The sequence below is a fragment of the Podarcis liolepis genome, assembly GCF_965112155.1.
Source record: "Podarcis liolepis genome assembly, chromosome: 9".
Classification (NCBI taxonomy): Eukaryota; Metazoa; Chordata; class Lepidosauria; order Squamata; family Lacertidae; genus Podarcis; species Podarcis liolepis.
The window spans coordinates 53,384,811-53,456,521 of record NC_139564.1 but is presented as its reverse complement, the minus strand read 5'-3'; the positions used below and the strand labels follow the sequence as shown (position 1 = coordinate 53,456,521).

The following is a 71,711-nucleotide window of genomic DNA, read 5'->3' as shown; positions in this document are numbered from 1 at the left end:
TGAGTCCTTACGTATATGTGGATAAAGCTATTGACTTCATATACCCCCAGATTCAGGAGATTTCCCAGACCCACCCCTTTTGTGAGGTATATGGGGGGTTAGGGGAAGGGTAGTACCTCTGGAGGAGTTCATGTCATGCTCCTTCTGGGATAGTTTGTCCATCTTTGGTCCCCACCCTGCACTCAGCTCTCACCTGTGGCTCCTTGAAGCTGCCAGCATGCAACAGTGGCCACACCCTGGACAGCTAAACCAGGTAAGGGGAGCTGATAAGTCTCACACCCTCAGTGAGTTACAGACTTCTCCTGCATGCGAAGACAGGCTCCAATGGATTGAGGGGATAAGACCAATAGTGAGTCAGTAATCAAGAAGGCAGTTTCTTCATGTGCTGTAGAAGGAAGTGAGGGGCTCATCGACCTGAGAAGGTAGCCCATCTAGGAGAAGGAAAACTCTTATCCCCAACTTCTGCTGCATTCGTAAGAAAGGTGTTGGGAGTAAACCTTCAGGAACAGTCCATATCTACTGCCTAATAGGACATCTTCAGGAGAAAAAAAGTCTAAGGAGTATACCCTCTACAGATCCAAAATGGAGTCCCCAAGATGGTTGGATGGTGCCTTGTATGTCTTCTTCCAGCAACTCTTGCAGCCAAGCTGGTGCCAAACATATTGCTCTGCTTTCCTTTGGACTGCATCAACAAGGCCAGGGGGACAGTTTTGGCATCTAGGCAGCCCAGGACCTCCAATCCCCCAGCGTGGACAGATTTGCTGATAAGAATGGGACATAGGGCCTATTTTCTTCACATTCTCTTACCTATATGGGAGACAACTTCTTGGTGAGGCTCCATGCGAAGTTGTGATGTCTGCTGTGGGTTGTTTTGTAGTTCTTCCTATTGATGATCATGTGGAATCTACACCAGCACTCTTGATTTAAGGATCAGAAGGAGGAGATCAAGACATGGATGTAGCAGTTGAGACCCGGGGGCAGAGGGTGCAAAAGGGAGAATAACAAAACCAGAACTAAAGCAATGCTATAAACAGAAAGTGGCAAGAAGTTGTCTGGAGAGGAGAAAAGTACACAAAGCCTTCGAAGGATGAGTGCAAGAATATTGCAGTGGGAGTAGGCAGGCTGTGTATTGCAGAAGGAGTTGGGACCGGAAGGCTAGAGAAGAGGCTGAGTAAAGGGCAACTGAAATTATACAGAAGAAAAAGCTCAGGTTTCACTTGCAGCCCTCCAGCACCTGGACATAACAATAACTCAGTTGTGAAAAGGTACTAAAACCACAGCAGCTTTTATGTGTAATTGATGATTTCGCATAGAACAGTTTTTGTGGCGTTTTGAACTTTCAGCACTGTTCAAAAAGAAAAGAAATTGATAAAACAGTTTTCTTCTGCAGCAGGGTCTTCAAATAGTTTCTTTGGAGTATTTATATATTCCCTTGCTGAAAAAAAAGACAGATGGGTTGAATTTTAAAGCCACTACGATTGTGTTGGAGACTCAAAGAGTGACTGTTCTAGGGTTCCTGAAGCCTCAGTGCCATTCAATACCTTGATGTTCTGCCAGCCTTTCTGGGTATAGTACTGCACCTATCTCTGGGAAGGCCAGAGACCTCTTGAAGGGAAAGAGAAGGGCTACTCCACACTGTTTGGGGCAGGGGAATGCAAGGAAGCGCAATATCTTTGAATGTGAAGGTTCTTATCCTTATCTAAAGATGCCTTTACATAAATCAGAGCCATGTCCCGTAATGTATATCAAGTCATAATAAGCCCATAAACAGAGAAAATGTGCAGCTAACGGAAAACAAATGTCTGTTTTTGGCAAAGCCTGTAGCTAACGTCATTGAGAGAGAAATAAAGAAGTTGCTGTAATGAGAGAGACAGCTCAGTGGAACAAACTGCCTGTTGTGTTCTGCCTTGGTCTTAACCATTTGAGTACGCCTCTGATGTAACAGCCTGTTCTGCAAAAACACCTTTTCTTAATGTCTCGCCAAAAAGCCCAGAGGGAAAGCCTGCAACTGAAACAACTGTAGCTCTTTTTCATGAAGGTATATTGTAAGTTCAGAGTTTTTAATAACAAATATACCAAACAGATTGGAAGTTCTCAGTAAACTGTATTTTAATTAGGTTCTGAGATTTTGGAGCTGGGACAGACACCATGGTGGTATCCTGATGTTGCTGGACTACAACTCCCATCATTCCTGACCATTGGCCATGCTGGCTGGGACTGATGAGAGCTGGAATCCAACAGCATCTGGAGGGCCCCATGTTTGCTGCCCCCGTGCTGGAGGATAGAGCTATGTCTGCCATTCAATCTGCCTTGAACTATCATTAGCTACCGTTTTTTTTGCTCCATAAGATGCACTTTTTGCTTCCTAAAAAGTGAGGGGAAATGTCTGTGCGTCTTATGGAGCGAATGCGTGGTCCCTGGAGCCAAATTGCCCAGAGGCAAAAAGCAGAGAATGCTTTTTTTTAAAAAAAGAGGGAAGTGGGTGTGGAAACAAAGCCGCTAATCAGCAAGCAATCAGGGAGAGAGATAAGGGATGCTAGCAATAAAGGAGGCTGCCTGGGAGGGGGGAGGTAAAGACAGCAACTTGCAAAGGGGGAAAACAGGAAGACTAAATCAATGAGGAGAGAAATTAGAAGAAAAGGAGGAGCAAAAAACTGCTCCAGCTAAGGAAAAGACACTAAGACAAACAAGAGGGCAGGGAGTGTTGAAAGGAAGCAGCTGATCGGTGGGATAGGGAGAGAGATAAGGGACGCTAGCGGAGGCTGCCTGGAAGGGGGGAGGTAAAAGCCCATGGATCCTCAGGATTTTTACATTGGGTCACCCCAAATTCACCATCAGATCACATAGCATGTCCATGGCTACAGCCTGCACCCCAAAAATCATACATCCACTTTTTCAATCAGAATATTTTTTCTTGTTTTCCTCCTCTAAAAACTAGGTGCGTCTTATGGTCAGGTGCGTCTTATGAAGCGAAAAATACAGTAACTTCTGGCCCTGAGGTGTGTTCTGTTGCCAGTGTTGAAATAAGATTACACTTGCAGTTAAACCAGCTTCTATACCTGGAATAGGGAGGCGCTTCTTGTCCTTTCCATCAGGTAACCAAATACCGTGTTTTGTGTGTGTCCATGTATAAGACGACCCTCAATTTGAAGCTTGAAAAAATAGGGGGGAAATATGGTCTTATACACAGAAAAATACGGTATATTGCCCTGGACTCTCTTGTGACAAAGAGCAGAATACCAGGGGGAAAAAATAGATGCATGAATGTGTTCCACTTTGGCTGGTCCTGTCCAATATGTGGATAAAATACTATATTTATAAATTGCACAAATACTCTACCCTGGAAGAGTTGCTGAAAAGGTGTTAAAATGTCAATTTGCAATACCAATAAAATTTTAAAATCCATATTGAGTCATGGGGCGCCCCATCATTATGGACAGATGTTACCCTTTAAAAACTGCACTGGGTGGGCGATTTTAGAAAAAGCCTTGCATTGCATGAGACTGCTGCAGTGTTCATCCATATCTGTATCTCAGATGCACTCTCCTTGAATGCCATGACAATTCTAATAAGTTTCAAATGTTTTGGCCCTTACTGGGTCTTGCAGCTGAAAAGCCTTGGCAAGAAATAAATGGAAAGACAGAGTATTTTAATTTTCTTCCTCACGTTTCCCTCCCCTCCTTCCCCCGTTAATTCTTTTGGCAAAGATGACTTGGCTTTTGCAAGAGGCACGGTATAAATGAAACCTAAATCCATTATTTATGTTCTGGCAAGTAGCAGGAATTCCTTCCACTCTCTTCAAATTATGCTGCAATATAGCAGTATTTCATAATAAGAGATTGAAGGGAGGTATTTTCTTCTTCTTCTTAAAGACAGATATAAAGGGCATGACTCTATGTTTTATTGTTGTTCATCCGTAACCACTAATAGATTTAAATACCACCCCGCTCTCAAATTCTGACAACTTTTTTTTTTTTTAATGTCATGTTAGGAATGAAATAATTGTCAATAAGGTTATGTCTAGAGATTTTCCAGGCAAAAGCCAGCACTTTACCACAGTTGCTGAGCTGATATGGGGGGCCCAAGCAGTTTCTACTCTGAAACTGAAGAGAAATTGCTCCAAAAATCACTACAGTACTGTTTTTAGTTTCTGAGAAAACTCACTTTGTACCATATTTTGAAAGTGTAGCTTGTCAATGGGACAAAAGCAGCTTCTGTACTGCCCAAAATACATTTCCAACTGTTGCCTACTCAGCATTTATTCTGGGGAAACCGAACTTTGTGTGAGCGTGATTTCAGTTTATTTCATTTGTATCATCACTTCTTCAACCTCTCCCCCCCCCCTGCCAACATTTCTTGGTTTTACTACAATTGTGCTTCTGGTGTGAATATGCTGCGTAAGCCACTCAGTTTTGCCCAACCTATCAAAGCTCACTTGACTTCCCCCAAAACCTCTCCAATGTTTTGCTAGGGTAGGACCCTTCAAATTCACAATAAATTTTGCTTTAGATGAAACGCACTGGCAACCTATGGATCTGTAAAACCCAAACAGAGCCTGCAATATCATCGGGAAGAGGAAGGGGTCCCCAACAGGCAGGTGGTTGCGAGCGACATGAAAGGCCAGCCAGCAAATGTTATTTATTTTTTATTGCAATTTTATGCTTGTGAGATTTTTCAAATGGCACAATATTTTGTCTTTTCTTGGCTGCTATATATGAGTTTGTTGGAGGGAAGCATTTGCTATTTTGCCTCAGGCAGGAAAATGTTTTCGACTGCCCGTCTCCCTTACAAACATACATTTTCTAGTAGTAGATAGGTAGCCGTGTTGGTCTGCCATAGTCAAAATAAAAAATTCCTTCCAGTAGCACCTTAAAGACCAACTAAGTTAGTTCTTGGTATGAGCTTTCGTGTGCATGCATACTGTGCATGCACAGTATCTGAAGAAGTGTGCATGCACACGAAAGCTCATACCAAGAACTAACTTAGTTGGTCTTTAAGGTGCTACTGGAAGGAATACATTTTCTAGTACTTTTATGTTCTAACAGCATAAATGGTTCGGATGTTCCCTCCCAAGAAAACACCCTTAATAACTTTGTTTTGTTTTAGGCCAAAATTTCAGTGGCAGTATACATGTAAGGCCATCTGAAAGCTCTGCCAAGCAGTGACCTCTAATTTTGCGTGTGGCTGCATGCAAAACACTCACATTTATGCCTAAGACATCCTCATTGAAGTCCTGAGCAAAACAGAAACAGGCAGTTGCATACAAATGTATACAGGCAGCTGTAAATAACTCCGACCACCTGGCCTTTTGACAATCAGGTGCCTAATCCAGTGAGTACCATGCTTCTTCCATCATGCTTGGGACATAACTTCTGAAAAGCAAACCTTCCCCCGCTAATGGGCCAGCATGATGCAGTTTGTTAAGGTCCAGCTGGAAAACTGTTTTCCATTCAACATACAATGCATAAAGGATTTCCCCCCAGGTATTCATGAAACTAGAAATACAAAAGGGAGTCTGCATTCTGAAACATTGTCTGATCAATTAAGATTCATCAGACAAAGCCATTCAGATGCAAAGTGACTACTTGCATATCTAGTCATTAAGATGTTAATGATGTGCATTCATGGAAACTGGATTCAGTTTTAATTCCACTCTTGTCAGCCTGAAGGTCTTTACCTACTTCTCAACTCAAGAAGCCTTTCTTTTGGTTTAACGGAAAAGTAGAGAACAATCGTGATCTCTCACTTTTATTGCCCGCTGTGGAATGTAACACAGTTATTTATACATATATACGTTCTTACTCTTGCCCAGAATAGCACAATATGAGATGAAAAAGTCCTTTTCTAATTTCATACTTGGTTATTGAAACTGGATAGTCTCAAATCCCCAGTTATGTCAATGAAAATGGACTGAGTTCAGGATGTAAATATATTAGTTTTTCTTTAAGGGTTACAACTGTTTTGGCATATGCCAGTGGTAGGGAACCAGTGCTCCCTTGCCTAATATCATGTGGCCTTCTGGTGTTGTAGGTTCACTCTTGATCACTTCTGAGATGCTTCTGAGGCTGTGGTCTAAACCACTGAGCCTCTTGGGCTTGCTGATCAGAAGGTCGGCACTTTGGATCCACGTGACGGGGTGAGCTCCCATTGCTGTGTCCCAGCTCCTGCCAATAACAGTTCGAAAGCATCCCAGTACAAGTAGATAAATAGATACTGCTGTGGCGGGAAGGTAAACTGCATTTCCGTGCGCTCTGGCACTTGTCATGGTCCTCCGTGCACCAGTAGCGGTTTAGTCATGCTGGTCACATGACCCAGAAAGCCGTCTGTGGACAAACGCTGGCTCCCTCAGCCTGAAAGCGAGATGAGCGTCACAACCCCATAGTCACCTTTGACTGGACTTAACCGTCCAGGGGTCCTTTATCTTACCTTTACCTTTAACCTCATGGGTGCCCAAACGTTTTTCAAAGAGGGCCAGTTTTGATGAAGTGAACATGCATGAGGGCCAACCAAAGTTGTTGACCTTTTTATAGGATTGATGTTGTTGTGCTTTGGGATTTGACCCCAGGAAATAAACTGCCACAGGGGCCGGATTAGGCCCCCGAAATAGACTTTGGACATGCCTGTTTAACCTTGATCACTTCTCTAGAAATTGCTTCTTGTCCCTTATTGGGTGTATGAGAGAAGTTGTCATGACTTCTGAACCCAGCCCTTTGTACTACCCTGTACTACAAGTGTCAAAGAAATACAGGGTGCTCTTCTGTGCAGGGGGTGGCCATGGAAGCATATCCCTCTGAGCCCTTCCAGCCTGAGGACATCGCTCTCCTACCTTCCTCTGACTAGGAGGTTGAGGCCCCAGTCAGTGACATCCCCATCCCTTCCACAGTAAGAGTCAGAACCTGCAGAATCAAGCAAGGGTCCTTCAGTCACCAAAGCTAGCTCTTCAGGGAGGTAGGCCCAGTGGTGGCTAGTGGTCCTAGGACTTGGTAGGGTGGCTTGGCAGCTAGATAGGTCATAGAAGCATGGCCAAGGAAGTGGCTGAACTATCACTTCTATGAGCCCCATCCAGTATGGCCAATGACTGATAATTATGGGAATTGTACTTTATCGATTTAGCACAGAAGTGCCTGGCGTGCTCTGGTCCATGGGGTCATGAAGAGTCGGACACGACTAAACGACTAAACAACAAACTTTATCGATATCTGGCCACAGATTATCCAATTCTGCTTTGAAGTCATAGGTTTTAGTGGTGGAATTGCGTATACCATTCTTGACCATTGAAGCCTGTAGGTTTTCCAAGAGCTTACATTATGACTGTGTCATGCCCTCACCTCCTCTCTTTCTGCTGTGACAATTTGTAGGGCCAAAGGTCCACCTAGTCCAACATTCATTTCTCACAGTAGCCAACCAGATGCCAAGGGGAAGCCCAGGACCTGAGTGCAACAGCACTCTTCCCACTTTTGATACCCAAAAACTGGTATTCAGAATCACACTATTTCCAACTCTGGAAGCAGCACATAGCTCTCTTATGGCTAGCAGCCACAGACAGCCTTATCCACCGTGAATTTGTCTAATCCCCTTCTTTGCTTAAGTAACTCCACAAAATGCCATTCACATTGATGGCCCCCCTCCAAATACAAATGTATACACACTTGTGCACACGCACGTGCGCACACACACACACCAATCAGCATGATTATAAATGCCTCTACTTGGAAATATTTCATGGAAACCAGTAAGATGTTCTGTCATCACAGAGCATCTGTCATCATAGAACATCTGGGCCAGTTACTCTTTTTCAGTTTAGTCACCCATGGGGCTGCTGTGAGCATAAAATGGAAAAAGGACATTATAGCAATGCAAAATAAATGCCTGCCTGCCTGCCTTGGAGCGAACACAAAAGGCATGTATGGTAAGAGAGCAGAAACATCTAACAAACTTGATGGTGGGCCTAAAGCATCTTGCTGCCTGAGGCAGAACAGTAAATGGCATCCCCTTCTCCCCAAATCAAGGTGATGGTTCCCAAGACCAGTTAGTTAAGAACAGGAAGTCCCACAAGTCTCTCTCCCCTTCTCTGGCAGTGAAAAGACAATGGTGACGATGATAGATGAAGCAATCAACAATTTACTGCTCTTTCATGACACCCCAAATCAGCTGCCTAAAGCAATCGCCCCAGTGTGCCTAATGGTAGGGCCAGAACTGGGGGCGGGGGCAGGGAGAGGTAGGCCAGTTGGTATGGGGCATACAATTTTGATGGGGGCCTACTCCAAGTCGCCCTGGTAGAGGCAAAGGGGAACTCTTTGGTAAAGATTATCAAAATGGGAGCTACATTTCCCATGTGACCTGGGGCTTCGCATGGCCTTGGCAACCAGTATCTTCCCATGACGCCTTGCACATGCTGAGAACTTTTAAGTATCTCAGGGGAAAATAGGTGCTGCTACCTCAGCAACACAGGTCTAGAAAGGCACTCAGCATTACAGTGGTACCTCAGGTTACATACGCTTCAGGTTACAGACTCCACTAACCCAGAAATAGTACCTCGGGTTAAGAACTTTGCTTCAGGATGAGAACAGAAATTGTGCTCCGGCGGCACAGCAGCAGCAGGAGGCCCCATTAGCTAAAGTGGTGCTTCAGGTTAAGAACAGTTTCAGGTTAAGAACGGACCTCCGGAACGAATTAAGTTCTTAACCCGAGGTATCATTGTATTTCTAACCCCAGCACAAAGGTCTGATAGTTGCTCTTGTGGACAGAACGCTCGTTTCCTAAGCAATGCTTTCTCAGACACAGCACTAGATTGTAGAATCTAGGTTCCTGGCTAAAGTCCAAGCAAGGTCAGAGAGTCCAGTACTAGCACACTGGCTTGGCTCCCAAACATTTAAACATTTTTTTTTTTCAGCAAGGGGGAACAGCAGAGGCAAAACAAACTTGAGTTTGTTGTTGCAACGTCAATGTGCAATTACGACCATAAAGAGGGCTGATGAGTGGTGTTTCCATGCTAGTGGCTCATTGTTTAGCCTGGTCATTTTGCAGCCTAATAAATGCTCATTAGTCTACTCCACATTGGAACAAGTCTGGTTTTGATTAGGCTTGCAGTGAGCTGTCAGAAATGCAGACTATGCCAAATGAGCTCTTGTGGGTTAACTTGGGAGAGCCTATAAACTGTCTGCTGCTTGCTTCAATTAAGATCAGAAGGAAACATGACTCTCAGAGCTGCCAATGTTTATATACTTGATATGTTTGAGACCAATCAATCATACTGAAGGAGTGGGGGAGGGAGAGATTTGGGGTCACATTCTTTTTTCTTTGCGCAAGACTTGTGCAACATGGATGTGGGTGTCCAATGAAATCTGCGCACAATCACAGTCCCAACTAAGGACTAAGATGCATGGGTACTACACAAACATGGCCATCTCTATTGCACCTCCAGATTACCTCCAGATTAACGATGAGTGGAAGCTCCTGAGATACCTTCAAGCTCACCCAAAGCAAGTAAATGGGATGAGAACACTTATATTTGTAGAAACGTACTCCTCCATTTGTAGAATCTTTGATTTAAAAATTGAAATAAATAATAATAATTGCAGTTGTTTTCATGGTCATCTTCCAATTCAGCAAATGAAGTGGAAAAGCAATAAATGACACACACACACACACACACACACACACACACACACACACACCAAAATCAGCTTGGCTGATCTCGCATTTCTTAATTTTAGAACAAAATCAATGAGCACAAAGAATTAGCTGTTGCTTATCTATGGCTGGCATTTTATTAATTATTCTCACAGGCTGAAGAGTTTTCAGTGTGCATTTTAATTAGAGGGGACAGATGCCAGCGGCTGTTTCTCTAAGGCAACTTTTGCCATTCACTGAACTCTTCATTTATTTGATCAAATTGCAGGGCATGGGTTGCTGTTGTCTTTAAAGAAGAGGGTGAGAATGACATATTCATTCTGGTTCTGAAAAGCCTATTTGGCAGCAGCTGAGGGAGGAAGCTTGCCTGTGAAAATGTCCTGTCCTCAGTTCATTCCTATGTCCCCAAAGGGTTTAAATGCACTGTGTGTTCTAGCTGTGCCAAGAAGGCAGGCTAAGAATTAAGAATAAAGGGTGATGCTAGCCACTGTTTGATTAGATGCAGGAACTATTAACAGACTAGTAATTGACGCATTGCAAATATTTTGAGGAAGCTTCATAGCTGAAGACTATTATATCCTCTATCCCTTCTGCTCTGTATGTCATTAACAGGGATGTATCAGTGTCCCATTCCCTGTCCCCATTACTTCTACTACAGAATTGGAAGGGACCATGATTGGAAGGGTGATCTAGTCCACCCGTCTGCAATGCAGGAATCTCTTGCTTGAACCCATGACCCTGATATCAACAACAAGTTCTATCCCCATATGGGACAGCTGTATTCCTGCTGCACTGCAGGGGGCTGGACTGGATGAGCCTCAGGCTCTACTGACTGAACCATCCCTTGATGAGCACCATCTGGCCATAGTGCATATTTCCAGAAGAGTGGGGTGGGGTAGGGGGCTTCCCTCTAAGAATACATATTTCAACAGGAGATACAAGCAGCTGGATCCTGCTGCATAAGCAGAAGGTGCTTCTTCTCATGCAGGAATGAGGGGAAAGTATTATTATTCTTATTCCCTACCTTTTCCCCTGACAGAACTCAAGGCTGCTTCCAGGTAAAAATAAGAATTTCTACTGAATCTTATAGCATACCTGCTCACCGTAGATAATATGACTCAAAGCAGATCTGAAGATAATAGATTTGGCACCCTGGCACAAAAATTAATTGGACACTTGATTGCGACTTATTACAGTGGTACCTCGGGTTAAGAACTTAATTCGTTCTGGAGGTCTGTTCTTAACCTAAATCTGTTCTTAACCTGAAGCACCACTTTAGCTAATGGGGCCTCCCGCTGCCCGATTTCTGTTCTCATCCTGAAGCAAAGTTCTTAATCCGAGGTACTATTTCTGGGTTAGTGGAGTCTGTAACCTGAAGCGTATGTAACCCGAGGTACCACTGTATCTGTAATTGTGAAGCTCCTTAACAATGAAAAGCAGCAACATTTCCCATAACTTTGCATTTTTCACAATTTATGAAATGATCTGACGGTTCCAAAGCTGTGCCACTTTTTCAAATGTTCCACTTGTGGGATAACCAGCCTCATGTAACCAATACGCTTAAGTTTAATTAACGCATGAAGGGGTTAAGACCATAGAGTAAGCAGTCCTGCCAGCCTTAATTAGGTCACTCCTGCTCACCTTGGAAGAAAGCTAATGAAGCCTATTGTTCACCTTCAGTGTGCCTGAGAAGCTCAGCATGTAAAGAGGTCTGAGCTGCTTGCTCAAAGCTCAGACCCCATGGCTCTAACAAGCCTTTCTTATACTCCTGAACCAATAATTCCCAAACTTCCACCACTGTAACAAAGCCAAGTTTTACTGTTGTGTTTTCTGACTGATGTATGGAAAAGCACATAAATCTGAGATTTGGAGAGTTTGTAAATCCATTTTTAACTTACCAAAAGTGGTCTTTTCCTACGCTGGGAGAAGAGGGGAGTTTTGGAACTCACAAGGTCATCTTTTTAAATCTCTGCTGGGATTCTCACCAAAGAGCACTTGTCCCAAACCTGGACCTTGGCATCCAGGAATTCTCCTTTTATACCTATTTTTTTCTTACCACCAACACTACTTCCATTTGAAAACACTGCAAAGCCTTACCCATTAGTGGCCAATCCTGAGCTAATTTTCCTTTATTTCACTGCGGTTAGAACAGTATCTGTGTGTGGCATGGGACTGCAGCCACTTAAACCTCTGACATTTATGACTTTTATCTAAAAACGTTTTACTAGCCTCTGACATTTTGGGAGCTGAACATGGGTACATATTGGCTGGAAAGTTCATTTTATTGATGTGTTAAACAAGAGTGCCATCTAGTGGGAAATGTTATTTCTCCCCCCCCCTTTCTCCCAATTAATTTTTATTAGCTTTCCTAATTTTAAACAAAGTAACAACAAATTAATACAGATGTAACACAAATTTAAAAATTGACTTTCTGCCCCTCTTCAAAATGCTTCTATTCCCTCCCTCCTTCACTGCTTACAGTAAAATACCTTTTCTTAATTTCTAATACTTCCCCATCAATTCCTATTTCCATCAGCTCTGCATGTTCAATTCCTGTTTAGACACCCACTTGACTATTTCCCCAATTAACCAAACAGAATTAATTTTCCTTTATCAATCCGTGTAACTCACAATTTTAAATCATATTTCCTCCAATACAACTCAATCTTCAACAAATGATGCATTCTCAAAAGTCAAGTACATGTCCATTCATCCCTAACTGTTCATAATTTATTTCAGTATTGTCCCACTACATATTTGAAAACTTTTATTGCAGTATCGTTTGATTATAAAACATTGTACAGGCACCTTATCCACACGATAGTTCATGAAATGTAAACATACAGCATCAGCACTGTATTCAAATGATGTATGGTAAGATATTTGCTACAAAATATTGGTTTTCCAGTGTACTTCATATATGAACACAAATTAAGAAAAAAATTATGCAGTTAAACAGCAATTCAAAATATATGACATATAAAAAGATCACCAAAAAATGCAAATAGACAAACAAGATTATTTCTGACTTTACAGCAATGTGGTTCTGAAAGATATTGAAAAGTCTTCTAAAATATTACTGATGTGATGGCATCTTCAGATCAGTAGATCCAAAAAATGGATGTCTATTATTAAGTGTATGTATAATTTCCCTAACAGTTGGGAAACTACACTGCCAGACTGAGAGTTGGTGACTTGCCCATGGTCACCCAAAGATCTTCATGGCTGAAGTGCTCTCTTGCAGTTCCAGGTTTTTAAAAATACAGGCATGATCTCTGGGTTGACACTTAGCCATTTTACTACAGTGGTACCTTGGTTCTGAAATGCCTTGGTTCTCAAACACTTTGGTTCTCAAACTCCAAAAACCCAGAAGTGTTCCAGTTTTCGAACGTTTTCTGTAAGCTGAACATCTGATGTGGCTGTCACCTATTGTTTCCAGGGCACCTGCACCAATTAGAAGCTGTGCCTTGGTTTTTGAACATTTCAGAAGTCAAATGGACTTCCGGAACTGATTAAGTTTGGCGCTTTTGTTTTCGCTATTTATTTTGTGTTTTTGTTTTTGAGGCTTTTTCAATTAATGTGTGTTTGTGGAATCCAGTTCAGCTAGAATACTGTCTTATTTATTTTATAATACAGTACATTGATTATTGCTTTCATTTTATGGATCAATGGTCTGGTCAGATAGTAAAATTCATGTTAAATTGCTGTTTTAGGGGTTGCTTTTAAAAGTCTGGAACGGATTAATTCGTTTTGCATTACTTTCTATGGGAAAGTGCGCCTTGGTTTTGGAACACTTTGGTTTTGGAACGGACTTCCAGAAGGATTAAGTTTGAGAACCAAGGTACCACTGTACATGGTTATACATGACCCCATCATTCATTTCAAATCTAGATCTCTGACAAGGACACTCCATACATTAGTACCACAGAGATCTGGGAGCCACTTTCCTATGGCTTCTTTCCATGCTTCTTTGGTAACATCCTAATAAGGAGCTGTGCTCAGGGAGAGCAATATTCACATGCAAATGTTGCCTGCTCCAAACTGCTTGGTGAAGTTTGCATGGGAAGGAAGCTCATTCACCACAGGTTGCCTACCAAAAAGCACAATGGAGTGAATAAGGGGACCTAACGTCATACTCCTTATTGTGGGAATGGCCACAAAACAGAGCATATTCAGATCAGTGCTGAACATTGATTTTATGCATTTGTATGGAGAATCTCTACATAATTGGTGGGGTATCGGCCACCTGGAAGGAACCAGGAATGTAAAATCTGAATGTGTCCTCATTTAATCCAGGAGAAGTGAAAAATTGCTTCAGATACACACCCACACTAGTTTTGAAAGCTCTAATGTACTGCGTCTATTTAATCTTTCATTTTTTATATACCTTTCCACAACAAATCACACACAAAATCATTGGTATGCATGAGGAGCAAATTTACATCACTTGCATTCTCCATAAGCTTGGGCGGAGCATACATCTGCTCTGAGTGTAGCTCAATGTAACAGCATTATCACCGATCACAAATAACACTGTACTGGAAAATCACACAGCATTAGCAATGCTTATCATATTCATTTCCACTGCCTAATGATTATTTTAGTAAACATTATGAACCTGTGTCAGGTACAATGCCTTACTAACACCTGGAACAGAATTTTGATCGGATGTCTTGGTATAATGTTTGGAATACCATCCTTCATGTATATGCTATTGAATTGTTTGTTAGAGTTCCTTTAATCTAATCACTTGGATATGTGATGAAAGATAGTATATTCTCTTTACAGAGCTCAGATAGAAACATAATAAAAATTCACACTGCTATGCATTGGCCTTGGTATGTAGATGAGCTTCAATTCATACCAAAGTCAAGTTCAGGTAGAATGGGAAACAGTGTTTTTTGCTACATGAAAAAACTGACAAATCTTGGGTCTGCATGCTTCCCCCCTGCTCCCCCTTTTATATGCTACAGGAGAAGGCAGGAAGTTTCCGCTTCCAGTGTTAAACAAACCACAGTTCCCTGACACATTCAAATTCAGAAACTGTGGCTTGCTTAGCCATGATTAGTGAGAACAGGACACTATGAAATCACCATTTGAGATCCTGGCTTGTTCTTACACCATACACTTCCCATTATCCCTGACCACTGGTCCTGTTAGCTAGGGATGATGGGAGTTGTAGTCCCAAAACAGCTGGAGGGCCGAGTTTGGGGATGCCTGCTTTAACTAAACCACAGTTCTCCACATTCAGGTGTAGAACAATGGTGAGCTTAAAGCTAGGAGTGGGAGCTTTTGATTGCCTCCTTATGGTAATGAAACAGGTCTGAACCAATCCAGTATCCTTTATAAAGTGGGGTTTTTTTGGGGGGGGTTAGCTCCCCCAGGTTTTCTAATTTAAGTGTCAAAAATATGTGAATAAGCAAACAAGTGCTTCAAAACACATATCAGGCATAGGCAAACTCAGCCCTCCAGAGGTTTTGGGACTACAACTCCCATCATCCCTGGCTAACAGGACCAGTGGTCAGGGATGATGGGAACTGTAGTCTCAAAACATGTCGAGGGCCAAGTTTGCCTATGCCTGACATATATCATACAACATGATTGCAACTCTCTATTAAATTTATCTTGGTGTAAAAATTTCAATGTTTACATTGCCATAATCAAGGGCGAGTGCTTCTTACACTTAGACTGGTTGCCAGCTCATTTCTTCAATGAGCTTTATTGGATGGAGAGCTTCAAAGGTCTGCCCAGGTCATGTAAAGCAGTGGTGGAATTTCAGTTGGTCTACATGACCATCACTTATTTGAAGCAGGCAATGGGGGATTTGCAACATTGCTGTAAACTTTGCACTACTCAGCAAAATTACAAAGTACATTAAACTGGGAAGGCCTACACTCCCTATGGAAACCAGAGGACTAAATAATTTTATTTCCAGAGGGCAAAATAATTTCAGTGAAGAAAACCATGCAAAACTCATTTTGTTTTGTAGTAACAAAAGGAAATTCCACAATTTTGCTCAAGCACCATGTCCGGGATCAGAAATGAGAGACTGGTCTCATTAGAATAATGTTCTGACCCATGCAGACCTTAGCTACAGTTATTGTGTTCCACTTGGGGTATAGAAGAGAAAAACACTCAATCTCTTGGAAGAAAAACACTGTTATCAGCACCAAATGTTACAACTGGACAACAGAGCAGCCAGAATATAATCTTCAAAATGCAAATGTTATTTTTTCTGTAATTTCAAAATCAAACACTTTAACCAGATTTTATGCTTTTATGACTGTGCTTTGTCCCAACAGCTTTTATTGGCATGACCCAGCATGTCTACATCCCATTGATTTTTCTGGGACTTTAATGACCTTAACTTCACATCAGCTGAGCCCTAAATAAGCACCAGGTACTGTATCTCAAGTGTATCTCAATGTATCATAGTACTGAATACTTAACACTCTTGTTAAGTGTATCATTGTGAGATAAAGATGATCTTGGCACTGCACTCCTTGTGACAGTAACTATTTCCCTGAAAGCGTTGCTAGAAGAATGGTGTAAACAAGTTTTAAACATCAAACAATATTTTTAAAACGCCTATGCAAGTTTTAATCAGATTTGTTGCATCCATTCCCTTCAAAAATGGGTTACAAAAAAACCAACACAAAAAACAAAACCACCCATACTAATAATCACCAGTCCCCATTCACTCCCCTTTTGGAGTGATTCAAAGCTGCTGTTCACATTATTTTAAGTGAGGTTTGAGGTACTCTCGGAACTGGAAGCGGCACCACAGAAGCAGATTGATCCAGATGTACAGAATCAAAAAATCATATCCAGTTAACCTAAATTCCTATTGGAGAAAAATACATATTTCAGTATGTAACTTTTTTGGGGGGGTAAACTTCTGCAATCGAAGGACTTCAAGATAGGACTGTATCGGCAATCCAGACATTCTTTGTGTAAGTTGATCCAATAACACTCTCTCTTTGAGGGTGGCAGCTTGGCCAACAGGGCAAGCATGTCCACTCCAGAAATCCAGATGCGCACACAAAAAGCCCTGCAGGCCTAGAGCGATTAGCAGCAAACAGATTGTGTTGGGAGAGCCTTGTATCTGCTGGATTAAAAGCTCCCTTGCTTCCCCAACACAGCTATGGAATGTGATTGGACCCCAAGCATACATATTTCCCTCTCCCTCCACCCCATTGGTGTCAATCTGGCAGACAACAGTAAAGAAAAACTGTTTCGGGGTGGAGAAATTTACCCAACCCTAGCAGGCCTATGAATGTGGATTGGCTCCTCTCTACACCTATGTACACATGGTGTGTGCATGAACACAAGCACTTTGGGTTAATCTGTGATCAGTCAAAGGGCTAGCAGCAGTAGTAATGGCAATGGAAATGGCTTTTATCCTAGAGGTTGAGCCAATTATATTAAGTATGATATTAAGTGTTGTTTAGTTCTGTGTTTAGATCTGTGCTGGATTGCGGCTTTGAGAGATTAGTCTCCAGAAAGGCAAGTCTAAAAGACACCACCAGAGATTTTGTATAATTACAACAAATACGAAGAAGGTGTCATGGTTTGGGACAATTTGGATGAAATGTGAATTATATAAACAAAGACCAGAAGTCTGTCTACAACATCAACAAAAAAATGAAAATCCCATAAATGAAGACCAATGTGTTCGTTTTTTATATATATGTATATATGTAAAAGAACACCCTGCAGATTGTTACATTATCTCTTTACTTGATTGCTCAAGCATTTCAAAGCCATGATCGTCTAAGTTCTGCACAGGCCCACTTACTTGGGCTTCCGCTCCTTAATGGGGAAGAGCTGCGGCTTCGGGATCGCTAAAAGACACACAAAACAGGAAAAATTAACATAGTCTGATTCCTCCCAACTCATTCTAAAAAGGCATTATGTTGTAGAAGCTAAATACAGCTATTACCACTGGGGAACTTAGACTCTTCTTACACTGCAGTGTGGGTCCTTCCCACATTTGAAGGGTAATCTGGGACCTGTTTGGTCACATTGAAGGAGGAGAAAATCTCTATACATACTGCAGTTCTTTCCCAGAGCAACATTACTCGGGTAAAAGAAGAGTGTGCTTTGAAAAATCTGGACCGGATGAGGGATTGTGAGCAGCAGCTTCAAAGATGGCATGGAGGCCATTTTTGAATTGGGCAAGACTCAAAAATGGCCTCCACTTACTTAAAATTTTGTGCAATTCTCCTTCACTTTATGATACGTGTAACAACCAATATTCCCCTTATATGGTCCCTTATTTTGGCTCACAGGCCAAAAACTAGAATGGTGCTCCTGCACATGAAGCAGCCTTCAGGCATGGGTCTCACAAGGGAAACCTGAACGGTAAGTAAACATGCTAGTTTTTCCTGCTGTCCTTGCCTCCCCACAAAAGGAGACAAAAGGGGTGGGGAAGAGAGGCTTAGCTGTGCTCACTTTCATGCCAAGCCTGCCATGGAAAAAGTGAAGGGAGGAACACAGATTAAATAAATGACAACTCATATATAGTAAGAGAAATGACCAGATTAACATTACTTAAAATGAGAGGTAATCCAATTTACAAATTAAGGAGAACAAGAAATCGGCTTGAATCCTGCTGAACTGGTTTGTTTTTGGGTTCCGTGCTAATGTGGCTTTATTACTTAAGAAGATGGGATATCTACAAGGTCCACAAACCTATATATAACTCATTTGCTCCTCCCTTTACTGAAGCAGGAAAACAACCCAGGAAGATAAGCATAACTTCCTGTTATGTATAGATTAGGAACTATGGATAATGCCTTCCAAACAAACCAGGATATGAAGCCATGATTTAAAGAAGATGGCATGTGAATCCTGGATTGTTTGGAAGTCAATAACCATAGATCCCAGTTCACACATAAGAAAAAATGATGGCTAATTGCAGCTTCCCAGTTAATTCCCCCACTTGTGGGAACAAAGGGTTAAAGAGGTTGTGGGCGGGTGCACAGAGATTGTACATATTCTGGTTTATTAAACCAGGATATGACTGGTTAAACCAGGCCATAGATTAACGTTGCTGAAGAATATCCATTTTTTATTCCCTCACATTGTGCCTTCATCGCCACAGACAAGTACATTCAGCCTGTTAATAGCGGTGATTGAGTCACAAGGATTTAGCAATGCGCTATTTATACATACTGTATACTGTTAAAATTTAATTCAGAGAGTACTGAGAAGCTTCTGAAGGAATAGAGGGCTCCCTATTTCATATGTGCATATAGTATGCACAACATCAATGGTAAATTACAGAATGGCAAATCCATTAACCTAAACAGCCATGAGGTCGAAACACATGCTGTGAACACACCCAGTGTTTTAATTCATGGATTAATTCACGAATGCTGATCTTTTACTTATTTATTTTCTTACTTTTCTTACCCGCCCTTCACTAGATGGTGCCAGAACAAGTTACAAGAATATTACAACACAATAATAAAATCAGTTAAAACAATTTGCAACTAGAAGAATAGGGTGGGTCCTAAAAATCTCTCTCTCACGGGCCAAAAACCACAGCACATATCTTCAGCATATGACAAAAGCTATACAATGATGGTTTCAGATGACCTTCTGTGGGGAGAGAATTCCACAGCATAGGGGCTGCCACAGAGAATGCCCTCACCCACCTGAACCTTTGAGGGCAGAACTACCAAAAGGACCCCCTCTTCCAAACTAACACCTGAGAGGATCTGTAGGAAAGGGGTGGCCTTTCAGATATTTTAGTCTTAAGTCACTAATGAGAGGAGCTTGAATTGGGCCTGGAAACAAACAGGTAACTATTGCAGCTCTGTTAAAACATCTAGTCTGGAGGTCACCAGAGCATGGAGTACAGTGACCAATTAATCTGTATCCAAAAGCTAGTGAACCAGCCATAACTGGAAATAAGCACTCCTAACCACTGAGGACACCTGTGCAATGTTGAATCCAGTAGCAACCCCAAGCTATGTTATCTGCTTCTTCCAGAAGAGTGAAACCCTGCCTGGAACAAGAAATCTCCCCATCCCTTGGACCTAAGAACTCAGAACTTTCTTATCGGGATTCAGTTTCATTTCATTGGCTCACATCCAGCCCATGCAAGCATTCCAGGACCAGTCTAGCAACTGAACCACATTTCCTGATTACAGGTGGAATGGAGAGACAGAGCTGGGCATCACTCACATATTGAGGAAACCTCACTCACGATGTCAACCCCCATCTGTTTCAAACAGATGTTAAATGATGTGGGGAGCAAGATGGAACCCCACAGGGCTACTCCCATGGCACAAAAAAATGGGCCTCCATAATTATTTTATGGAAACAGCCCCCAAAAGAAGGTGTGGGACCACTGTAATACAGTACCTCCCACAAACCACACCTCCCAGAGGTGCTGCAAAGGATACTGGTCCAATGATATCAAAAGCCATAGAAAGATAATGGAGAACATAAAGGCCTGTACTCCCCTCTCTCTTTCCAGACACATGTCATCAGCCAGAATAAACAAGGCAGATTTGGTACTACGACCATGCTTGAAATTGGACTGAAACTGGTCTAGTTTCCTCCAAATATACCCGAAACTGAGTCACCACCTAGTCCAAAAAGATATTCTCATGCATCCACAGACAGATGTTAAGGGATAGGCTTGTGCCCATCCTGTATAGATTGGTAAACACATCTGTCTATACTCCCCTCCTTCACAAGTAAATCTCCAAGCTTTTACCATGCTGAACCTGCCCTCATCATTCAATGCTCAAATTACAAAGGGGCATAAGCGCCCCCCCTCAGCCCCCTTTCCTTTTTGCAATACCTCTCATTTACCACTGGCTTTGTTTTTATCTTGGATTATTACGCTGATCAGGCTATTCTACTTTACCAAATGTCGGGAGTGGCCTGCACTAGGAGAGAGGGGCCTCAAGCTACAGCTGCGGCTGCGGCTTCGGCTGCGGCTTCTGCTTCTACCCCTTTGAGACCACTGAAACAAAATATAGAATATGAGAAAAGGTATATTAAGCAAGCAGCAGTCACTGTGGTTACATTATGTGAGAGGAAGGCTGCTCTCCGAAAGAATAGGCTGGATTCGCATGACTCTAACGTGCTTCCCAGTTAAAGCCTCATGTGCGGGCAGAGGGCCTTCTCAGTAGTGGCACCCACCCTGTGGAATGTCCTCCCATCAGATGTCAAGGAAATAAACAACTATCTGACTTTTAGAAGACATCTGAAGGAAGCCCTGTTTAGGGAAGTTTTTAATGTTTGGTGCTTTATTGTATTTTTAATATTTTGTTGGGAGCCGCCCAGAGAGGCTGGGGAAACCCAGCCAGATGGGCGTGGTATAAATAAATTATATTCTTGGGAGTTGTCCCATACACAAGCCCCTTTGGAATCTCAGCTCCTCCTGGAAACGCCACTGGAACTACAGGTTGTGCAAAGCAGTATAACAGCCTACATTGGTGGAAGGGACTACTTCTTGATAACTGCTCCAAGCATATTCTCAGCTCAGTCATGAAAGGGACTGACTAATAAGAAACCTATCAATGTCAGTGTCATAATCTAAAGCACTGTTGGTGTAATTCACAACGTGCTGGGTTGATGGGTGCTGGGAGTTCAATTAACAGCTGGAGGGCCATAGGTTGCCCATATGTTAATGGGTAAGGTTCACGGTTCTTGTATTAACTTACAAGTTGCAGGATATCTTAGAGACTACCTTATACCCCAGCCCAATCACTCAGATCTTTGAGGGAGGCTCTGCTGATGGTCCTCCACAGCTTAGATGCACGGCTTGTAACTACTAGAAACAATGTGCTTGGTGTAGAGGCGCCAAGCCTGTGGAACTCTATCCCAACTGACATTAATCAGGCTCCCTCCTTGCTTTCTGTGGATGTTTTTTATGTACACAACTAGAAATGCAAATATAGTCATACCTTGGATCCTGAACGCCTTGGTACTCGGGTGTTTTGGCTCCTGAACGCTGCAAACCCAGAAGTGAGTGTTCCAGTTTGCGAACATTCTTTGGAACCTGAACGTCCAACGGGGCTTCCGATAGGCTGCAGGAGCTTCCTGCAGCCAATCAGAAGCCGTGCTTTGGTTTCCGAATGATTTGAAAGTCGGATGGACTTCCGGAACGGATTCTGTTCGACTTCCAAGGTACGACTGTAACTAGGTGGTATATAAATGCCTCAAATGCCTTAAATAAATAAAGAAGTCTCCAACATAAATCAGCCAAACTCGGTGGCTGAACAGAAACAGAAACAGATCTCTGCTCATGGATTCGCCCTTCTGTCCACCACACAGAAGGGTGTTGCATAGGGGCAAGAATACTACTCATGGGAAGGAGCTGGTGCTCCAGAATACCAGCCAGTTTGTGAATTGCTTCATTCAGACATTTCTGGGATGGAATCTATGACCTGGACCCAAACTTTGCTTCTGTAAAGAAAGCAAAGCTATGTTCACAGAGCAGGGCTTTTTCAGCCTCCCTCTCCCCTCTACAGAGCCCTGTGCCTTGCCCCAAATCTACTCCTGGAAGCCTCTGGGAATGGCTTGGGATATGTCGCAGGGACCTGTAGATGAAAGAGGAGTTGGCAGTAATCACCACCTCATTACTGGGAAGCAACTTAGGATCCAAGTCTATCAGTTTAAATCTTAACCAGAGTAATGAAGAATACTTACCACAGCGCCTCTTCTTGTGACTGCCTCTCCTTTCACCAGGACAGTATCTTCTTCCATAAGAGCAGGCCATACATGATAGGCCACCAAGGGAGCTGTAAATTCAGAGTCGTAGCTGCGACGATATCTGGTGAGGTGCAAAGAGGTTTAGCTTACAACAGAGTTAGCAGTCCACATGCTCCTCTCGCAGTTACTTTATTCCATCTTCTTTCAAGTAATTCAGAACATGGAGCTATCCCAATTAACTTTTTTAAAAATCAGGTGAATACACAATAAAACAAAAATAATAACACCCCCTCCCACAAAAACATTTAAAAGGCCATAAAATGTTACATCAGCCGAAGGCCTGGTTATAGAGAAATGTTTTTTGCCTGGTACCTAAGGATATGTAATTTTATTATTATTACTATTTATTGAATTTATATACGGTACTAGCCTATACCTGGAGGTCTCTGAGAGGTTCACAGAAAAGAGCTGACATTCCACAAACAGGGAGCCACTGCCGAAAAGGCCTGTCCCATTCTCATGTTGCCACCTTCCAGACCTCTTGCAGAGGAGACCCATGAAGAAGGGCCTCAGATGATGATCTCAGGGTCTGGGCCAGTTTGTATGGAGAGAGGCAGTCCTTGAGGCATTGTGGTCCTGAGCAGCAATGTACGTACACAATGTGGCACAGGCCACTTCTGATCACATGTGTACAAAGTGACTAACAATAGAATGCACCTTGCCAAGTTTCTAATTACTTATTATAACTACAGTCATACCTTGGAACTCAAACAGAATCCATTCCTGAAGTCCGTTCGACTTCCAAAACGTTCGGAAACCACAGAGCAGCTTCTCATTGGCTGCAGGAAGCTCCTGCAGCCAATCGGAAGCCCCGCTGGACATTCGACTTCCAAAAATAGTTCAAAAACTGGAACACTCACTTCCAGGTTTGCAACGTTCAGGAGCCAAAATGTTCGGGAACTAAGCTGTTTGCCTTCCAAGGTATGACTTTATTAAATAACATTCACAATAACCAGGCAAAAGGCCTTCTTGGTAGTGGTGCCCTCCCTGTGGATCGCCTTCCCTTCAGATGTCAAGGAGATAAAGAGCTTCACAACTTTTAGAAGACACCTGAAGGCAGCCCTGTCGTGGGAAGTTTTTAATGTCTGATGTTCTACTATGTTTTTATATATGCTGTAAGCCGCCCAGAGTGGCTAGGGAAACCCAACCAGATGGGTGGGATGTAAATAATAAAGTTATTATTTGTTTATTTATTTATTTTTATTATTTTTATTTTTATTATTATTATTATTATTATTATTATTATTATTATTATTATTATTATTATTAAAATTAGCTCTAATTCAGCATGTGCAAACAGAATTGACATATGATTGGAGGCAGTAAGCTTTGAATATGCTTTTGGAAACCACAAGAGGGGAGAGGTTGTTCCTGTGCTCAAATCCTGTTTGAGGGTTTTCCTTTGTTTGTTTGTTTGTTCCGTAAGAGCTTTTCTTTTTTATATATATATATAATTTTTAAACAATAATTGTCCTACATTCCACAAAATTTCACATCTTATACAACCTTTTGGACTTCCATCAGCACCTCTGATGATCTCCCATTTTTATGATTTCTTCTGCATTTCTTACATTCATATTGCCTTTAATTATCTTAACTAACACCTTCCTTTTCATCCAATAGTGCAATAATTCAAATTATTCCCCTTACAAAACTTCCTGCAACCCTACAAATCTAATCTGATCATCACAATTACTTTTCAAAATGTTTGGGGGTTTCCCATAGGGATCTGGCTGCCACTGTGAGAACAGGATGTGCAAGTCGATGGGCCACTGGGCTGATCCAGCAGGCTCTTCTTCTATCCTTATACACTGCCATGACTTTGGCACACTTTATTTTCCCCACTGGAAACACAAGACCGCATACTTTCATTCCACTCACTTGTACTCGCTGAAAAGTTCTCCATCTGTACCAAAAGAAATGTCAAGCGGAGGATCCAAAGTCTGCATTGAAAAGGCGACGCGACACAACTCGCGTATTAAGCCGCTGATCATGATAAAATCGGTTTCCGGTGGGAAGGAAATTTTTGGGTTGATATTCATTGCACGAATGACCTCCTGAAAGGAAAGGGACAGAAACGGTTCATTTTCTAGAAAATGCACAGAACTGAACTGACGGAAATTTTTGTAAGCGAGAGAGAATACAATTAATGTATCCAAAGTGTCAATTGCCCTACTCATGCAAGTTGTCATATGTACATGGTGTTCACTGGTGGTTTCTTGGGAGCAGGGGGGCAGGAAGGTATCATCTACACATTTCTCAAGTTTCATTAAGCTAAGCAGAGCAATTGGTAGGATATAATGTTTTGAATGAATGAATGAATCAAATTTGCATCAGTCATTGGCCATAGCAATAAAACAACAATACGATATACAAAGAACAGAAATAAAAAGTCAATTATATAAAATACATTTTAGGGTTTTGAATCAAAAGTCAAATAGTGGATCTTATACTGATTGCCCCAGCTAAAAACCTTGCAACCTTTGCTATCATCTGCTCATCTTGATCTGCCAAGAGAAAGGACACTGTGGCAGTGGCTGGGTGACCCAGAATGGACAATAAAAGAGAAGTGATAACCTCATTCCTAGAGTCTTTATAAAGAGTGCAAGCCATAAGGACATGCGCCACCGATTTGGTACTGCCATCTCCACAGGGACATAAGCGTTTTTCGTGTGGAATCTGTTGGAATAGTCCCTCAAGTACAGCTGAGGCCAATACATTCAATCTTGCGAGAGTAAAAGTGTGTCTATATTTTAGAATTGCTAGGTTATGCAGATAGGGTGCCAGAGAGTCGAAATGGGAAGGTGGAAAATAGTCATATAATGGGCAAAGGGATAGAATGTTCTCACAGACTTACACAGACGCTGGCTTGAACATCATACAGATCCTCCTGGCGAACAATGTAGTCCATGACCATGTCTTCAAGCGATTCAGGCCCTGAGTAACTTAGGGACAGGGTCTTTCGGACACGCATTTTGAACTGCCTGAAGGCCAACTTTGCGGCACGGAAAGACTCCTGCAAATGATAAAATAGTTAGTTACATCTAAAAGCCCAAGAAAACAGAGGCCATTTGCCGCACCCGCAAATAAGCCGCACCTTTAAAATTGAAGGGGGTTCAAAAAGGAAAAAAGACAATACCCGGGCTGTTTCCTGGGGGGGTGGGGGGAGCCGCTCTGCTTTGCTGGTGGTGTAAGGTTGCGAATATAAGCCACACTTTAACTTTTCACGGTTGGAATTTGAAAAAAAAGTGAGGCTTATATTCGGGCCAATGCAGTAAATTTTCTGAATCCTAACTTCACAGGGAGAGTAAGTGCTCCTCAATGCGATAATTCATCTTATAAAGTAACCCTGCTCCAGCTCCAGCGCTTGCATCTGGACATCCAATAATAGCCCTTGAGTCCTTGCAACACAAAGTTATGCCACCATATCCTTCCATGATGGCAACTTATCACTTCTGCTCCAGGGGTCTTAAAAAAAAATAAATCTATAGCAAAACTAACAAAGTATTCTACCACTTCAAAGAAGAAAGAAAGAAAACCGAACATGGTCAGGTAAGGAGATGAAATATATAAAAAAGATGAAAGGAATTTGTACAAAAGAGGCAATTCAGCAATATTCCAAGACAAGGCATAAGCAGCAGATCAAAAACTCCTAAAATCAAAAACAGCACCAGACAAAATCATATTTGGATGGAATTTGCTATCCATGTGTCTATTGGGTTCTTAAATAAATTACAAAAAAAAAAACAACCCACAGACAGCCACAAAGTGAGTTGGGTCTGCTTCCCCTCTGAGAACCCAGAGTTGGTTGGGTTCTCTGATATGGCTATAAAGAAAGCTTTTTAAAACCAGTTTGTAAGAGTGTAGGTGCAAGCATTCTACCAGCCTTGAGCTACAATTCCACTCTGTTTTATTTTCAAATGTGATCCCATTCAGTCCTAAGCTCCTCTATACCAGTACAAGTTTTTAAAATGAGACTGCTTGCCATATTACAGGTTTACAATAACTTTCCATTTCAGCAGTGAGACCAGGCGCCAGAAACTCCAGCAATGAAAGAGAAGCTAATGAACTGACAGTGCAACCCTGTATATGTCTGCTCGGACTGCAGCGAGTTAAACAGAGCTCACTCCCAGGTATGTTTAGGATTGCCAACTGATTGTTGTCGACTCCAGCTGATGTAAGAATAAGGTTTGTCTATTGCTGGGTTATGTGAGTGAGTGATTCTGAAAAGAAATATTGTTACACTTCCTACCACAACTGCAGTATAGATTATTCTCTGAACCATCTCCAGATCGTCGACATAACTTCTCAGGAGGCTTTGAGCATCCAAGCGCTCCTGAGCATAAATGTCACTGAAGCGTTCCACAAGGCGAGCATGTCGGGAGGCGTTTGTAAGTCTCGCTCGTCCAGGTGAGGAACTTCTCTTGGGAAGCGGACTAGGTGATCTGCTTCGGATAGATCTCGGGGAAGGAGATCGGCTTAGTGCAAGTCTGTAACAAAATTTAAAAATCGCATTAATGGAAGATCTTTATCCTTACAAATGTATGTTCTAGACCAGTGGTTTTCAACCTGTGGGTCCCCAGATGTTGTTGGACTACAACTCCCATCATCCCTGAGCTCTGGCCTTGCTAGCTAGGGTTGATGGGAGTTGTAGTTCAACAACATCTGGGGACCCACAGGTTGAGAAAGGCTGTTCTAGACCAAGGGTAAGGAACCCGTGGGCCTCTCCCATCAGCCCCAGAAAGCATGGCCTATGGTCAGGAATAATGGAAGTTGTAAAGGTAAAGGGTAAAGGGACCCCTGACCATTAGGTCCAGTCGTGACCGACTCTGGGGTTGCGGCGCTCATCTTGCTTTATTGGCTAAGGGAGCCTGCATACAGCTTCCGGGTCATGTGGCCAGCATGACTAAGCCGCTTCTGGCAAACCAGAGCAGCGCACGGAAACACCGTTTACCTTCCCGCCGGAGTGGTACCTATTTATCTACTTGCACTTTGATGTGCTTTCAAACTGCTAGGTTGGCAGGAGCTGGGACTGAGCAACGGGAGCTCACCACATTGTGGGGATTCGAACCGCCGACCTTCTGATCAGCAAGTCCTAGGCTCTGTGGTTTAACCCACAGCGCCACCCGCGTCCCTAATGGAAGTTGTAGCCCAGCAATAACTAGAGGGCCATGGGTTCTCCATCTCTGGTTTAGACTATTATCTCAAGAAGCAGAATTTAAAGAAAGAGAACTTTCAAAACCAGTTTATTCATTAAAGATGATTGTTGTTACGCCTGGAGAGAGACCTGTATTTTTCTTTGCTTACATTACTCTATAAAGCATTCTGCAAACTGATGCTATCATCATGAAATAATGAGTTACAATGTCTGAAATGTCTGAGCTACAATTTTTTTCAGTCTCAACAATAGAGTTGAGATATCTAAAGTCCCACTTAGATAACTTGAAGCGTAGCATCTCTGGAGCCAAACCATAACAGGACGACAGACAACAAAGCAGTTCACATAATGCAGCTTATCCCCTTCCTTCTCTCCCCAAGGGGCCCATGTCTTACCCAAATCTGCTCTGGAGGGCTGGGGGAAACCCCAAAAACAGATTTAGAAGGCGCACAGAAGGTGCATGAGGAGAGGGAGGGAAGTTCATCTCCTTGTGCAAATAGTACTACTCTGTTGGTTTTAGTGTCTACTTAAATCAGATGAAAACCCTTACCTGTTTTGGAGAAGAGATTTTTGAGCACCAAGAATGGCAATCTCATCCTTCAGTGTTTGAAGCTGCTGCTCATAATCACTCATCCGGTCCAGATTTTTCAAAGCACACTCTTCTTTTACCCGAGAAGCCTTTAACCTTTAGCACACACACACACAATAATTCTGATCAAAAGAGGTGTTTCTACAGCAATCAATATCCAGCTTTTAAACTATGATAGGTAATCTATTTGAAAGTGCTTCTAAAACCATGAAGAATTTCAGAGTGATCACTATACAGCAAGGGGAATGCAAAATGAAGTCTGTCGTATGTACATTTTAGATATAAACCAACCATTTTTGCCCACCAAAAGCAACGCGAAATTTCTCAAATCTCTTTTCAAGTTGTAATGCCACAAAAATAGGTTTAGGTATGTAATTATGCAGTATAGTTGCTTAGGGTATATATGTTACAAGCCAAGAACCTCCTCATCCTGCCTCCTTCTGCTTCTCAATCTCTCTTTGGGGTTGGATACCAGAGACCATGGCATCCTTCTGGACCAGCTCTGGGTGATGGGTATTTAGGGCACTGTTTTACAATGGTTCCATTCCTACCTAGAAGGTCATACTCAGATAGTAGCACTGGAAGACTGTTTCAGCTCCATGATCTTTGTGCTGTGGTGTCTCACAAGGAATAACCTTGCCCTCAATGCTGTTTAACACCTATGGGAAGCCACTCTATGCACTAATTCTAAGGCAAAGTGTCATCAACATGCCGATGACACACAGCTCTACTTCTCCATAACATGAGTCAGGGGAGGCTGTGCACAAGCGGGACTGTTGTCTGGGTGCAGCGGGGGGACTGGGTGATCACCAATAATCTGAGCTTGTGTGATCTTATTTTATGATATTGTATTTTTAACTTTTTATGGCAATATATTTATGAAGGGCAGGCTTTAAAAAAATAAAGTAAATAAATAATCCTTTAGCAAGAGACAGCTTTCAAACACACACACACACACACACACACAAATATCAAAACACAAAGTTACACATTTTGTGTAGTCAGTGTATGGCAAAAACATGTGCTGCATATGTACAAATGTAATACATTTATATCACATGATCTATCATCATTCAATTACAGTGGTACCTCCGGTTACATACACTTCAGGTTACAGACTCTGCTAACCCAGAAATAGTGCTTCAGGTTAAGAACTTTGCTTCAGGATAAGAACAGAAATTGTGCTCCGGCGGCGCGGCGGCAGCAGGAGGCCCCCATTAACTAAAGTGGTGCTTCAGGTTAAGAACAGTTTCAGGTTGAGTACAGACCTCCGGAACGAATTAAGTACTTGACCCAAGGTACCACTGTATTCTACACTTGATGTCTCCCATGTAAAGGGGGAAACCAACTCTGAAGACTGATATTAGAGAACAGGCAACATTTTCAACAAGTTATAATTATAGAAAAACAGGCTCACCTAAATCACAAGAACAGTGTCGTGTGTTTGTCAGGAAGAATCTAGCGACATAGCTTAGATAAGCTAATTTAAGATCATCAATGAAAGTAACTTGAACAGACTTTCATTTGGATTTGAGGAGTAACAAGACCCAAACCATTCACAGTACACAAGGCATGACTAATTGATTTTCTACGCACATTGGCGCCACAACCAAAGAGTCATGCATCTGACCTCAAACTGCCTCAGATTTCTTAGATGGGGACATTCATGCTTCAGGAAGAACAGAAACAAAATGCATCATAGGCTTGAGTTTTCTCTACACAGATTACTGCAAATATAAAAGATGTGCCTAAGCTGCAATTTGCCAGGCAAAGATATGCTGAAAGCCAGAGGAAACTATGTATAAATGCTTGATGTGCTTAAAGACCGTGGGGGCACATCTACACCACCCATGAAATAGTTTAAGAAGAATTCAGAGAATTGCAGATTTGTACTGAGAAGTTATGACCGATATTCAATGGGAAAAACTATGGCAGCTCAACAAATTGAAAGTTGCAGTGTCAACATATATTGTTAACCACACGTGGCTAACCTGTGGCCCTCCAAATGTTGTTGTAAGTCCCATAATCCCTGACAACTGGCCAAGAAGGCCAGGGCTGATGGAAGTTGGGGTCCAGTGATTTCCAGAGGGCAACAAGTTAGCCCCCTTACTGTAAACCAACTAAAAATAGCCAGCCACACATGATTATATTTTGCTCACATTATAACCAAAGCTCTTCTTTTCAGAGATTGGTACTGGGAGGAAGATTCATCAGCATTTGCCTAAAGCAATCTCAGTTCTTCAGCTGTTTTTGGACTACAATTCCCACCACCCCTTACCACTGGTCCTGCTAGCTAGGGATGATGTCCAAAAGCAGCTGGAGACCCAAGTTTGGGAAACCCCTGGCCTAGAGCAACAGAAAATGGGGCAGTGGGAATCAACATGACACAATGGCTGTGTTTGTACATCCCACTAAACCATGATTTAGCACAACATGCACAAGTCGCAACAAGCCTGAACAAGCCCTGGGCTCTCATGGTCTTTCTCCTGCACAGCCAGGAGGAAGAATTTGGAAGCCTTTCCCCCCACTCTTTCAGTTTCCATTGAATTTGGCTTATTACTTCATCCAAACGCAGCTTTGCTGTTTTTTGCTAACTACAGTAAGTTTCAAAACAAGCCAGCTTCAAATCTTGGGTTACAAAGCCGGCTTGTTTAAATAAACTGTGGCTTATTCCTTCTTCAGATGCAACAACAAGCCACGTTCATTTCACAGCACTGTGATGTTACAAATGTAACCAATGTGACCAACCACACAAAGATAATCCAAAACCAACTTTGCCAGCCACCGTGTTTTCCTTACTCTGCTTTTAGCTGAACAATTTCATCCTCTGCTGCCAAAAGAGTGGTGGCGGATTTGGCCTTTGTGTCTTCAAGAGCCACCTGGGCTTCTGCTAAACTGCAAGAGAAATCAACACCCAGAGATACGCCTTTAATACAAATGGCACAAATTCTGCTAACACATTCAACGAAACAAGAAATAAAATCTTAGAAGGGTATTTGCATTTGGAAAAACAAGTACACTGCAGAGCCAGTCCTTCAACACAAAAGCACATCAGCTATAATAACTGCAGCATTAAACATCAACAAACACCAATTCCAAACTCAGGGCAATTTTTTATGCCTAGTACCCTATTTCAAAGTTCAAAATATATACAAGCATTTATGAATGGCATAGACAGATGGGGCAGCCAAACATAAACTGCGAAAGCCAAATCCTTTAGAGGCCTACTTACACGAATTTTGCTTACAAAAGCCAGTATTTGTACACCTGCTGCAAGCATGTATTTCAGGTCACTTCTCTCAAAAAACAGCATTTGAACCTGTCTTACGCCATTGGCCCATTGACTCCAGGAGCAATCTTCCCCAGGTTTGATCCCTGAGATCCTTTAACTGGAGATGGCTGGAAAGTGAACATTTGACCATCTATACAGTACAAAGCATAGGCTCTGGATTCATCCTAGGATATGAATTGATCGTTAAATCTTCTCACAGATTGGCAAACACCATCTAACAACACTGCTTATTCATTCTGCTGTCCACACACAAAAACAATCATATACACACTCCCTCCTCAAATCCCAATTCAATAGATTATCTCTGTATCAATTCCTCATGTCTTCTTTCATACACAGGCTGTACAGAGAAAGGGAACCAATTCTTTCACACAGCCATGATAAACCTTTGTTGTTGTTTTGTGTGTGATGAGTGCTTTTTCCCAGGGGGATGCATACTCCTAAACATTTTCTGAATCTAAGTTTGACCTCATGGAGGGGCAGTATTTCAATATGAGTAGGAAAACGAGAGTACCCCTAAACATTTTTTAAAGAAAAAAAGCACCGTGCATGATTATTAGAACAAAGGGGAAAGGACAGAGATACAACAAAGGTTGTTGAAGTAATTGATCTGAACATGTCACACTATCAAGAAACAGATTACACATCTAAAAGCAACTGCAATTTCACTCCCTATATTGAAGTTCATTCTGAATGTGTGTCAATAGATTAAACTGAAAAGCTGTCTATATAGATGAACTTTCAGAAACTGACTGGCTGCAACAGTGAAAATAAGCTTTAGGGGACTCATTTCCAGTGTTGTGAAAGAAGCGAATTCCATTCAGCTTTTAAAAAAGAATGCTATAAACGTATAACAGATATATTGTGTTATTCACCTGAGATTAGCTAAAATGTCACTGAAGAGCACATTACTGGTATATTATGAAGTAAAAGACTTGGTCGTATGTCTTTTGATCTAAGGCATGCTCACACAATACTATTCAAGCTCTTGAGTCAACATTATAGCTTGTAACTGGAAGTACAAAAAATAAAGAAGTACCCTTTCCTCTGGGAAACTTCTGCGCCAAAAACAGGAACCTGTCCACGTAGCACCAACTGATCCTGGACCCAGAAACAACCTTCTGAGCTGCATTGACAGAAGGGGACTGGACTGGTTGAATTACCCTATAAATGTGAACTGTTGGGGGGTCCAGTATGCTTTATAAGTTCATGTGGTCCACCCACATAAGCAGTTTACAGGCATGCTTCTATTCTACATCTGTGGAATCCTCACAGCCATTACAGTGGTACCTCAGAAGTCGAACAGAATCCGTTCCGGAAGTCCATTCAACTTCCAAAATGTTTGGAAACCAAGGCGTGACTTCTGATTGGCTGCAGGAAGCTCCTGCAGCCAATCGGAAGCCACAGAAGCTCCATCAGATGTTCGGGTTTCAAAGAACGTTCGCAAACCGGAACGCTCACTTCTGGGTTTGCGGTATTCGGGAGCCAAAACATTCAAGTCGCAAGGCGTTCGCGAACCAAGGTACTACTGTACTTAGATAAAGATGCAATTAACAAAGTCCAGTTAGGAAAAGGTGGGTTGGAAATGCCATTGTGGATATTATATTATTATTATTATTATTATTATTATTATTATTATTATTATTATTATTAGCAGCAGCAGCAGCAGCAGCAGCAGCAGCAGCAGCAACTTTTCACCACTATGTGGTGGCTTAAAAGGCTTTCACTACAGCCACAAAACTGCAATTCTACTTATCCTTATAGTTCGACACCTTAGTGCACGAAAAATGTATGAATGGAAAATAGTTAATTGTCCTACTCTTGTTGTACAAAACTGAGCTGTAAACGAGTGCTGCTCAGCTCTTTCTCCAGCTGATGTATTTCCTGGTCCCGGGTGCAGGCCAATTCCTTCATCCATCTGTCTTTTTCACGTGATTCCTACAGTGAAGTAGAAATACAGTGTGTAAAAGCTAGAAATGAATGTATGTCTGGGGGCAGGCAGGGAGTTCTGTTAATGTTTCAGAAATATTGTGATATATCTTCCATATATCTTAAACTGATTTTAAATAAAGTCCTTGCATTTTATTCAGTAAAAGGAAACACAAGCCTCGGGAGAAATTAACTTCTATCAACAATGTCTGTTATGCAGCAAAGTCTACTTGAATGTGGAGACAAGCCCCTCACCAATAAGAAATTTCACCTCCGAAGCATGCCTGATCTCCACCCCCATCGTTCAGTCCGGACACTGAGGTCCAGCTCCAAGTGCCTTCTGGTGGTTCCTTCACTGCGAGAAGTAAAGTTGCAGCGAAGCAGGCAGAGGGCCTTCTCAGTAGTGGCACCTGCCCTGTGGAATGCCCTCCCATCAGATGTCAAGGAAATCAACAACTACTTGACTTTTACAAGACATCTGAAGGCAGCCCTGTTTAGGGAAGTTTTTAATGTTTCATGTTTTATCACTTTTTTATTCGGTTGGGAGCCACCCAGAGTGGCTGGGGAAACGCAGCCAGATGAGTGGGGTATAAATATTATTAGGCTAATATTTCCATTATACAAAAATATAAAACAGCCACAGTTCTCAACTATGGAAGACTTCCACAAAGCAGCTATAGATTAGAAAAGTAACAAGAATGCATTACAGGAAAGTCACCTTCCACCTTCCTATGGGTGCATATCTGCATCCAATCTATTGTAACACAACGTCTTATCTGCCTTGAATGTGGCGTTTATCACAATAAATCTGGATATACAGTATATCTCTAAAACATAATCCTTCATTTGAAGCATGAACATCAACTCAGCCCCTCTTCTCAAGGGAAAGAAAGAGATAAGCGCAAGACTGGAATCAAAGCCTTTCTATCTTATGGTTTACCCATTCTAGAAAAAAAGGGGGGAAATTACAAGTTTATTGTACCTGCAAGTGAGAAGAGCTTCCACAAGTGTGGCTAGAAAAACAAGTGCCCAGCCAGGGCAACAGACGAGACTTTATTGTATCCACACCGGCATAATGTCCACCTGGGTCAATGAGCGAAAGAGAAAGGAAGGGCAATAAATATTGATAAATATCTGGGCGCAAGCTAACCATCACCTGTAATAAATATATGCACATAAACCATACATGCAGAGCTTGGAACAACCTCACCTTCTTGGCTTGTTTTATTCAGGATTGTGAAGAGCTGCCCCTGAATCATGGAGTTCAGTTCCATGATTTCACAGCATCGGGTCAGATTCTGATCACATGAGTTAATCTGAAAATTAGAATTACTTTGGTTACTCCAATTCTGCCAATATATTGCACCTTCATTATTCCTTCTACCAACGGAACTCAGTTCAATAAAAGCTATAATGCATCGCATTCCCTGTGATCAACAAGATAATAATATTGCATACTAACCAATAGATCAGAGGCCAAAATGTCATGGAATATTAAATCCCACAGCAGAAAGTAAAGAGCTTACATATGCATTTCAATTAGAACAAAGAAGTAACCTCCAGAATGTATCATATTTGTGGCCACAGTCTATCACTGGAATCCTAAGAGTAATTCCCAGCAAGCTGTAATATTCTTTGCTTTATTCCTTGCTTTACTAAGGAAAAGATATGGGGCATATCTACAATACCAGCTGAACAGCATTACCCTGGGAACTGTAATTCCATGATATAGAGATCTCCAACCACAGAATCAAGAAAAAAACTAGTGACACACGGCTTGTACTGCTAAAATGGAATTCGAAGTCATCTCTGACTCTGTACACAGATGGGTTGTCGCTCCCCACCATAGCTGTCAACTTTCCCCTTTTCTTGCGAGGAATCCTATTCGGAATAAGGGAATTTCCCTTTAAAAAAGGGAAAGGTTGACAGCTATGCTCCCCACCACAACCCCAGTATTTCTACGTACTATTCCTGTTTGATTGTCAATCACAGTGAAGATCACATTCGGTTTAGATCTGGATGTGGCACTCAGGACAGCACAGAAACCTTTTTCTGTAACAGAGAATTCTTAGCACCTTTGCTATGTGCCTACAGATCTATACTAACATGCTTTACCCCTGCAAATGTCCATGCCTAACGTGGACATTCATGCTCACTTTACTTCTAGTGTGACTTCTCTCAAGAATAAAATCAAGTTCAGAGCTGTCTTGTTGCAGCCAATATTTTTTTTTTGAAAGAAACTCTAAACACACTTCTGTCCAGACAAATCATGGGATGGTTTTTGACTCCTTTACTGAACTACCACGTCTTGCATGAGAACTCAAGGAATAATAGCATTAGCCACCACAGCTCAGGGGTTACGGTTTGAAGTGACCACAGTGGAAGGGGGAAAAACTGGTCTGAATGTACACTTACTTAATATGCCACACAGATCCTTAGCAGAGGAAGCTGTTCATAGTTTAAACCTTATTTTATATGCTTACATTTAATTTTTCTAATTCCTGTGTAGTACAATAGAAAAAGTCCTACTGCCAGGCATGTTTGTGTTTTGGTTGAAAATATTACCAGGTGCAGCATTTTGCATTGATAGATAGCTTTTGGAAAGCATGTGATCGATACAATCTTATGCCAGCCTTTATTCACACACACATGCTAGTTCCTTCATGACTTATGGCATCAGGTGATAATCTGCATATGTAAACAGACCGCCATGGGTACACCACCAGAAACAGAACTGAAATATCACATCATATAGCACAATGCTTTTTCCCCTTGAACCAGTTCACATATTCTGCTGTCTGCCATCCATGGTAATCAGGTGGCATAAACGCACAGGCAAACCATCCCAGAAACTCCTGTTAGATCCAACACATATAAAGTCAAGCACTGTGCTGGACACATCATGCGTCCAAAAGCCACAACTCTGGAACAGAGTTGGACACAGAAGTTGGAGGAGAAAGAGCCAGTAGAGGAATGTAGGCTGGAAGGTGCTGGTAATAATCATTGGTTTCTACTGGTGAGAAAGCAGGGAAATGCTCCATGGTGATGTAAATTGAAGTTACAGGGAGAACCAGTACTGGGCTGCTGTTTTTGGCAACGGCTGCATGTGGACCACTATCATTTTAGTTCCAGCCTTTGCCTGGAAAGATCAGGGTTCAAATCTCAGCTATTAAATCCACTGGGTGACCGTGGGAAGTTGCTGTTCCTCAGTTTGACCTATCTCACAGGGTTGCTGTCAGGATAAAATGGGAATCGCCATTTACGCTGGCCTGAGCTGCTTGGAGGTAATAGGAGGATTAAAAATTAAATGTAGAGAAGTACCGTAGTTCCAATCTTAAAACAAACAGTTAAGGGTGTTAAATGTGTAAAGGAAAAATAACGTGTTCGGGCGAGGGGGAGCTGTGATTAAGTGTAACCGAATCAAAAGACTCAATCACAGCTCAGCAAAGGAGGAGGAGGAGGGAAAGAGACTTGAGCAATCCCTCGCTGCAAATCATTGCTGTTCTTACTACGTTTCCCGGGTAGAGTATCGTGGCGTTCTATAACCATGGCAACCACAACAGTGTCTGCTTGGCGCTGAAAACCGGCGTCCTTAGTTACTACTTTCCCGGGAAATGGCTGGAGGTTTCCAACACACCACCAGCTCTGCCCTAGTCTCCCGCCATAAAGAGACCTCTCCGCGCAACAAGCTCAAACTCACAAAGCTGCGTTTGGTTGCAATGCTAATCGTCTCCATCTTTCCTAAAGATGTTCGTATCAATGTAGTTAAGGTTAGTGTCTGAAACGACCTCGCCGTTTCCTGCAGTTTCCACCTCGCCAGCTCCGGTTTTAGCAAGGGCGGGAAGATGAGTTAATATTTTGCCAGGTACAGATTCAAAGGGGACAACATCGCAGATGCATCTAGCTGCCCCCCCAATCGTTATTAGTCAGCGCGCCGATTTCCAAAACACGCGTTCGCGCACACTCACGTGATAATCTTTATACCAGTTCTCCAACTTCTCCTGTAAAATCCTGCAGGTCTCGTTGTTGATCAGTCTTCTCAGGCTATCAGCCATGGCTCCCTTTCAAAGGTGAGAGAGATCGGGGATGAATGGAGGATGGATCTAGAAGCTTTGGGGGGAAAGAGGCTTCCCTTCCTACAAAACAGCTAGCATCGACGTGCCTGCTTCCCGGGTATTTTCTTTTTAGCTGCCCTAGAGTATCAAAGGTGGGAAGATCGGCGAAGGGAGATCCGCTGCTGCTTGTTGGCTTTGCGCTGACCTCAGCCTTATTTCCCCCCTCCGCGAGTCTCCTCTATGATTGGAGCATTTTATACTCGGCGATTGTTAAACAAACTGACGTTTGCTTTGCTCGGGTGCCAGGGACGCGGCGGCTGCGCGAAGGGAGCCTTTTGGTTGTAGCAACGCCGAGAACCCCACCTCCCTCCTCGGCCCTGCCCTCCCGGTCCTCCGGGTCTGAACTCGAGGAGCCGAGGGAAATGATCCCGCTTGGTCTCTACTGGAAGCCAAGAGGGGAAATCCTAGGAAAAGGAGCGCGCGTGTTTGTGTGGGTCTCCCTCCGCTAAATCAAATGGCCCGAGTTCGAGGGGGGTTTCCTTACGCATCAGGAGACCCCCCACATGGTCTTCGTCTCTGCGGCCGCCTCTTCTCTTCCTGGCTTGCCGGCCACCTCTCGCCAAGCTTGCAACTCGCGTGTGAGGCACAGCGAGGCCACAAAACGGCCTTTATTACGCTCACCGGAGATGCAATTTAAAATAATAATAATGGGGGAAGAAATCAACCCCGCGAGGGCTTTGCGCATAGCTGTCAACTTTTCCCTTTTCTTGCGAGGAATCCTATTCGGAATAAGGGAATTTCCCTTAAAAAAAGGGAAACGTTGACAGCTATGGCTTTGCGTAATGGGCATTTAAAAGACCAATATAACTCCGCCACTGGGAAAGAGACCACGCCCACGACCCCTCCCTCCAAGTCTCTTGGGAATCTCCATGCGTGCAAGTCAGTGAAGAGCTTGGTAGCCGCTTTGCCCTCCCTCGATGGGTCGCACATGGAGTAGTTAAAAAATAATGCTAGATCACATTTAGGCACTAAATGAACCAAACCTAGTTGCTCATGCGCTCCTTCATCTTCTTCACTCTCGATTTCACCTCCCACATCAGATTTAGCAGCAAAATATAGCTTGCGGTTACATTCAGATGAGGCAAAGCGTAGTTTTGCTGCTGAACCTCAACTGAGACGGAAAAGTAGAGCACAGTTCGTGTGGTATACTCATGAAAAAATCCAGTGTCAACTGTATCAATATGCTAACTTTTAAAAACAAAAGCCAGTCACTTCACTAGCAAGATGCAACCCTGGGTAGGTCTACACTCACGCCCCAATTTTGGGGGTGGGGTGGGTTTAAGCCTTTTTCCAATCCAAATCCCCGTGAAATGGAATAATAAGGCTTTCCATGTGGCTGACTTGGAAGATTGGATTTCCTTGATGCCACAAATACTTTGCCATGTGCCACAATGCGCTACTGTTCAAGAAACACATCTTGGTTTTAAATGTTCGTTTGAAACTGGTTTGGCAGAATAAAGAGACTTTTGCACAACTTGTGGAGGGGTGGTGGAACTTTGTGTAACCAGTTACACAACACTGCTAAGTTTCAGTCTTGAAGGGGACTTCTATCTAAAGAGAGAACTTTAAGTGACAGGGGGGCTGCCCCACTTTAGACTTTGTGCTTGTGTTATGTGTGTAAGCTCTTTTGAATGCTGATTTAAAAACCTTCTCCACAAACAGAAAGCTTCCACCAACAGGCAGAAGTTTCTTAGCTCTGCTATGCTGGTTTTCCATTTTCAGGGAGTTTCAAAGACATGGAGGTTTTTTTAAAAAATGATGCAACTTCCAGCAGCCAGTTTCAGCAGTGTATTACAGTATATACCAGCTTTTCCCACCTTTCCCCCTATGTTGACTGACTCAGTCTAAAGAGAATGGGGCCCTCTGGTGGCACAATGCAGTATGTGCCCACTTGATCTTCAGATAAATACTGTATTTATTTTAAATATACATTATTGAGCCAACAGATACATTAGGCACAAGGCAATACGAGATATATTGATTTCTGAGTAAAACCTGTTATAGGCAAGTATTCATACATTCCCCCACGCTGCCATAAATTTCCCTTCACGCGCATGACAAATGTCTTTTGTGAAAACACTCCTCCCCGATATTTCCTTAAAGGGTTTTAGAACGTATTTTGGGGGGGAAGTTTGAATGCCAGGCTCCCACTCTCAGCTTTGGCCACTACGATTTGTCAGAAAGAATTTCATATTGAGGGGAAAATATGTATTTTACTTGTTTATTTCACATGTTCCACCCAATGTATTTTTTTGTTGATTGTAGGTTACTTGCACGGGTCCAAAATGTGTGACGTCACTCCCAACTTCTGAGTAAAGATTTGCATGTAATAATAATAATAATAATTTATTTATATCCCACCCATCTGGCTGAGTTTCCCCAGCCACTCTGGGCAATTGAGTGTTAAAAACAATATAGCATTAAATATTAAAAACTTCCCTAAACAGGGCTGCCTTCATATGTCTTTTAAAAATAGGATAGTTGTTTATTTCCTTCACATCTGATGGGAGGGTGTTCCACAGGGCGGGCGCCACTACTGAGAAGGCCCTCTGTCTGGTTCCCTGTAACCTCACTTCTCGCAATGAGGGAACTGCCAGAAGGCCCTCGGCGCTGGATCTCAGTGTCCGGGCTGAACGATGGGGGTGGAGACGCTCCTTCAGGTATGCAGGACTGAGGCCGTTTAGGGCTTTAAAGGTCAGCACCAACACTTTGAACTGTGCTCGGAAATGTACTGGGAGCCAATGCAGATCTCTCAGGACCGGTGTTATGTGGTCCCGGCAGCCACTCCCAGTCACCAGTCTAGCTGCCACATTCTGGATTAATTGCAGTTTCCGGGTCACCTTCAAAGCTAGCCCCATGTAGAGTGCATTGCAGTAGTCCAAGCGGGAGATAACTAGAGCATGCACCACTCTGGCGAGACAGTCCGTGGGCAGGGAGGGTCTCAGCCTGCATACCAGATAGAGCTGGTAGACAGCTGCCCTGGACACAGAATTAACCTGCGCCTCCATGGACAGCTGTGAGTCCAAAATGACTCCCAGGCTGCGCACTGGTCCTTCAGAGGCAGTTACCCCATTCAGGACCAGGGAGTCCCCCACACCCGCCCCCCCCAAAACAGTACTTCTGTCTTGTCAGGATTCACCCTCAATCTGTTAGCCGCCATCCTTCCTCCAACTGCCTCCAGGCACTCACACAGGACATTCACCGCCTTCACTGGTTCTGCTTTAAAACAGAGGTAGAGCTAGGTGTCATCTGCATACTGCTGAACACCCAGCCCAAACCCCCTGATGATCTCTCCCAGCGACTTGATATAGATATTAAAAAACATGGGGGAGATGACAGAACCCTGAGGCACCCCACAAGTGAGGGCCCAGGGGTCTGAACACTCATCCCCCAACACCACTTTCTGGACACGGCCCAGGAGGAAGGAGAGGAACCACTGTATGACAGTGCCCCCAGCTCCCAGCCCCTCAAGACGGTCCAGAAGGATGTTATGGTCAATGGTGTCAAAGGCCGCTGAGAGATCCAGCAGAACTAGGAAACAGCTCTCACCTTTGTCCCTAGCCCGCTGACAATATGGCACCATATAAAAGCATGATCCAGTCTCCATTTTAACATGAACACTTTACTTCCAAAAGAAGAGACAAAGTCAGTGTAATTAAAATCTACTTTAACAACAACAGCAAAAGTTTTATTAAAAAGAAAAGAATTAACACACTGAATAAAGGAAGTGAAAATATATGGAAGACCAGCTTCTGTTCTGACTATTTGCAGTATCTGTCAGCTTTCAATTTTGATCTCCTGCAAGACAAAGTGGGGTAGGGGAAAGGCAAGGTAAAATGATTGGTACATCTAAGTAATACAACTGACAATAAAGTAGAATTAGCACTGGCACACTTTTAAAAGCCAGAGGTGGTTCATTATTAATTTCTATTTAGGGCAGGAGTGACAAATTTATTTTGGCTCAAGGGCCATATTCCCCCTTGGCCAATTCTCCAGGGGCTGCATGCCATCAGTACATGATGCCAAAAGTGGATGTGGCCAACTCACACCTTCGCACAGAACTTATACAAAGCTACAGTCCAGTTAGCTTGCCATCTCTTTGCCATGTAAACTGATGGAAAGCATGTTTAAAGTTAATCAAAGACTGAAGCACATTCTTTCTACAGTGCTAAACAGCTCTGTTAACAGTCACCTGAAGTCTGATAACGCCATTATCGAGATTGCACCAGATATGGACAAAGAATAAAAACAGCGATGAGTATGTACGTTTCAGTATTGAAGTTCATCATACACAGGCACCACTCATGATAAGAGTTTACTTTTAAGAAGGCAATCAGCCATGGGTTGTAATGCTCAATGGCACTCAGCAAAATGTTTTTTAAAATCCCTCTTGGAAGAGCTTTGAGTAGCAGCTGCATGTAAGTATAGCTGCATGAAATCTGCCAGTATACATTAGCACATTTTGTAGAATACGGCAGACTAAGGACAAGTTCATATCCACATCCCCACCATCTGACAACTGCAACGTCAAGGGATGGATGTGCACATGTGAAGCAGCCAGAGCTCAAAACAATCCAGAGCTTTTCCATCACTGGAGGCCACCATCCAATATCAACGCTTTACATTCAGCTGAGCCCTTGTCTACAGAACATCCAGTTAAATGGTTGAACTCTTGCATTGCTTCACAGTGGAAGCAGCATCAGCTGCACACATGAACACTCCCCTATGGGAAATTAGGAACACCTCATGTAGAAAGAGGAGAGCGCAAAATATGGTTTGAAGCTCAACATCAAAAAAGAAGAAGATCATGGCCACTGGTCCCATCACCTCCTGGCAAATGGAAGGGGAAGAAATGGAGGCAGTGAGAGATTTTACTTTCTTGGGCTCCATGATCACTGCAGATGGGGACAGCAGCCGCGAAATTAAAAGACGCCTGCTTCTTGGGAGAAAAGCAATGACAAACCTAGACAGCATCCTAAAAAGCAGAGACATCACCTTGACAACAAAGTCTGTATAGTTAAACTATGGTTTTCCCAGTAGTGATGTATGGAAGTGAGAGCTGGACCATAAAGAGGGCTGATCGCCAAAGAATTGATGCTTTTGAGTTATGGTGCTGGAGGAGACTCTTGAGAGTCCCATGGACTGCAAGAAGATCAAACCTATCCATTCTTAAGGAAATCAGCCCTGAGTGCTCACTGGAAGGACAGATCCTGAAGCTGAGGCTCCAATACTTTGGCCCCCTCATGAGAAGAAAAGACTCGCTGGAAAAGACCCTGATGTTGGGAAAGACTGAGGGCACAAGGAGAAGGGGACGACAGAGGACGAGATGGTTGGACAGTGTTCTTGAAGCTACCAGCATGAGTTTGACCAAACTGCGGGAGGCAGTGGAAGACAGGAGTGCCTGGCATGCTCTGGTCCATGGGGTCACGAAGTGTCGGACATGACTAAATGACTAAACAACAACAACATGTAGAAAAGTAGCACGGAACAGAGAGGGCAAGCCATACTTCCTGATAAGCTCATTTTTGGTGTACAGGGCATTTTTGCAAAACAGCTCTTATAATACTGTGTTTGCATGTTTGTTGTGTTTGCTAGCACAGCTGCTCAGCACGTCTGACAACTGCCATCCCATTGCAAGAGAAAGAGTACCTGTCCAACAGTGCCTCGTGAAAGGTGCCTTCTTTCCTAGCTTTTTTCAGAGCTTTACTGTCTTCTTGGCTTACTTTTAGTTTACGGTCTTGAAAACTCTGAAACTTCTTCCTGGAAAGAAAAATGCAGAAGGTAAATATCTTCAGCCTGTACGAAATACAGTGGCCGAGTGTCGATAGGACTGCAGCCAAAACAAGCCCACTGAGAAATAAAAAAATGCAGGGTATTAGTGAACTCCAAGGGATCTAAGAGGTATACAAAGTAAAGGAGAGAGCCTTGGGGACTGAGCATGCCCAGTTGCTTCCAAGAACCACATAATGTGGAATGCCAGCTGGAAAACTGTTGGGTGTGGTGGGGTAGGGCAGTGAATTGGTCTGCTTTGAGATCCTTCCAGTTTGTGCTATCTTGGAGGACGACACATTCCTGTTAGGGGTGAGGATAACCTTCAGCAGGTTGTTGCAAATCACACTTGCAAACCTTAATAAGCCTATAGTAAGGTAAAGGGACCCCTGACCATTAGGTCCAGTCACGGCCGACTCTGGGGTTGCAGGGCTCATCTCGCTTTATTGCCTGAGGGAGCCAGCATACAGCTTCCGGGTCATGTGGCCAGCATGACTAAGCTGCTTCTGGTGAACCAGAGCAGCACATGGAAATGCCATTTACCTTCCCGCTGGAGTGGTACCCAGTTATCTACTTGCACTTTGACGTGTTTTTGAACTGCTAGGTGGGCAGGAGCTGGGACCGAACAACGGGAGCTCACCCCGTTGCAGGGATTCGAACCGCCGACCTTCTGATCGGCAAGTCCTAGGCTCTGTGGTTTAACCCACAGCGCCACCCGCATCCCAATAAGCCTATACCATGCATTTAAAAGCCCCACTAAGGAATTAAAGAGGTATTGTGGGTGGGGGAAGAAAGGGCGTTGCATTTGTTATAAAACAAATATCCAAAAAATTCATAAAAGTAATAAAGTCCCATTTGTGGATTATACTAGGGATAAACAGAAAGCAAGTGGTGCAATGTATCAGGCTTGCATCTGAAACCAAAAGCACATCTCCTTGTCTTGTGAAATAAAGTTGGTCCTTAGAACAAAACCCACCAGATCCTCATGATGATAAACTTTCTTCAGCTTTTAACATGTTTACACAAGGATCGGGACCCGAAGGTTTTCGATCAAGGAAACTAGGGGTTATTTGCATTCCAATACAACTTGCTTTTGTTTTATTTTTAGCCAAGAAACCCTTGTTACGTACACGTAATTGATTTCACATTGCTTAACATTTCCTTGGTCTTCTTCCGCAATGTCATCCTTTTGCTTGGCTTCCTTTTCAGCACACGTCCTGATCTAAAAAGAAGCATGGGGAGAGACAGTGCTATTTTACAGTTGGTTTAACCGAAAAAGTTCAAAGCCCAAAATATCCTATCCTCTCTCTTGATATTATTCTTTCCTGATTTGCTTTCCAGTTTCACTGGACACTGAATGCAACAGTCACACACCAGTATGCAAAGGAGCTTCTCTGACAAAATCTTCTTGTAATGCCTCTGCAAATGCATTTACACATATATGCAAACTGAAGAAATATCATATTGACATATCACATTAGCAACAGTGGTCAATATGGGGAGACAGGGTGTGCATACTGCAAGGACTACTGGGGGAGCAGGAAGAAATCGAGGATGCAGCTAGGTTAGAGCACATGTCTAGTTTCCCCTGGGCAGGTAGAGCACTCTGCTATGCAAATTGAAGCCCTATCTACCTTCTGAAGCAATGCAGTCCAAAACCCAGTTTGACTCCTCACCAGCTGTTTCAGCTAAAATCAGTGAGACTCCTCCCTTCCAGTAAAAAAAAAAGAGAGAGAGAAAGTTCAGAACAGAGATGCATTCCAGTTAAAATGGATGCTCCAGGTCATCTGACCAGGCAACATACGCTTGGGTTAAACAATTATTTTGCCTGTGACAGCCACTGAAGAAGTTCCACACTGAAATGTTCTGCCCGTTTCTGCATTTTTCCTTTAAGCAGTCACGCAGACAAATATAAGAACTGCACATACAGGCCATTTGAATTACCTTAATCATTTCCTCGTTATCTGCAGTTTTACTTTTGGCTACAATATCGCCTTCTTCATTACAGCTGATAAAGCAGCTGTTTGCTGCTAACAGCGCCATTTTCCCCTGAAGGGAAAAAATAAAATCAAGACAAATTAGGAAGACTGTTATTATATTCCAACAAGAACGTCTCACAATTTTATCCAATATTACTTCAATAGCACTGTAACAATCCACTTCATTCAAAACCCGTTCATTTCAATTTAAAACTTAAACTCATTTCGCATGTTGATTTTAAAACTCATAATTAGCCCTCTTGTCATTTTATGACAATTACAACACTGGCATTTGAGAATGCAATTTAGAATTCAAACTTGGTATTTGTGGATCAGTTTCAATGCTGCATTTGCCAAGCTAAACATTATTTTCAAGGCTATAAAACTATTTCAGTATGATAGAATGAAACAGCCACTTCTGAGATTTTGATATGGCCTCTTAGTTAATGTTGCATCACTGCCATCTGATATCAATAAAAGCAGCTATAATCTAAAACCATTGGATTATGTATTAAGACATTATGTATTAAGAATGACTGCTGACACTTGCCTCTTGAAACACTGGCTCCCACTGCTCCCTCGAACCTATTGCATCAGAACGTCCAATAACCAGCCCATCTGAGTTAATGCCAAGGTATTTACCATAGCCAGATTTCAATGCAATTCTTAGAAAAAGAAACAAATAAGCAAGTTATGACATTGGAAATTGATTAGTTCATTATCAAGGGCTATGGTTTTCAAATTATGTTCCAGGATCTTTTGAAAGTTTGTTTGTTTTAATAACTTTCATTTTCCAAATTTCAGTTTTATAACAATCATGAAAATTAACAAACTTTCCAATAAAATACACCATTTGACTCTCTCCCTTCTGTGGTTTCTTATATTATAGTTTGCTTGCTGCATCTTCAAATTAATTCCAATTATTATTTAATCCCTAATATTTCTTTGACAAATATGCTTATCTGCTTGTTGAGTTAATCCTGCTAATGAATTCAATTGTTTACAATAGTTTTTCAGATAGTCCACGTATTTTGCCCTTTCTTTATTAAAAGTTTATTCTTCTTGGTTTATTCTTCCATTAAGTTTTGCCATTTCAGCATAGTCCATTAATTTTGTTTGACACACCTCCTTGAATGGTGAAAGCTTGTAATCATAAGAGCAGCGCTTACTGAAATCTCAGAAGCCAGGAATATTGAATAAGATTTCAGGTAGCCACATAGGTCTATTGTCCCCACCCTCAACTCTACCAGAAACAGAACTAATTACCCAAAATAAGAACAAACAACACAAATAAGCTTACTTTAGGCAAGTTAGAGAATTAGAGTAACCTTGGAACAACTTTATTTTCCTCTGCAGAGAACAATTCTGCCTAATAATCTATAGATCACAAATGCATGCTTTAGCAACTGCAGGGGTGTCACGACCAAACTCTGAGTCAGAAATTTTTAATCCATGCATCCATGGACATGCACAAGATGTACTCTACCACATTCCTTTATTTAGGTCTCACATCTAGTTTATCAAAGGGGCAAAACACTGTTTCTAAGCTAGGATTAGAAAGTAAATCTAAGGAAAGGCAGTTTCAAACACTCTCGTGTCCAGTAACCTAAGAAAGCCTGGTTAACTTAATGGTTAATATAAAGCCAAGGTGAGTACCTACCTTGAATCTGAAAGCTTGACAGCAGTAAATTGTTCAGGAGGGTATGGCCCTTCATCTGGAAGCATTAAAAAGAAATTAGACACACACAGGCCAGAGAATCCTGTTATGAACTGCTGATGCAAGAGAAGATACCAAAGGCGCTGGGGATGTTGTGTTGTATCCAATTTTAGCCATACTCAGAACAGACCCATTTAAATGACTGCATGTGGCTAATTTAAGGGCAAAAATATTAATGGTTCTACTGCAAGTTATTTTGTTTTCCCATTCTCAATGCACACACTTCTCTGTTTTCCATACTGAAATAAATAACAATCCACTTATATAGCAATAGGTTAAAATAAAAAAATTCCTTCCTGTAGCACCTTAAAGACCAACTAAGTTAGTTCTTGGTATAAGCTTTCGTGTGCATGCACACTTCTTCAGATACACTAGCAATAGGTTGGTTTTCTGATAAACATTTTGCACTCAGCTACTAGAGCACAAGAGGCAAATTTGTACAGGATAAAGGCTACAATGGTCCATTTTCAAAAACTGACAGCTAAATAATGTGGTCAGCATAATTTACCAAAAATTCATTACTATAAATAAATAACTTAGATATGTGTGGGAAGGTGCACAGTCTGGAAACTCTTTTGGACTTATTTGGAAAGCTGGGTCATAGTACAGTTGGTGCCACAGGGCAATACAGAATCATCAAAATAAGTGAGGCTTACTTACCCATGCCAAAAATGAGATAGGGAGGGAGAAAATTTCCCTCCACTTTTGCCCATACCAACCTTTATGTGGTGCTCCAAGGGTAAAAAGGCCATTGTCAAGAGCACTGATATAGGTTCCAAGACCCATCTCTATCGCTACGGTTCCTGTGATTTCACCAAAATTTGAAACAGTCCACCACCCTTCTAATAAGAGAGGAAAGAAAAAAGAGACAAGAACACATTTGTTTTCTTCACAATTGCTTGCTGGGAATGTTTTGAAGAGACCAAGCAACAAAGCAACTTTTCCATCTTAACCAAGCATAATGCACAATGACAGTTTACTTAATAAACTTAAAAACTGTTAGTGACAAGAAACCATTAAATAGCTGAAAAGATCTTTTTATAATCTTTGGTTTGGGAAGAAACAAGTTCTGCAGTCTTGAAAGCTACTAAGAACAAATGCTTCTAGCCAGGCATACAAGAAAGCTGCACGACTCCTTATTTGATCATCATGCAAGCCCTCATAGTTTGGACATCAAAATCACACTAGGAATGTTGAATACAATACAGATATGGCAATTCAAATAAGTACAAATATGACATTCTGGATGCTTCCATCTACTTCCTTCATGCTCCTCTGAAGATCAGAGGCTGCTTAGAGCATATCTTGTAATGAATAGTCCATGTCTTTCGATTTTTATAAGGGAACAACTGAGAGTCAGCATGAAAGCATGATGCAGTGGCTAGAGACTTTGACCAGGATTGGAGAGACCCAGGTTCAAATCCCCACTCAGCCATGAAGCCTGTTATGAACTTTGGGCCAGTCACTGTCTCTCAGCCAACCTTCCTTACAATGTTGCTGTGAGGATAAAAGAACTATGTATGACAAGGGGGCATACAAAAATAATTAATACACAATAAAGTATGCTGCTTTTTAAAAGCAAAATTCTCAGTCTGATAGCCAACTAAGGCTCAGCTTACATGTAAAGCTAAGCTAACCCATGGCTTAGTGCAAATGTTTGGGCTCCTGAAGAGGAGGTCACAGCTGCTTTGCTCCTCCTCCCGTCATTTTACTGCTATGCTGAGCTAAACTGTGGTTTGGCTTAGTGTGTCATCTGAACTAGGGCTTGTGGTTTACCTCCTTCCAAGCAAACCATAAGCTGTAGCAAAGGTTTGTCTCATCCTTTACAGCTCACAGGTTGTTTGGAAGGGTTAAGCCACAAGACTGGGTTCAGACAACACACTAAACCAGAGGTTTTCAACCATTTTGAGTACACAGCTCCCTTGACATTATTTCTACGGCACCCCTGTGGGGCTCAGGAGCCCAGTTACATCACCCCATGCCTGCAGAGCTGGCAGCCTCTCACTCTTTTTCAGACACCCTCGCTTGTGGAATGTTCCCTCAGCCTCCTCTCCTCTCCACTCCCTTGGGAGTCTTCTGGGCAGTCGCCACAGCCATCCCTAGTCTCTGAGCTCCCTCAGCTCCTGGCAACCAGCACCCCCTGGCCAGCCCCAGAGACACCATTTGTCTGGGGAGCTTGTAGCCAGGGCTGCTGCAACAAACAGCTGTGCAAGCCATTGGGAGGCAGAGGCATGAGAGGGCATCAGAGGAGGGAGGGAAGGAAAGAAGGACAGAGACCAGTGTGGCCCGCGGCATCCCTGGCCATCATTTAAGGCACCTCAGGGTGCCACAGCACACTGGTTGAAAATCACTGCACTAAGCCGAGCCATGGCTCAGCTCAGTGCTCTCCTTCATGCCCCTTCGTGGAAAAATGAGCTTACCAACAATATCAAGTTTATCCTCAGCATCTTCATCCCTTTTCCGTTTTTTATCTTTGTTTTTCTTCTTACTGCAAAATGACACAAAGGGGAAAAAAATCAATTGCATGCTTTGTGTATGATACACAATCACCAAACAGGTACTACAAAGAGAAACAAACATGTTTCATGTAAGGAAAGATGTGCATACCAGAGAAGCCCAATTTATCACAAAGGCTGCAAGTGAATGTGAACGACTATTTTGATTCAGACAAGGCACATGTTTTACCCCAGGGCTGCAGATGGCATCAGTGCCAGGACCTCCTCAGCCCAACAGAGAAAAGAGTCTGGGAGAAGTGTGTATGTGTGGGAATACTGGGTTGTTTTTATTATGTATTTTGTGGTTTTATATCTTGATTTTAGTCTGTGAACCGCCCTGAGACCCCCAGGTATAGGGCGGTATATAATAATAAATTATAAATTTATATATATAAATTCAATAAATAATAATAATAATGTGCAACTGCAATCTTTCGCCTTAATCAGGAGACAGGCTACTTACATAAAACCCCGAACTCCTGAGTCGCGAAGCGGAGTTTCTGCATATAGAAAGAGGCAGAACAGAAGGGGGGAAGCGCACAATCACAACTTAGCCTCGATCGGGCGCTTCTAGCAGGGCTCCCCTTTCGTCCTTAAAAAGCACGACACGGTTTTTCCGCAAGGAAGAGAGGCCGGGGTTCAAAGCTCCCCCGAGGAAATCGTTAGTTCCTGACGCCGAAACTGCGCCCGCCCGAAATCACCATCGTCGTGGTGAAATGCCTCTGAGCGTGTGCAGAGCGCTTTCCCACCCTCCGCTAAGCGCAGCGGAGAGGCAGAATGCGCTCTGCACACGCTCAGAGGCATTTCACCACGACGATGGTGATTTTCGGACCCGGCAACCGAGGCCCGAACTCGAAGAAAGGAGGCAGGATCCCACCTCCTCTTCCCAGTACCTGGGGAAACCCGACCCGCAGGAAGAGCCTCACCTTTTCGATTTCGTCCCCTTCAGAACCAGCTTGGTTCTTCTGACAGCAGAATACTCCGCCATGTTTGGCCGCTTCTACGGAAGCCGCGGAGGGACAAGCTCCGCCCCTTCTCGGTCTTTCTTCCCACTGCCGTACGGCGGCCCTTGAGGGACACGCCGCGCTTTTCTCCTCCGGAGGCAGTTGGGACGCGACGCCTTTGAGAGCTGCTGGCACGTTTGGCAGCGAGGGAGGCAGGCAGAGGGCGAGAGGGCAACTCCAGGCTCGGGCTTCTCTTCCTGCCGCCGCCTCGCTCGCCCTCCTGGGCCAGAGGCAGAAGAGGAAGCCGGCAAGAGCCGGCGTTGAGTCAAAGCAACAGTGGGGCGCGGTGGGGCTCTTGGGGTTTTGATCATGTGTATCTTAGGAACCACAAAGCGGCTTACAAAGGACATACCCGCCAACATCTCTCTGATGAACATAGGGACGTCCCATTCCATAATGATTATTTTACCACTTATACCCCACACATCTTACTAGGTTGTCCGAGCCACTCTGGGCAGCTTCCAACATATATTAAAAAAAACATAATAAAGCATTAAACATAAAAAAAACAACACTTCCCTATGCAGGATTGCCTTCAGACAGCTCAGGGGTCGGATAATTTCATACCCTCCAACATTTCTCCAATGAAAATAGAGACATCCTACCATACTCTCCAATATTTCTCCAGTGAAATTAGGGACGTCCTAAGGAAAAGCAGGACATTCTGGGATCAAATCAGAAATCAGGATGGCTTCTCTAAATCAGGGACATCCCTGGAAAATAGGGACATTGGGGGGTCTGAAATGATGAGTAACAGTAAGATAACGGAACCTCACAAAACATACCCCCCAACATTTCTCCAGTGAAAATAGGGACGTCCTATTCAACAACAACAACAAAACAACAACAACAACAGTATTATTTATACCATGCCCATCAGATGGGGTTGCCCCAGACATTCTGGGCAGCTTTCAACATATGTAAAAACAATCAGACTTTAAGCATTTAAACACTTCCCTATACAGGGCTGCCTTCAGTCAGATGGCTTGGGGGTCAGGTAACTCCATACCCTCCAACATTTTTCCATTTCTTTCTCTCTCTGTCTTGAGAGGCAACGGAGTATGCCTCTGGGGCTGAAGTCAAAGTGCTGGAGAATCACAGGGGCTGGTGTGGCTGCAATGACTGGTAACTCATCACTGCTGCCTCCAACTTTGCCGAGTTAGCAGCACTGAAGTGACCTCTCTGGGCACAAGCCTTGGTAGTGTGTATGTATGGAGGTATTGGGCTCCCCAGACAACAAGACCCCCCTCTCAGCTTCGATGATGTGGTGCAAAGGAAAGCAGAGCAAGATGTTTGGCACCAGTGTGGCTGCAGGAGTTGCTGGGAGGAGGCATACAAGGTGCCATCCAGCTGTCTTAGGGACTCTGCTCTGGATTTGTGTAAGATTTACTCCTTAGCCTTTTCTTCTCCATAAGATGTCCTGCAAGGCATTGAGCATAAAGGTCAATAAAAGCTGGTTATTAGCAATCTCCTTTCTACACACTGGAAGAAATCTACTTTGGATATGTTATGTACTGAGTTGAATAGGATCCGAACTGCAGCAGTCTGATTGGTCCTAGAACAATAGGATCCAAAATGCAGCAGTCTGATTGATCCTAGAACAATGCAGCAGTATGATTGGTTGACAGGAACCACCCAATCATGCTCCAGATAGAAGTGAATCCACAACCTGATTGGCTTACAGTAGAATTCGGGAATTAGCCAATCATGTGCAGCCCATTGTGTAAATAATGTATATAAAGCAGATACTTTGAGGGGACATTCATTCATTCCTCCTCACCACTATGAGCTGAATAAAGAGCATGAAATCACTTTGCGACTCTGAGTATATTTCAGGATATTTCCCACTATTTCCACCAGGTGTTGCTGGCACTACAAAAATAACTCTACATCCAGTAAAGGAACAAGTCTTGTCAGAAATTCACAGTACACTATAGTGGACTCTGCTGGCATTCTGCCGTTGAAAGGAAGAAAGTGGGGGTTATATGTTGGCCCTCAAAGTCAGGGTTAACACTTAGCTATTATACTCAGTATGAGCAACCCAAAATCACAAAGCTTTTCAGAGAGCTTTGCCGTATAACAAATTCTATAATTTAGTACAGTGGTATTAAGACTGAGTTTCATGGCCCTCTGAGGTTTCTTGGGAAACTAGTCAAGGTTGCCTGATCTGTAATGGTGGATAATCACTCCTGAAAGAGAGTTTGCCCACCATTGCATGGGTGTTCGGCGTGGGTACAGTCTTACACCTCACTGCATAATGGTTGCGCCCTAGAGACTGGACCAGCACTCAGTGTGAACTGACTTGCACCCTAGAACTAATGTCAGAAGTATTTTGCAGCCCACAGGAGCTCCTCCTGAGACAAATCATGAAAAGTGTTCCCTTAGGCATAACTGTTGGAAGTCACTCGGTATATGATGGCTATTCTGACAAATCTCACAAGAATGAAAAACAGATTGTAGTGTTTATATGCCTCTCTTTGAGAGCCAGGAGATATATTCTCTTTCAAGCTCAAGAATCCTTTCCGAATTTTCTTTGAACTAAACCCTGTGGATATGCTGTATTATGAGTAATCCCTATATCTTTCTGAAAATATACACTCTGTGTTAGCTTGTGCGTAACCAAATTATTCTGAAAAGGCTTCTATATATAAGCTTATTTGCATTTATGCAAAATTCTGATGGCTGTTTGGCTAAATGAAGGTAAGATAAAAGGAAAATACTAGGAACAGCCAATTAACAATCTTAACACTCAAGTTCCATTTTTAAAAAAGTGTGCCTGTTGAAAGCCAACCATGCAATGATTTTAATAGTGTCATTTGTTACAGTCTTATATCCAATTTAGCAAGTGAGATCTGCACTTGAAAACAGGCTTCCACAAGTGCAGCCCATATAAATTTACATTTGGATGAACATATGCATAGCATACCCACGCGGGTGGCGTTGTGGGTAAAACTTCAGTGCCTAGGACTTGCTGATCGTAAGGTCGGCAGTTTGAATCCCCGCGATGGGGTGAGCTCCCGCCGTTCGGTCCCAGCTCCTGCCCACCTAGCAGTTCGAAAGCACCCTTAAGTGCAAGTAGATAAATAGGTACCGCTTTATAGCGGGAAGGTAACGGCGTTTCCATGTGCGGTGCTGGTGCTGGCTTGCCAGCTGCAGCTTCGTCACGCTGGCCACGTGACCCGGAAGTGTCTTCGGACGGCGCCGGCTCCCGGCCTCTTAAGCGAGATGAGCACGCAACCCTAGAGTCGGACACGACTGCCCCGTACGGGCAGGGGTACCTTTACCTTTACCTTTTATGCATAGCAATGCCTACGAGCTCCTTGTTGAACTGGCTGGATGTGTTTTGAGGTGAATATAATTAGAGCTAGATTGGGGCTTAAATTTTTTCCATGACATTCAAGAACTCAGCAAAAAGCATGATTGTGAAAAGCAGAGAAATAAAATGGAACCCTTATACGGTCCGGGTGTCAATATTCTATTTATTATTTCTAATTTTTAAATCAGCACTTATTTCAACATTATTTCCCCCCTCTTTTTAGTGATATACTTATGGCAAAATCCATCATTATAGTATCAACTTGTGTTAGCAAGATTGGTCTCAGTTATGTTTTCTTATCAGCTAGTAAGCAGTGACTAAAATGGGCCTTTTTAAAGACAGCCATTTAGGTGCAATTTGCCAGCTAGCATTTTTAAGAAAAAGAAAAACATTGTATCCAATGTACTAGTTATGATTATTTAAACAATGAAAATGATTCAGTTTCTTGGTGGTGAAGGAAAGAAATGGAGCTTCATGTTTGTAGATGTAGAAAATGAATCAGCAAAACTGTAGTTGAGTTTTCCTGCAGGTGGGTGGGTCTGCATTTCCTCACATTACAAATGCCTTTCTTAGAACTTCCCTCCTCAAAATTTTTTCTTCCTGATCTAGACCATGAAAGGAAGAGGAGATAGGGGTGAAAGGATACTCGAGCAAAGCTCTGTAACACTAGGAGTTTTTCCTCCTTGGCTTTTAAAGTGTTCCATTCTCTCATTGTCCATGTAGAATTATGTTTCGAAATTTGGTAGTCTATATATTACTATTGAAGGACGACAAATCGCGTCCTCCCCCTTTTGCCTCGTTGGCACTGGACTGTTGATTCTCTGTAATTTATTCCCCAACCTCAAATCTTAGGAGACAATGCCTGATGTCCTTTATAGTCTCCCTTGGTGCCTGCCCTGGCAGAGCTTAAAAGAAAATGAATCCTTGGCAGCATGTCCGTGTGCACTGCTGCTGCACTTCTTGGTGATAAAACTGTAAGCTTTTTTCCTTTGAAAATTGTATTTACTGCCCCAGAGGAGCGCTGTATCATTTGGTTATACAAATGCTTCTCTAACTGGCTTGAGGTGGTTGGTTTCCATCTCAGGGTTCTTCGCTTTGCCCACATGGATTTGGGCCTAAGTGATTTTGTTGTGTTTTCTCTCTTGTAGTGCTGGATTATACTGGGTCACGTGTCCTGAATCCAGGTATTATTTTCACAAGAGACTGAAGTTTTTGAACTAAAGCATTAAAAATGTTTTATTATGTTTTTATATATGTTGGAAGCTGGGGCAACCCAATAAGATGTGTGGGGTATAAACAGTAAAATAATCATTATGGAATGGGACGTCCCTATTTTCATCAGAGAAATGTTGGAGGGTATGTCCTCCACAAGAGGTCTGGAGGACGGCAACATGTGAACAGGCCTTTTCTGTAGTGGCTCCCTACTTGTGAAATGCTCTCCCCAGGGAAATTCGGCTGGCACCTGTGGCACTGTGGTCTAAACCACTGAGCCTCTTGGGCTTGCTGATCGGAAGGTCAGTGGTTCGAATCACCGGGACGGGGTGAGCTCCCATTGCTTTTCCCAGCTCCTGCCAATCTAGCAGTTCGAAAGCATGCCAGTGCAAGTAGATAAATAGGTACTGCTTCGGTGGGAAGGTAAACGGCGTTTCTGTGCACTCTGGCTTCCGTAACAGTGTCCTGTTGTGCCAGTAGTGGTTTAGTCATTCTGGCCACATGACCCGGAAAGCTGTCTGTGGACAAACGCCGGCTCCCTCGGCTTGAAGCGAGATGAGCGCCGCAACCCCATCGTCACCTTTGACTGGACTTAACCATCCAGGGATCTTTACTTTGACTTTTTTTTATATACATCTTTAGGCACCAGGCAAAGATATTGCTCTTTAACCAGGCGTTTGGCTGATTGACACCCAATGCCCTTTTAAAATGTGTTAGGGTGGAGTTCATTGAGTTGTTTTTGTTTTTATTATGTATTTTGTGTTTTTATATTGTGATTTTATGTTGTCACTGTCCTGAGACCTGTGGGTATATGGTGGTAAATAATAATAATAATAGAAGAGATGGATCTTTGGTCAGATCCAGCAGGGCTCTCCTTTTGTTTTTTAAAAAAGGCTAAGTCTCATCCCTGTGTTTCAGACCACATGTAATTATTCTATAGGGGCAATTTGCAAATGGAACCAGTTACCTAAAGCGATGGTGGTAGGCCCTCCCTCACTGGATGTCTTCAGGGTAGGCCAGACAGCCACCTGCTGAATATTTGTTTATTTAATAAAGTTTATACAGTACTCAATTGTAAACAAAAAACAAAAAAACCTCAAAGCAGTTTACAAAAGACAAAGCAGTAAAATTAAGAAACAAAATTGCAACCCTACTTTAAAATATACAAAAGTTAAAATACTAAAACAAATTAAGACGACCTTAGCTTTCTAGGCATCTGGGTAAGCTTGTCTAAACAGGAATGCTCTGCCTCTGGATTTCCTGCATCTAGCAGATACAGATTTTTAGCTGTATTACTGAATTTTATGAAGTAGCCACGACAAATCCTCTTGCATTATGCTACTTTGTTGTTCCATTTTATCCATGGCTGTATCATAAACCAAGCATTTCAGCCTTGCCGTGGATCTTACTTCTGCCTCTAAAAAGAAGAAATAACACTCTTTGGATCTAAACTGGTTTAAATCAAAGTATGCAGTCTTATCCAGTTAATGGTTCTGGGTCTCTGCAGCAGTATACTCAAGATCACTTAATATCCACAGTCAATGCTCTAAAAATATTTCTGACTCAGTGTGCCAGCTTCTTCTGTTCCCAGCTTCCAAGCATCTTGAAAAGATTAGACCCTCTTGACTCTTCCCTTTCTTTACAAATCCCCTCAGTTTTGAGAGATTTCCTTTTCTGTGGTGAAATGTTATCTCTTGGTTCTAGGTTCATATATGTTGACTTTGATTGTGGTGACAGTTTTCAAGTGGTTTAATGGCAGCTCTTGTAATCATTTGGGGACCTCTCAGGTTGTATTCCATAGTCACCTTCACTACTGTTCCAAGGCATTGTTGTTTTATTTATAGAAATTCTGTCTCTTTGTGACTGAATGTACATTGTGCCCAGTCAGTGTGAAGGGTACTAGAAGTTCCCCATCATTACATTTTCTTTTGGCTGCCTCTAATTTTCCTCTGCTTCAAGATCACCCTCTGAGCTTTGGTACTATAGTATTGTTATAGAGTTGGGGAGAGGTCCCCCTAAACACTAGGAATACTAGGATTTTCATTGGGATACGGGTTAAAAAAAAACCTAACTGCAGAGCTGTGCCAGACAAGGAATTCCTGGGCTGCCTTACGCAAAGCAGCCTGGCTGGCTCTTGGAAGAGCAGACCTGTTTGATTACAATAGAGAGCCATGGAGGGTTGTCAACAAGGTGATTGAACTTCTTGCCCCAGGTGTGCCCAGAGACTGGAGATTTGGAAGGCTGCCAGGATAACTGCTCTGTGGGGAGAACAAGGTGCTTCTGGGAAGAAGAAGGAGGAAGTAGGGCTGAGAACCATCTTGGAGAGGGAGACAAAAGGTTTTTCTGCACTGCTGTAAGATCCAGACTCCCTCCATGCAGACTGAAGGTGTAAATAGGAGAATAAACCCTATTTCTTTTCTTTTCTTTTTTTTAAAAAAATATTTATTAGGATTTTACAAATTATAACAGACATAACAATACACACAAACACAAACAAAAATAAAATAAAAAAGAACAAATATAATTTCAAACCTTATTTTCTTAAAACTTATTTCACCGACCTCCTCATACCTCCCCTTTCTGCATTCCCATTTCAAAAATTTAGTTCAGCAAATCCTCACCCTTAATTTTATCTAATTATCATCCCTTCTTTTCTTTCAACTTAGTCTTTACAGCTGTACTCCATTTAATTTTTAAAAACCACATCATTCTAAGACTCGTGAATTTTACAATATTTCTTAAGATAATTCTTAAATTTCTTCCAATCTTCTTCCGCCGTCTCTTTTCCCTGGTCTCGGATTCTGCCAGTCATTTCTGCTAGTCCCATGTAGTCTATCACCTTCATCTGCCATTCTTCCAAGGTGGGTAGATCTTGTGTCTTCCAATACTTTGCGATGAGTATTCTTGCTGCTGTTGTAGCATACATAAAGAATGTTCTGTCTTTCTTTTGCACCAATTGGCCGACAATGCCCAGGAGAAAGGCCTCTGGTTTCTTAGGGAAGGTATATTTAAATACCTTTTTCATTTCATTGTATATCATTTCCCAGAAAGCCTTAATCCTTGGGCACGTCCACCAAAGGTGAAAAAAAGTACCTTCAATTTCTTTACATTTCCAACATTTATTGTCAGACAAGTGGTAAATTTTTGCAAGCTTGACTGGGGTCATGTACCACCTATAAATCATTTTCATAATATTTTCCTTTAAGGCATTATATGCCGTAAATTTCATACCGGTGTTCCACAACTGTTCCCAGTCAGCAAACATAATGTTATGACCAATACCTTGTGCCCACTTTATCATAGCTGATTTCACTGTTTCATCTTGTGTATTCCATTTCAACAGCAAGTTATACATTCTTGACAAGTTCTTAGTATTGGGTTCTATCAGTTCTGTTTCTAATTTAGATTTTTCCACCTGGAAGCCAATTTTCCTGTCCAGCTTAAAAACCTCCATTATTTGATAGTAATGGAGCCAATCTCGCACTTTGTCCTTTAACTTCTCAAAACTCTGCAATTTCATTTTATCCCCCTCTTGTTCCAAAATTTCCCAATATTTCGGCCATTTGGCCTCCATATTGAGTTTTCTCACAGCCTTAGCTTCCATTGGCGACAACCCTATTTCTTAAACCATGACAGTCTCCACTGTCTTTTATTCTCCAAAGGGACACAGACCCTGTGTATGTGCCTTTGACCCCTTTCACTCTTCCCACTGCTTGGCAGAGAGAGGGGCAGGCACCGGGCTTTTGTAACAGCATACTACCTTTGTATCTGATTTTTTCAGACACAGTGCTTCTGCACTGTTTGTTCCTGTTCAGTTCACTGTATTCTGTTGTTCCCTAGATCTTCTCTAGAAGGTTGGGGGACCTCCGAGAGCAGATTTAAGGGGAACCTGGGTAGACTACAGGGGGAGTCACTGAAGATTGTTTCCTTCCCTATTCTGCTGTTGCCTTATGTTGCATAAAGGTACAGGTAAAGGGACTCCTGACTGTTAGGTCCAGTCGTGGACGACTCTGGAGTTGCGGTGCTCATCTCGCTTTACTGGCTGAGGGAGCCAGAGTACAGCTTCCGGGTCATGTGGCCAGCATGACTAAGCTGCTTCTGGCGAACCAGAGCAGTGCACGGAAACACTGTTTACCTTCCCGCGAGAGTGGTACCTATTTATCTACTTGCACTGGTGTGCTTTCGAACTGCTAGGTTGGTAGGAGCAGGAACCGAGCAACGGGAGCTCACCCCGTCATGGGGATTCAAACCGCTGACCACATCTGTTTAACTTCAGTGACCAGCCCAGACCCTAGCCCCTAGTTGCTCAGGTTTCCCAATCTAAGACCACTTGGTCAATCAACTGTTTTACAATTTTCACAGAAAAAGCATTCAGCATTGTAGCTGTTGATACCTGGACTCTTCATAATATATTTTCTGTAACTTTTGCTTCTTTCTTTTCTGTGCATAAGGCAAAAAAGGGTATCCTCCTGATTAGAGCAGTCCTTGTGATACAACAACAGAGCTTTGATATACGCATTTTCAATTGCAGACAAAGATCGAAGCCTCATTACAGTTACAGGTTGATCTGGCCATGATCGTCATGTGTTGATTGATTCAGGTGGGTCTGGGTGTCATAGAGCAGTTTGGGAAGGTCTTGAATTTCAGAGCGACAGACATGGAGGTGCCAAATTTGGCTCTAGACTTGAAAGGGCTTTAATAGTTTCCTCTCAGGACAGGCCACACTCAGAATAAAGGTTTAATAGCTTCCAAGTGGGTCAGTGAATCATAGCTGCTGATTTTAAAAACCAAACAGGATTTGGTCTCCCAAATGGACCTTAATGGCCGACTACATGGAAGATGGTCACAGCTACACCATATATAGAGTCCTGGAAACTGTAGATTCTTCAGGGTGCTGGTAATTGTAGCTCTGTGAGGAGTGAACCTTGGTTCCCAGGATTTTTGAGGGGAAGCTATGCACTATAAATAAATGGTGTGGATGTGGAATATCTTTGTTCTCTCAACGCAACACATGTGTGAATTTGAAAACAGCCTGGTGCTGGAGGAAGGGGTTCTTAAGTCTTTTGCAGGCTATTTTGTGATCAAGATTCCCTGCCCAAGCAATTGCAGCTAGGATTCTTTATGCACAAAAATGGAAGGAACAAGAAGTTCCCTCCATAGAAGAATGGATAAATAAGGTGATGGAGTATGCAGAACTGGCAAACATAACAACCAAAATAAGAGAACCTAATGATGAAGGTTTTGTGGAATAACGAAAGCCTTTTGTGGACTATTTAAACAAATATTATTATATGATGAATATGTGAGCAGGATTTGAACTATGAGCAACAGGAGAACTTAAAGATTATAGTAGTGTTGTTAAGATACAAGCTAGGATGCAGCAGAGGGAGAGAAACAAAAAGAAAAAGAAAAAATGCTTTATGATGTATTGAAATGTATGTGTTAAATTTTTGGAAAATTTGATAAAAAAACCAAAATTCCCTGCCAAAGCTACTTTTCTACAGTTGAGTTCCCATGTGTTCCCACCCCATGGGCTGGCAGTTGGGAGGAGGATTTTGCTTGCAAAAAGAGACCTGTGGGGAAAGGGTTAAGTACGCCTTCCTCAACCACCGCTGCTGTTTTCAGACCCTTTGCAGATCTCCCACGCAATGTGTAATTTGGTCTTGTGGGCCAGTGGACCTAATGTCTACAAGTGCAGAGCTGTTATCTAAATTGAAAACTTGCACTTCAAGCATGTTGAACATCAGCTCACTCTCTCTCTATATATATTTGGTAGCATTTTATGTTTTCCCATCAATGACTTAACAAGGTGATACGTATCTGAGGACCACAGCCAGCTGTCTTTTGTCACCGTTTCCTCCATCGATTGCAAAGTGATGGGTTGTGTTGTGGAAACCGTAGTTTGAAAGCCTCTTCTGAAGCCTGGTGGAATCCAGCTTTGCCATTTGTCAATAGCCCAGCAATTCCCCTCAGATCCTATAGACAGATGATATGGGAGGCTGATTGGTTTGTGGCTCCCCCCACCCATCTAGCTTTATCTCTCTCAGAAGACTAATAACATTATTCCAGTCTGCTAGCATTTTGCAAAGGAGAGGAATGTGTGTTGAATCAATAAAGCAATCCCCTGTTTTAGAGCCAAAGGCACACGAAAACGCCGTGATTTAAATCTTTTAAGTTATTTATCCCTCTTAAAACACCTCCAAAGTGCCATCCTTTTGATCTATGTGTTGCTTGATTTATTTGGATTCCTCTGACGTGAAGCACGCTCCATTTGAAGCTTTTCCAGGGTTGTTAAATTAATAGATTAGTTTTAGTTGCAAACCAGTAGGAGTTAATCAATTGAGTACAACGGGAGAGATGCTGTCTGAGCTAGGCTGGATTTTGAAGGGTTTAATGCTAATCACAGCTGGAGAGCTACAGCTGCTTTTTGCTTGTTTAGTAATAAGAGTTGATGAGGAGCTAATTTAAAAAGAAAGCCCAGGCACAGGTGTAGAGTTCTTCCGGATTGTCAGATTATTCTAAGCTTCGCTGCATTAATGGAAAGGATTTTCTATTGTCAACATGTACAGGAATTGGACTTATTCTTTCCTTTATTCAGGATTTCTACAATAAAAGCAAGACGCCCCCCCTCCGGTGGCCAGGTGAAAAAGGGAGCAGGGCTCCTGCAGCTTTTTAGAGTTGTGTAGATGAGGGGAGTTCAACAGGTGTAGCTTACATGATATGTACGCCTACTAAAAGCCCCTCTTCTACATGACTATTAAAGGTGCAGGTGCCATCTTGGACTCTGTCTGGTGTTCATGTGAATGCCTGGATTGCCAGGCTGCCTGTTTAACCACCCAGCAACTGCTAAAGGAACATGAGGGACGTAGTTGGCATTGTGGTATAAGCTGCTGAGCCTTTGGTTTGCCGATCAGAAGGTAGCCGGTCTGTTTTATGGCCTGCTTGCCACAGCAGGCAGAGGAAGGGCACAGAAAATAAGGGGAGTGGCTAAGGAAAGCCAAGGCTCTCTTGGGGACTGTGCAAGGGGATTGAAAGGCATGGGAGTGGTTTGCAGGTAGCCATGGTGCTGGTTCCTTTCCCTTCTGCTTCTTGAAGAAGAAGAATCTCATTCACTATAGAAGATGGATGGGTGATGGATGTGGAGGGGGGAAAACTTTGATGTATTCTCATTTGCAGCTGTAAGGTTGTTAAAGAGTCAGGAACTGTTTGGTTTCTGGCTTGGTAATCCTAAATGTTATAAATGGAATGCTGAATGTTGAAAAGAGTAATTTTTTTCAGAATCAAATTTGCAGTTAAAATCAAACGCTCACCTCTCAGAATTTCACAAACACACTCTCTCGTAAGTAAATGCAGCACCCCTTGCTTCATGGACAATTAATGGGGGAGAGGTACAGAGTGAAAGAGGACAAGCTGGTTTAGTCCATATGTAGCATCCATTGTGGTACAGTCAAAGTCATTTGAGATTCTGTACTCGCATACTTGTTATTTGCTTAAAAGTCATAGGGAAATTTTGCCCATGAAAGGGGATTAGTTAGGACCATATTGGTGCACGTTGCTTCTGCCTGTACATACTTTGTTGGGAAAAGGTAATGGATAGGAGCTGGAATTCTCTGTCATAGTGAAGCACCAACATAACTTCAAGAATAAACAAGTGTGCCTTTCCATAATCATATGCCCTACAGATTAGAATTTGCTCTTCACTTATTTAAGTTAACATCGTATGCATTCTGGAGAAGGAACAGTTTCAGTTCAGTTGTTTGCATTTTTTTTAAAAAACCAAAGGTGCTCTTCCAGCTTATTGTGGGCATCTATTCAAACTTAAATAATGCATTTTCATATCGGCAAAAAGAGTACAGCGTGGTGTGAAAGCACCTGTTCTCTTACAATTTCTCTTTGTGTAGGTTGGGATTTTGAGTGATAGGTTCCTCTGGGACTTTGTGCTCTCCAGCGTTTGGAAGAAAAGAAGAGGACTACTTTTGTGACAGCCTCTTGGCATTTCTGGCTGTTCTGGTTATTTTGTTTTGAGACGGCCAATTTCATTTAATGCCCAGGAGTGAAAAAATGGTGTGCTCTGACCCATCCGTGTCAGGTACCCATTGGATCAAGGCAGGTGGGTAGTTGCAGCACCATGGAGAGCTCAGAGCGAAAAACTTGCTTCAACAAAAGCTGGTGGTAGCCTTCTGTTTCTCTTCCTCCTGTCCACCTTTCCCAGTCTCTACCTCATTGACATGAGGGAGACTGGGCTTCTTCAAGGGCTAACCTCTTGTCTTGAAGGCAAGTACAGTGGTGCCCCGCAAGACGGAAAACTCGCTAGACGAAAGAGTTTTCCGTTTTGGAGGTGCTTCGCAAAACGAATTTCCTATGGGCTTGCTTCGCAAGACGACAATGTCTTGCGAGTTCCTGCTGGTTCCCCCCTTCTTCTAAGCCGCTAAGCCGCTTATCAGCTGATCCGATCAGCAGATAAGCCGCTAAAAGCCGCTAAAAGCCGCTAAAAGCCGCTAATAGCGCTAATAGCGCTAATCCGTCAATGGGCTTGCTTCGCAAGACGAAAAAACCACTAGACGAAGAGAATCACAGAACGGATTCTTTTCGTCTTGCGAGGCACCACTGTACTTCTTTGCATTTTTGTGATCTCGTTCCTGGCACATTCTCTACATCATTCAGCAGGTGTGGAGTTGCAGGCAGCACTTTCCTCCTCTGGTGACTCAGGCTTGGAGAAGGGCATCCATGAGAATCACAGCTCAGGCCCTGCAGCTTCCACACCACCACCTGTAGGTTAATTGATCTGTGAAGCATCAACAGGAGCCTGTCCCAATCCCCAGGTGGTTGTGTAACAACCCTGCATTAGGCCTGTTCTTCCTCTTCTAACTCTGAGCTTAAGACGGGGAGCATGGCCTCATGTTGGTCACATGGATTTTAACTGGTTGTGGAAAACCACTGTGTGAAGAAGTGATTTAGCTTAGTGGGTGAAAATATGGAACGTGAAGTTCGTTGTTCAAATCCTCCCCCTGCCGAGTAAATAATTATTTTGCTTATCATGGATATACAGGCTTAAAGGACTGTTGTGGTGATAGAGCCAGTGTGGTGTAGTGGTTAAGAGCGGTAGTCTCGTAATCTGGGGAACCAGGTTCGCTTCTCTGCTCCTCCACATGCAGCTGCTGGGTGACCTTGGGCTAGTCACACTTCTTTGAAGTCTCTCAGCCTCACTCACCTCACAGAGTGTTTGTTGTGGGGGAGGAAGGGAAAGGAGAATGTTAGCCGCTTTGAGACTCCTGAAGGGGAGTGAAAGGCGGGATATCAAATCCAAACTCTTCTTCTTCTTGTAAGCATGGTTAATAAGAACATAAGAAGGGGCTGCTGCATCAGGCCAATGACCTATGGGAAGCCCAAAAGCAGGACATAAGGGCAACAATGTTCTATCCAGGGCTTTTTTTTTAGCCGGAACTCAGGTGCCATTCTAAGAGTTCATGGTGAGTTCATGGTGAGTTCTGGCACCTCTTTTTCTAGAAAAAAAGCACTTGTTCTATCTACTTGTGATTCTCAACAATTGGCATTCTGAGGCAGATTGCCTCCAACAGTGGAGATAAAACTCTGAATTTAACTATGGATACAAATGGAAAGCATTGTTATAGCAAAAGACATTTCATTCTTTCTGTAAATGTCAATTGGTCTTTCTGGCATCAGGAACCACCTACGATTGATTGAAGAGCCTTATCTCACCCAATGAAACAATCAAAATGAAGCCTGTTTATCTAAAGCAGGTTAGACATGGAACATAATGCTTGGCTGTTCCTTGGTGATGGCAACAGCCCTTTCTCACCATCCCTTAGTTCTCTGCTAAACCTGTAAGGTGCAATTTGGTTTTGCACTCCTCTCTTATTTCCTCTGAATCCAATATCTTCTGAAGAGGGAGAGGACATACTGTGTAAACCTCCAACTATAATGTAGAGGGTAGTGTGAGAAGCACTTACTGTGATGATGTTACCATTGGAAGGAGGCATAAATGATAAGAGCACATGTTTTGCATGCAGAAAATCCCCAGATCAATTCCAGGCATCTTCAGTTAGAAGATTAGTTGCCGTTGGCAATCTGTACTCTGAAAACACAATTTCTGCAAGAGAGATGCATTGTTCAGGCCAGGTGCTAGGTCTGAGTTAGCACAGCTTTATATTGCCAGATGCCACCTTTTTGTGACTGTGCCTTGTAGAAATCCGATGTTACCTGCTGAATCAGATCTCATCAGATGCACAGAAAATCTGAAAAGTGGGTTTTGCTTAACCAAGCTTCAGTCCAGCAGGTAAGATAGGATTTTCACAAGGCACAGCCATGGAAGAACTGGAAAAGCTCTTGGACCTGGGGGAATTAATTGGTACACAATACAATCAAAATATGGGTCAAGCAAAAGTGTAGATGAGCCCTTTGTTACAGGTACATCTTGGTATTGTTTGAGCATCTTGAACTGAATGATTCAGGTGTGAATGGTTGTGGCAGAACAGTTTGAGAAGGTATTAATTTTCAAAAATTATAGATAGGGAGGTGGCTTATTAATGTTCAGGAGCTGAGATGGCTTTGACAGTTTCCCCAGAGCTCCTCCTGGTAGCAAAGGATGCTCCTGGGTTATTAAAGCAGTCTGGGGCAAAAGAATCATAGCTGCAGGTGTCAAAGTGCCTAGATTTGAGGTTCTCAAGCTGTAACCCACAGAGCTTCGCAAGTGGTCTGTGAGCTTCGCTCAGGTAGTCTGCAGCATGTCTGAGGATTTGCGGTTGAAGACAGGATGTGACACATCCATCACATTCACCTTTCTAATATTTTATTGTATTACAGTTTGAATTCTATGGAATTCAAATTGTGATACAACTGAGTGCAAGATAGAAGCAATAAAGGAAGCAATAAAAACACCATTAAAAATGATGCAGTATCTAGCACAGCACATTCCAATTGCTACAACGTGCAGGAAGAAATTTGCAAAGTTGTCTTCCAAGGCCCTCATAAATTCTCAAGTGCTCTGCAGGAGGAAAAGGTTTGGGAATCACTGGTCTGGAGGCTCGGTGGCACCTTTCTTCAATGGATATGGTATGAGGGGACACAATGAAACTGTCTTGCTGAAGCTAAGCAGGTTCTGGCTTTGGTCAATGTCTGGATGGGAGATCAGCTGGGAACCCCATGTGTGTTATTGTAAGTTCTGCAATGGAAGAAAAGTGTGATGTAGATGTTCTGAGTCAGGAATTGCCAACCCTGGCCACACGGGCGCTATTGTACCTGTGAAGGCCTTCACTGGTGCCTATGGGCATCAGTTTGGCAGCCCCGATGTGCTAGTCTTGAAGTTCATTTTTAAATGGCAAGGACTTTCTTCTCCTCACAGACCTACAGTTCTCAGAGTTTCCTGGGAAGAAGGATCAATTGTTAATTGTTACTTGTTACATCACTCTGGGAATTGTAGATCTGTGAGGGGAGCAGGAGTCTCCTAACAACTATCAGCACCCTTATAAATTACTGCTCCCAAGATTCTTTGAGGGAAACTATGACTGTTGAAGTGCTTTAAATGTAAGGTGTGGAAGTGGCCCTGGTTTAAGGCAGCTCTTTATAAATAAAATCATTTAGGAGTTCATTAAGCATCCAAGCGCTCAGGTTCAAATCATGCTTTGATGCCATGTTACATTGCCAGTTGGGATATATTTTTAAAATATATGAGTTGCTAAGACATTCTCCTCTACCCTGCAGTGTTATCTGAGGATAGCTACAGATAATCAGGTTCTGATAGCAAAGAGTTCATGCCCCTAGTGTTATACTTCAGTCTTTTTCTTCTGGCAGGTCTTAAAAATCATAAATGACTGTTTCAGCTTCCTCTTATCTCCAGAGGCTCAGAGGCCACCCACATGCTCAGGAAGGTGAGACGAGATTTAAAGGGTTTTGAGACTCCTCAACAGGTCACTAGGTCCATTATGTACTTCACTATAGAAGACTGAATGCCCCTGCAGTGATGGTGACCCAATTTGTTCCTAATGCTTACAAATACAAAATGACTCCCTTGCTCAGGTGGCTCCAAAGGATGGTAAAGGGATTTGACTTTATTTTAGTCTATCATTCCTGGGTTAATATTACTAAAAGATGAACATTTATGTAACAGTTTGGTTAACCAGGAAGATCTCACTAGTAAAAAAATCCTGCTTCCGTTAGACCAATTAATTTACTATCATTATAATATGCAGAGTTCTGTGCATTCTCTCTCTCTTTTCTATTGGTTTTCACATATTGCATTACAATACAGATGTACCAAAGCCAACACCATTTCCTCCCCATCCCCCCATACATTTACATTTCTATTTCCTCAATCCATCATATTATTCTTTTCTCCTTCCTCCCACTTCCCTCAGCCCCCACTCAATTTCCTCCACATTATATGATTTACAATAATCTTTGCATTCTACAATCTTCTCAAATCATCCATATATTATTATTACCTTTCCTTACTAATTTTTCTTCCATCCAGTACTCCACATTTTAATCTAGGCATATTAGCGTATCTTTTTTTGAGAAATATTTTGCCATATATTCATCAAAACATTTCCGTGGAAATGTGTTGTGTTGTGTTCTGTGCATTCTCTTGCATCCCCACCGTTCATATTTCATGCTAAGGAAACTCAATTGCCACCCCCAGGGGAATGGTGTAAAGTGAGGGTGAATTTAGTCTTTTCGTTGGTTTGCTTCTTTTTCTAGAATCTGAAGGAGCGTCTCCACCCCTATTGTTCTACCTGGACACTGAGGTTGAGCACCGAGGGCCTTCTGGCAGTTCCCTCACTGCGAGAGCAACAAAGAGAACAACAACTACCAGACTTTTAGAAGACATCTGAAGGCAGCTCTGTTTAGGGAAGCTTTTAATGTTTGATGTATTACAGTATTTTAATATTTTTTTGGAAGCCGCCCAGAGTGGCTGGGGAAGCCTAGCCAGATGGGCGGGGTAATAATAATAATAATAATAATAATAATAATAATAATAATCATCTTCATGCTCCGTCAGCATGTTTTCCCTTTTCAAATCAAGAGTACATCCAAAGCAAGCTTTTATATAATATTTTTTAAAAAAATTCTTTTTCTTTTATTTCCAGCATAAAATACACCAAAAAAGAAAGCCACAAACAATCCAAAAAGGATAGAAAAAAAGCAAAGTACATAAGCACAAATAAACCACATAAAAAACATTAATTAGTTAATGTTTTTTTCTCTTATATCATCTAAGGAACAAGTAATCTGTGTTAAATAATCCTGAGTTTGTAAGATAAAGGTACAGGACCCCTGGATAGTTAAGTCCAGTCAAAGGTGACTATGGGATTGTGGCGCTCATCTCACTTTCAGGCGGAGGGAGCCAGAGTTTGTATGCAGACAGCTTTCTGGGTCATGTGGCCAGTATGACTAAACTGCTTCTGGCGTAATGGGACACCGTGATGGAAACTAGATCACACGGAAATGCCGTTTACCTTCCTGCCACAGCAGCACCTATTTATCTACTTGCACTGGTGTGCTTTCGAACTGCTAGGCTCACCCCGTCTTGGGGATTTGAACCACCAACCTTCTGATCCACAAGCCCAAGAGGCTCAGTGGTTTAGACCACTTGTTTAAGAACATATAAAGCACCATCCTGGGTCCAACCAGTGTCTGCCTAGTCCATTATTTTATTTTATTTGCAAGAATTCCACCAACCAGCACATATGTTGATCATGGATGTCATGGGTACTTTACCTGAGACTCCTGCATTGCAGGTGATTGGACTAGATGACTCTTGGGTCCCTTCCAATGCCATGATTCTATGATGCAATGTTAGTTTGCACAAATCAGAAGCAAATACATAGCTATTGAGTTTATTATATCACCCCAGTGATTTCCATTGGGAGGTATTTTCTCCTGTCCCAACGTTTTGTAAGTAGAACTTTTGTCAGTCCTGTAGACCTTCTTCTCTTTAGCTGTATGCAATTCTTGGGCTCAGAAATGAACTGGCAGCCAATGCAAGACTGAACAACACCCAAGTAATATGCTCCAGAATGTGAATAGTATGTAAGGCAATATTCTGGCAGTTTCAGCTTATGCCAGTTGAAGTTTCTGGGTACTTTTCAAAGGCAGCCGCACACAGAGCATGTTCCCATATCTAATCGGGATGTGATCAAGGCATGAGCATGAATAATACTGCACGTATAGATACCGTAAATGGATTTTATATTTGCTGGGAATGGGCAAGGTTATTTAAGAGAGGGGCTGTAATGGAACGAATATCATTCCTGCTTATTTTGCTTGTAAAAAAAGCAGTGAAAGGCTTAATAGAAAAAGAAACTGCTTTCTAAACAGCTATAATATTGGAATGATTGACACCCGTAGACCTGGCCCCCTGTACTTCTATGAAAGCTGTGATTATAACTTATTTTTTATTAGCTGTGGCACCACAGCAGTACATATGGAACTCTTAGCCATAAATTTTACAGTGAAAAATGCCTCCGTGTTCATCATTTTAAAGATCTGTGCAACCATTTTGCATTGCCAGATTTGACATTATTGTGTAGTGAACTCCATATTGCTTCATACAAGATGCTAGCACGTTTGTTTTAAAACTCTTTGCCACATTCATTCGACAGTATTCTTGCCTGGCTAAAAATATATCTATTTCCTGACCATCTTTGTGTGTGTGTGTTTGTGTGTGTGTGTGTTTAAAGCTGCAGCCTAAGCATATATAGACAAAATGTCCACCTCTGTGAAAATTATATTGGCAAGATTTGTTGCATCAAAAAAACTTGACTGTGTTAGGTCAACAGACTATGGTCTCAGCTGCACATACAGCTGCAGTTTTAAATGCCCATTCCAGCTCTAGCAACAGATAATAGGAACCCTAGGCTGGAAAACATTCATCGTGTATGGATTTGGTCATGGCTGCTTACCGTGCTATCTTGGGAACGATGTAGGAAGTTTCTCTCTTCTTCTTTTTCTCCCTACCACCAAAGGATGTTCCAACCTTGCCTAGTTGTCAACATGTCTTTCTTTGCAAATGTGAATTTTAGAAACATACTTTAAAAAACCCTAGTGGTTAATACACATGCCCATTCCCCCTCACAACAACAGAGCCTTTTTTTTTAAATCACAAAGTGGAGCTGGGCTGTTGTCAAGCCTGGGTGTAGCTTGTTGAGTCATTTCCATGGAGTCTTAATCTGACACAAGTAAGACTGTGGCCATATGGGCCAGAGGTTGGAGGCTTAGTCATAAATGGTTAGAAATAACCAGCTTAGACACTCAAAAGCAGAGGGCCAGGGTCAAGGTCACAAACAGTACAGGAAGGGCAGGGCAGCTATGAGGAGACTGCAGGTGAATATCTACATTGTTACCTGATGAGACAAGTTACTCAAGACCACCAGACCAGCCTAGAAGGAAGATCTTTAGAAGACCTCGTGCCTCTCTGTTGGCTTGGGAGGTCAACTGGCCTTTGGGAGGCTGTAGGGTCAGCTATCAGCATTCAGATCAGAACTGCAGATTAGGGGACTTCCTTGTCCTATGGAGCCTGGTCTGACTGGCAGTTAAATGGTCCAGAGCAATCATGGTGCATTAAGATGCAGGAGGCCCCAGTTTGAGACCACCCTTGTCGCCTTACCGTGCAAGAGGCAAGACTGGGAAATGATTCCAGTATGTATTGGACCCTTTCTACAGCCCAATTTCTCATTGTTTTCCAGCACATGATGGTTTTGAAAGAATGTCCCATTGTGGGGGAAATGGCTTGGCATGAATCCATTCTGAGACTGTCAAAAAGCCAAAGTGTACATCTGATTCTAGAGTTCTCCCTTGTTTGGTGGCCATACATATTCATGGGGTATAAAGCCCTGCCTTGCTATTGTGTGCAATGCCATAATTAAAATGGTAAGGCATCATGAAAGCTACCGTAAACACAATCCTGATGTAGAAATGGTATTTGTACACATTGACTATACTTATCGTAGTTTTCTTATCCTAGATTCGTGTTTTCGTTAAGCCATTTCCAAAGGTGTTGTGTGAAATCATAAGCAAAGCTATTTTATTGTTATAATGTTGTTGTTTGCCTCAATTTTAGTTATCTAGGCACAGTTCAGATTTTGTTGTTCTATTGATTTATAGAGCACTCATCTGCAGAAAGCAGCAGCACACACATGAATAAGAGAACTCAGACAGGATAAAATGCTCATTATCTGCTGAGATAAAACTTATCTGTTGCTTACCTGGAAAAGTGATAGTGATATTAATGATGGCTGAGCTCTTATCCATGAAGACTTCTTACTGGGACTCCAAAGTGCATTTTCTGCACTAACCTTACCCTGATTCTGAAAACATTGAACAGAACTTAGAGCTAAAACGAATGAGCAGAAGAAACCCTGTGTTACGGATCTGCTCCTAAGCCCACCTTGCAGATAGGCGGATCTGCAGAAGCCTGGGCAATATTGTGTTATACCAGCCACCTGGGGTTTGAGCCTAGTGGGTAGCAGACTACATTGCAAATGCTCTGTCTAATGCAGCCTTGACTACAGCTCAAAACACAGGGAGTAACCAAGCAGATTTGTGACACAGGCTAAGCCCCAGGTAGGTCAAATCATACATGACTCCTCATGAAACAGACAGGCACCCAGTCTGATACATACAGTACAGTGCAGACAAGAAATACACTGTTTTGGGGCTTTAGATCAGAGTTATCATTCAGAGTAAGTGCTACACATGTGTTGTGCTTTGTGTAAGCTGGTTACAACAACAACAACAACTAATAATA

At 42.5% G+C, this 71,711-nt stretch overlaps 2 protein-coding genes and 1 long non-coding RNA gene across 16 annotated transcripts; 1 reads left to right on the top strand and 2 right to left on the bottom strand.

The window, feature by feature from the left end:
- Positions 1-12,383: 12,383 nt before the first annotated feature.
- Positions 12,384-38,056, bottom strand: SPATA18 (spermatogenesis associated 18). 13 transcript variants are annotated; one of them, XM_083460010.1, is made up of 14 exons: positions 37,939-38,056; positions 37,308-37,400; positions 34,550-34,655; positions 34,322-34,422; positions 33,230-33,348; positions 30,918-31,013; positions 28,080-28,214; positions 26,624-26,861; positions 25,229-25,387; positions 24,253-24,428; positions 22,309-22,432; positions 20,519-20,617; positions 17,432-17,477; positions 12,384-16,477 (listed from the first exon to the last, which is right to left on the bottom strand). In XM_083460010.1, exons 2-14 carry the CDS (start codon positions 37,392-37,394, stop codon positions 16,470-16,472), a joined length of 1,494 nt encoding a protein of 497 aa, XP_083316136.1. In that variant the 5' UTR covers positions 37,395-37,400; positions 37,939-38,056; the 3' UTR covers positions 12,384-16,469. The 13 variants fall into 13 exon arrangements, 8 of the variants coding, with proteins under 8 accessions (XP_083316136.1, XP_083316141.1, XP_083316139.1 ...); XR_014515830.1 differs by lacking the exons at positions 20,519-20,617; positions 37,939-38,056 and having other exon boundaries at positions 12,384-15,092; positions 15,242-16,477; positions 37,308-37,699; XR_014515831.1 differs by lacking the exons at positions 30,918-31,013; positions 37,939-38,056 and having other exon boundaries at positions 12,384-15,092; positions 15,242-16,477; positions 37,308-37,636.
- Positions 36,956-41,598, top strand: LOC310686470. Its single transcript, XR_014515951.1, has 2 exons — positions 36,956-37,109; positions 41,390-41,598. It is a non-coding gene; the product is annotated as an uncharacterized lncRNA (long non-coding RNA).
- Positions 41,110-50,475, bottom strand: FRG1 (FSHD region gene 1). Of its 2 annotated transcripts, XM_083460170.1 has the most exons (9): positions 50,341-50,474; positions 49,340-49,407; positions 47,639-47,761; positions 46,863-46,917; positions 45,753-45,867; positions 45,168-45,272; positions 44,354-44,445; positions 43,104-43,214; positions 41,110-41,252 (listed from the first exon to the last, which is right to left on the bottom strand). In XM_083460170.1, the coding sequence occupies exons 1-9, from the start codon at positions 50,400-50,402 to the stop codon at positions 41,216-41,218; spliced, it is 768 nt and encodes a 255-aa protein (XP_083316296.1). In that variant the 5' UTR covers positions 50,403-50,474; the 3' UTR covers positions 41,110-41,215. The 2 variants fall into 2 exon arrangements, with proteins under 2 accessions (XP_083316296.1, XP_083316295.1); XM_083460169.1 differs by lacking the exon at positions 41,110-41,252 and having other exon boundaries at positions 43,031-43,214; positions 50,341-50,475.
- Positions 50,476-71,711: the final 21,236 nt, after the last annotated feature.

Bases quoted from the DNA above. Each gene is read 5' to 3' on its own strand.
- SPATA18 (XM_083460008.1), bottom strand. From the start codon at position 37,394: ATGGCTGATAGCCTGAGAAGACTGATCAACAACGAGACCTGCAGGATT. The intron at 25,388-26,623 runs GTAGGAAGTGTA...TATCATTTGCAG, and splicing joins TAATCTATACTGCAGTTGTG to GAGTCTTTCCGTGCCGCAAA. The intron at 20,618-22,308 runs GTAAGTATTCTT...ATTTTGTTTCAG, and splicing joins TCACAAGAAGAGGCGCTGTG to TGGTCTCAAAGGGGTAGAAG.
- FRG1 (XM_083460169.1), bottom strand. From the start codon at position 50,402: ATGGCGGAGTATTCTGCTGTCAGAAGAACCAAGCTGGTTCTGAAGGGG. The intron at 45,868-46,862 runs GTAGGTACTCAC...TCTTTTTCTAAG, and splicing joins GTCAAGCTTTCAGATTCAAG to AATTGCATTGAAATCTGGCT. The intron at 43,215-44,353 runs GTACGTAACAAG...TTTTCTTTCCAG, and splicing joins CAATGTGAAATCAATTACGT to GAAGAAGTTTCAGAGTTTTC.